This window comes from Anomaloglossus baeobatrachus, chromosome 6, assembly GCF_048569485.1.
Source record: "Anomaloglossus baeobatrachus isolate aAnoBae1 chromosome 6, aAnoBae1.hap1, whole genome shotgun sequence".
Classification (NCBI taxonomy): Eukaryota; Metazoa; Chordata; class Amphibia; order Anura; family Aromobatidae; genus Anomaloglossus; species Anomaloglossus baeobatrachus.
Window position 1 is genome coordinate 484,471,616 of NC_134358.1, and position 72,089 is coordinate 484,543,704.

General features: G+C 48.6%; 1 protein-coding gene across 1 annotated transcript; it reads right to left on the minus strand.

The window, feature by feature from the left end:
* Window positions 1-5,078: 5,078 nt before the first annotated feature.
* POLR1F (RNA polymerase I subunit F) lies at window positions 5,079-24,321 on the minus strand. Its single transcript, XM_075316723.1, has 4 exons — window positions 23,998-24,321; window positions 20,287-20,428; window positions 10,553-10,758; window positions 5,079-6,994 (listed from the first exon to the last, which is right to left on the minus strand). The coding sequence occupies exons 1-4, from the start codon at window positions 24,228-24,230 to the stop codon at window positions 6,223-6,225; spliced, it is 1,353 nt and encodes a 450-aa protein (XP_075172838.1). The 5' UTR covers window positions 24,231-24,321; the 3' UTR covers window positions 5,079-6,222.
* Window positions 24,322-72,089: the final 47,768 nt, after the last annotated feature.

Sequence of the window (72,089 nt, forward strand, 5' to 3'; positions counted from 1 at the left end):
ATAGGAATCCTATGGGGGTCAGCCACCAAAACCGGAGCAGCTGGAGGGACCATTAATGAGCCCCCATGCTGAGGGGCCACAGTGGTTAGGAGCTCGGTATAGCCGTACGAGACTACCTGCAGTGGATAATAAAAAAAAAAAAAAAAAAACAGCCTGCAGCCTCGCTCTGTGAGACATGCTGCAGAGGTGGGGGCTCTGTCTAGCATGCGTAGAATACCCAAGACAGGGGTTCAGCCTGGGGGGACTCCCACCTAAGAACCATTACAGTGTGCCGGTTCAGGCAATATGAGGTTACATGCAGCACATGTAGAGTACAGCCTTGTTGCTTTGCTGCTAGAGTGAGACATGCTGCTGAGGAGGAGATTCTATGATAAAGAATTAACTCCTTCAGAATGCCTGAGAGTGTATAAAAAGTGCACAACCAGAGGTTGTGACTTATCAGGCCATATTATGAGTGCCCTCCGGATTCCAAGCCTGGACCCTCAGCCAGTATTCCCTCCCTGTGCTGCAGGGCAGCCAGCGCCGACCAGTGTACTAAGACGCTGAGAAAATGGCGCCAGAGTGAGGGGGGGGGCGGGGGTTAACCCAGGAGCGGGAATCGGAGGGCGAAGGAGATGCACAGGGGAGGGAATCATCACCTCAAAAAGGAGCGTCCTCCCCTGTGCAGAGCGGCCGGCGGGCGGCTCTGCAGCGTCCCCCTGCATGCCTGACATGCAGGGGAACGAAACGAAACTAGGCCGCGGCTGAAGCCGGGGCCTAAAGTTATGCATGCGGCCGAAAATCAGGCCTCATCGGCGCGGTTCTCAGTAAAAACTGTGGAACCGGCCGGAAACACAGTAAACAAAGCAGCATTATTCAGCAATCACTGTCCCCCCCAATAAAAGTGCCCCACATGCAGAAAGACCCTCTGAATAAACGTCTCTATACTTAGCTTTGAGACGCAGGGTCCAGTCCCTGTGGGGTGGGGGTCAGTGCTCCGTCCAGCAGGGTCCTGCACAAGGGCTGCGGATGGAGGCCGGTCTCCTGCAAGGCAGTGAGAACCGTGTTGGCTCCCACTTCAAATCAGAGCCCCTAAGGGATGTTGAAGGAGCGCGGTATGAAGGGCTCCTGCCCTGAAGTCAACCTGAACAGCACTGCCGCCAGGGGAGTGTGAAGGGACATGCCGGGGGTCCAGTGGACCCGCTTTTCTTCCAAATCTTTGTAAAAAATGAAAAATCAAAAAGGGATGCATGTGTGTGTGTGGATCCTCCTGACACAAAAGCAAGAAACTGGCTAGATCTGGCTAGCAGGGGGTGTATATGCTAGGAGGGAGGAGCTACACGTTTTTGAGTGTAGTAACTTTGTGTGTCCTCCGGGGGCAGTAGCTATACACCCATGGTCTGGGTCTCCCATAGGAACGATGAAGAAACTATATTTTATTTAGTATTGATTTTTCTGTCACATACTTTCAATGGTTCTCTTTTGCCAACATCTGAAGGGGATATTTTAGATTTCCCCAGCTGAGAGCAGCATAATGTAGAGGCAGAGACCCTGTGATTCCAGTAATGTGTCACTTACTGAGCTGTTTGCTATCAATTTGATAAAATCAATGTTTTCTCTGCTGCAGATCTAGCAGTTATATAGAGCTCATATATACTGTATATGCTGGACTACCTGACAGCGGGCCAAGTAGCAGTGGCGTAACTAGAGTCCGATGGGTCCCGATGGAAAGCGTGAGCCCCCCACATGTTGGTCAGATGTTTGGGGCGTTGTAGCGTTCTAAATCCTATAAGGACAAACAAATCCCCCCCTTCCCTTTTAATTGTGCAGTACTGAATCTAATTCTGTACTAATGTTCCCAATCCTGGGCCACGTCCTGGTAAACATGTCCCCTACCCTGGGGTGTGAACATCATCATGGCCCATCCTGGTATACACGTCCCCATAATGTCCCCATCCTGGTATACACGTCCCCATAATGTCCCCATCCTGGTATACACGTCCCCATAATGGACCCATCCTGGTATACACGTCCCCATAATGGACCCATCCTGGTATACACGTCCCCATAATGGACCCATCCTGGTATACACGTCCCCATAATGGACCCATCCTGGTATACACGTCCCCATAATAGCCCCAGCCTGGTAAATAAACCATCCTGGCCGCATAGCGGCACATATCCCCGGGTTCCGCACACAAGGAAATAAAAACAAAAACAAAAACGATTATACTTACCTTCCCCCCGCTCCCCTGATGTCCTTCTCCCATTCTCTTCCTTCTCTTCTGCCGCAACTTTCCAGTTTGTAATCGGTGCAGCGTGTGACATCACTGTGCGCCCACTTACAGCATGGTCACATGACGGCATATTCTTTGCTCCCCACACCTTGGATTATGGGGGTGGGGAGCAGTGATTATTCATAGCCATAATTGGGGGCCGGCACATCGCAGTGCAGAGACCTAATGAGTCGCTGTGCTGCAATGTATTTTAGCTGGATGCGTGGTCTCAGGACACACATCCAGCTGAAACAGGTGCTGGAGCCGGCAGGCGCCCTGTACCCCCCCAGGCCTGGTCACAACCGCGATAGTTACGCCCCTGCCGAGTAGTCCTCTAATGATAAAATAACTGATTAATCAGCAGTAGATTATCAAAACTACACTAAGCAGCCCAGTAAGTGACATCTCTGGAATTAGAGCTCTGCCCCTGCATTATGCTGCTCTCAGATTAGGTGGCAAAAACATGGTGACAGATTCCCTTAAGTGTATGTTCACATGGGCAAGTGAAGGAAAGGAACCGGCTTCCGGAAAAATTTCAATAAAACCTGCTTTATTGGATACTTTAAAATCGTACAAAATAGTAGTTCTCACAAGTGAAAGACAGAAGTCACAACCAGCACTGGACACCAGATGCGTTTCGATCAAGAACTGATCTTAGATTGGGTGAGTATGTGAATACCTTAGGTCATCACACCAACTTAAATGAATCCCATTCATTATAAGAAATGAGTGACTTGTGTGAAAAAGAACCTAGAAAGAAAAAAAAAAAAACAACAAAACATGAACAAATAAAACTTCATAAAATACCGGCTAAATGGACAAAAATGATGAAAATACCAGTGATCTCAACCTGCTGCATATGAAAAATCATTTTTTAATAGTGAGGCATAGCTACACTTTTTAGATGCAAACCATAAAGTATTAAATTTAAAGAAAAAAAAAAAAGTTCCCCATGTCCCAAAAATGGTTGTATATTATTTATTAATATTTTCAGTTGTAGGATACTGGCAAAATGTTTTACCACTTTAGAAATATTACTAAAAAGTGTAGTTATGTGTCACTGTTAAAAAATGATTTTTTTTGTGCAGCGGGTTGAGATCACTGGTATTTTCATCATTTTTGTCCATTTAGCCGGTATTTTATGAAGTTTTATTTGTTCATGTTTTGTGTTTTTGTTTTTTTTCTATGTAGGTTTACACACACGTCACCGATTTCTTATGAATGTGATTCATTTAAGTTGGTGTGATGACCTATTCACATACTCACCAAGTCTAAGATTAGTTCCTGATCAAAACGCGTCTGGTGTCCAGTGCTGGTTGGGACTCCTGTCTTTCTTGTGAGATTCACTATTTTGTACGATTTTAAAGAATCCAATAAAGAAACGGATTTTATTCAAATTTTCATGGAAGCTGGTTCCTTTCCTTCACTTGCTGATATACATACACGCTGACAACAGCAGCGGGATTTCGTGCTTCCTTGGCGTTAGAGGATTAAGCACCAGAGTATGTGGTGAGCTGCACTCTCTATTTTTACTTATGTTCACATGGGCCAGATAAACTGCATATTCAACAGCAAACTGGAAGAGATTTTGCCAAATTTCATACATTTGCTGCAGAAATTGTGTGGATGTCAAATGGCAATTTATGCTGCAGATTTTCACAGTGAATTTCAACCTTACAAATACATTAGTTGACATATGCACAAAGGAACATGACCAGTCACAGGTAAGGTACTATCACGGCGCAATAGAAAACAACACTCATTACCGACACTTTTCTGGCATACTGTGACATGACGGCAGGGAGGTGTCAGCACAGCCTTACTTGCCTGCAGATCTTTCCTTGCCTGTCGCTCTCATTCATTCTCGCCTGGATTATTATAACTCTTTACTAATTGGTCTCCCTGTTACTAAACTCTCCCCTCTCCAATCCATTCTGAATGCCGCAGCCATTATCATTTTCCTCTGCAACCGCTTCAATGATGCCTCTGCTCTTTGCCAGTCATTGCACTGGTTGCCTATCCGTTACAGAATCCAACATAAACTTATCACTCTCACTCACAAAGCTCTCCACGGTTCCGCACCACCCTACATCTCCTCCCTCATCTCTGTCTATCACCCCACCTGTGCCCTCCGCTCTGCTAATGACTTAAGACTGACATCCTGAACAATTCGAACCTCCCACTCCTGTCTTCAAGATTTCTCACAAGCTGCGCCTATGCTCTGGAACACACTACCAAGAGAAATCCGATTAATTCCCAACATCCACAACTTTAAGTTCCACACTTTTAAGCGGGCCCTAAAAACGCATTTCTTTAGACTAGCCTATCACCTCACTGCCCTGATCTAATCTAGTCCCTTTCTGCCCTTCAAAAAATTTACTTCCAGTTCTCGTCCCCTGTACCTGTATAAATTCTCACCGACGGGTTCATGCAGCTGCTTTTGAATACCCTATTAAATCGATGGCTGGACCATATATGACAAGCTTTTCTCCCCCCCATTCACCATTTGTGTCTCCCCTATTTCCTCAGACTGTAAGCTTACGAGCAGGGTCCTCACTCCTCCTGGTATCTTAATTTTGTTATTTTGTATTGTCTCATATTGTCTGTACATGTCCCCTCTTAATTGTAAAGCTCTGCGGAATATGTTGGCACTATAGAAATAAAACATTATTATTATCAGATGTATTAACTGTGACACTATGCCGGGCCGGAGAGGGCAGGTTACATTTTCCAATAAACTGATGAGAGTTCTTTTCCAGTAGCTATAGAACTCAAATGAAATGACCGAGCAACAAAATTCAAAAAGGATATCCAGTCTCTAAAAATATATATTTTATTAATTTTGTCACCAATAAGTTTTATCTTAAAGATATACACTTGTGTACAGTGGTCATGTAATGACGCCGTATTGCCTTATGATCAGCATAATTTAATCTTCAATGCTGCAATCAATCCCTCTGAGAGTGAAGTATACTTTGGATAGAGGCCTGAATAGGAGGTTTAAGACTGAGTGTAAGGAGCAGAAGACTCTTGGGAAGTGTAATCTTTAGGGCTCTTTTCCATCTATAATTTTAACAAGCGAGTGCAATCCAATAAATAAAAAAAAAAAAAAAAAAAAAAAAAAAAAAAAATATAATCGAATTGCACTCGCACGAGTGTTAATCAATGAAACAGTTTCATCTCTCCCGTTTTTTCTCCACACGAATCATGCTCTCGGTGCAATCTCAGCATGCTGCACTTTCCACCGAGTCTCGGCTCACATGTGTGTAAAATCGCACTGCACTCCCATGTTATGCGACTGCAGTGCGGTGCACGCAGAGATAGACAGCGGAGGAGATGGGAGAAAGTGCTCCCTCCATCTTCTCTGTAGAAGGGATGCGATCTCAAGATCGCTTACTGACGCATGACCCTCGGCTGACACCCGCAGCAGAGGGTCATTAGCATATCGCTTCCGATGCTCTTGCATCGAAAGCAGTACGCAAGTGGAAAAAGAGCCCTGCGTCTCAGAAGAGCACAGCAGGACTGCCCCATGAGCCTGCCCCATGAGCCTGCCCCATGAGCCTGCCCCATGAGCCTGCCGGGCTCTGCATGGAGGTATTTTCTCTTCAGCAAGATTTAAAAATATGAGAAAAGTTAGAATATCTCTCTTTAATTTTGGAATTAAAACTAAACCCCTGGCTCCATAACACTTAGGTCTATTAAAAAAAATAATGGCAACTGGGTGCCAGGTACACATTATTTCATACATTATATGGAAATACCAGCTGATAAACTGACAAATCAAAAATATTAAATTATATTTTCAAAAGAAAAACAAAAATATCAGCAAGTTTACAATCACTTTTCCCTCTTCATATTAAAAAACATTGCTGCTGTTTGCAGGAACCTAATTTCTGTCCTATATACTATATTTGGCCTGAAACAGCCCTTGCTTAGTCGGAGTAGGGTGCCTATATGAAGCAGAGCCCTACTCCATGATTATAGAAGTGTTTTTGTGTTTCTTCTTGCGTTTCTTTGTGGTTGCAGGTTCCGTTACTAGTCCTTCTAATGTATCTTCGGTGACTACTGAATCTCCTGTCCCGTTGTGTAAGCCACTCTCGAGGTCAGCGACAGCAGTTTCTTTCTTTTTCTTGGACTTTTTGGCTTTTCGTTCTTGAGGTGATGTAACTGCCGATACAGTGTCACATCCAACCACACTGATATCTACTGCTACATCATTGTCAAGGTTTTGCAAATCCGAATGCTTCTTTTTCTTGGACTTTTTGGCTTTTCGTTCTTCAGGTGATGTAACTGCTGAAACACTGTCACATCCAACCACACTGATCTCTACTGCTACATCATTGTCAATGTTTTGCAAATCCCGATGCTTCTTTTTCTTTTTTGTACTCGATTGCAATGAGGTCTCCATGATAGATTCCTCTACATTTCCATCCACCTCTAGAAACAGATCTTGAGAAAAGATTTCCTGATGTTTGTGTTTCTTTTTCTTCTTCTTGGGAGCTTCTTCCAAACTCGTGTTCGCATCCTGCTGGTTCTCTGGGCATTCAGTTTCAGAAAAGGTTTCTTTGTGTGACCGTTTCTTGCGTTTTGATTTGGAAGTGACCTCAGAAGACATGGTCGTCTCATCAACTGCTCCTTCCTCTACAATTTCTGATCCGTTCTGCACCTTGTCGAGTGATACATTGGCATTCTGTTCCTCGGCTATTGCATACATTTTTTTAATAGCTGCAGCTTCCATTCTGAAAAAGAAGAACAAACTGCTGGGTCACTTTTGCTGAGGATACAAAATATTTATTGTTTCTGAACCTGCATTGCAAAAGGAAACAAATAGCAACATGCAGCAAAGGACATGAGTGGACCGTAAATGTCAAAGGATGCACTGTAAGCTTTTCAAGCTATGGCGATATCGGCTTGTTTTTTTTTCTGCTCCCCTTCTATCAAGAGTCATAACTTTTTTTATGTTGAAGTAGATGGATGAGCTTTTTTTGTGCAGTTGAAGTTGTATCTCTGAAGGACACCACTCACTTTACGACTTAGGGTATTAAAAAAACATTCCAAGTGTGGTGATGTAAAAGATATTTTTCGTTTTATAAGACGCACTGGATTAAAAAGGTGCAAGAGCAAGAAAAGGTGAAGCAAAAAAGCAAAAAGGGGTGCGTCTTGTAATCCGGTGGTGTCTTACCGGAGGGGGCAGTAGAGGTGGTGGAGGAGGCTGTGCTGGTGCAACGGCGTAGGATGCGGTGGAGGCTGGGGTTGTGGCAGAAGCTTGGGCTCCGGAGGAGACTGGGGCTCCAGCTGCGACGGAGGCCGATGCTGCCATGCTGCCATGCTGAGGCAGCTGTGCTGGGACTCGGGCTGTGGCAGTGGCTGTGGACGGTGAGGGCTTCAAATAATTGGCGACCGGAGTCCGCGCAGATTGAGCTCTAGGATCAATGGCAAGCTGAGATCTCATCTGCGCAAGCGCCACCTCCGGGCACCGTTTTCCTGAGGTTCGCTGGAGTGTGCAGGAGGCGGCGGCGCCTGCGCAGATGGGAGCTTGAGCCGAGAACTCCAACTGTGCATGTGCCGACTCCGGGCGGCATTATTTGAAGTCCTCACTGCCCGACCCGCAGCCCCAGCTGCTGGAGACCATGCGCAGACCCCGCACAGCAGTTGCCGACACTGCATAGATACCCCAGCCTCCGCAGACCCCGCACCAGCCAAGATACCCCAGCACCAGCCTCCGCAGACCCCGCACCAGACCAGCTACCACAGCCCCTGCACAGACACCCCAGCACCAGCCTCCGCAGACCCCGCACCAGCCCAGCTACCGCAGCCCCTGCACAGCGCCCCCAGCACCAGCCTCCGCAGCCCTTGCACCAGCCCAGCCACTGCACAGCCACCACAGCATTCCGCTGGCCCCTTGCGAACCCTCTCCACCCCGGTAAGCTACATTTAGATTATAAGACGCACCCCTCACTTTCCTCCCACGTTTTTGGGAGGAAAAGTGCGTCTTAAGCTATGTGCCCATGGGAGCTTGCTTCTGCGGATTTTGCCGCGGAAAACCTGCGGATTTATCTGGATTTTCCAGATAAATCCGCAGGTTTCAGCAAGTACAGACACTCCCCATGTTATCCTATGGGACATGGGGAGTGTGTGTCCACGCTGCGGAATATGCTGCGGATGTCCCGCAGCCGCACATAACTGCATGTCAATTATTCCTGCGGATTTACCTGCGGAAATCCCGGCGCTCCACTATGGAGATAGAGGCTTACCTGCCTTGGTCCCATACTTACCTGCCTTGATAGCAGACACCCGAGTCAGGACGGCAGTGGAACTAGGAGCAGGAAGGAGGAGGTGGGCGGCACCTGCATGAGCTCCGATCATGTGACAGCCAGAGCTACTTTAGGCCCGCCCACCTTCTCCTGCACAGTGCAGACGCTGACAGAGTGACACGGCCGGAGAGAAGTGCTGCGTGATGGAAGTATGAACCCCCCCGATCACTCAGCACTTGTTCTGCATTGAGGATGCAGTGCTGAAGCCATGGTACTGTACCCTCAATGCAGAATGCCCGCACCATATCCGCAGGACATTCCGCAGCATGGAAACAGACAAAAGTTGTGCTGCGGTTTTCTGGGAGCTCCTGCGGATATAACCGCAGAACACTTTCCCCGTGGGCACATAGCCTTATAATCCGAAAAAATACTGTATGCTTTTTTAGGTTTTGTTTTTAAGGCGTTTCATGTGCAGTAAAAGGGACCTGATAATGATGCTCGAAGTCAGTACGAATAAAGTGACAAACTGAGGACTTCATTATTTTAATAAACTAAAACCTTCCTCTGATGGAGCTGTAGAAGGTCTTGTTTCTTGAGATGTAGCTTTTGTTGATATTATTTTGGGTTTACTGCAATGTTTTGATTGCGTTTATTTTGGCCGGAGTGCGGCAACCAAAGCAACAGCGTTACAATTCTTTTATTTCTTTATTTTGGAATGGGAAAAAAAAAGTGAGGCGATGTATATTTTTTATATTGTTACAACATTTTCTCTCTCGTCTCATTGGTGGACTTGAGCCAGCAAATGCTCATACTGCAATACTACAACATTGCAGTATGCAGTTTAACCCCTTCACTCCCAGGCGAGTCAGTTTTAGGTTTTTTTTCCCTCTCCTTCCAAGAACCATAACTTGTTTTTATTTTTCTGTCAATATTGCCATATGAGGGCTTGTTTTTGCCCCATATTGTACTGAAAAGTGGGTAAAAAAAAAAAAGTGAAATTCCACATTTTTTAAGTGGTGGAAAAAATTCAGGAGTGTGTATATGAAGAAAAAAGAAAAAAAAAAAGTTGCCCTTTCGTCGCCATGTTGCAAGACCTGTAGCGTTCTCATTTTTCAGGATCTGGGGCTCAGTGATTTTTTGATTTGAGTTTTGATTTTTTTTCCTGGATATACCGTTTACAGATCGGGTTAATTAATTTTATATTTTGACAGATTGGACTTTTATGAACACAGTAATAGGAAGTGTGTATATGTACTTTTTTTTAGTTTTTTTTTTATTCATTTATTCTTAAGTCCTGTAGACAACCTGATCTACAACTGTTCAATCGCTTAGGTCGGAGTCACACTTGCGAGAAACTCGCGCTAGTCTCACATCGTATCACCCGGCACGGCCTCACACTCTCCTCACAGGAGCCTCTCAGCTGCACAGAAATACATGCAGCTGACCTGCTCCTGTTAGGAGAGTGTGCGGCCGTGCCGGGTAATGCGATGTGAGACTAGCGCGAGTCTCTCACAAGTGTGACTCTGGCCTTATATATAGCAGTACCAAGGTATGGCAGTTTGTAGTGAAAATCCCTGTCTCTATTGAAGCTCTGCATATAGCTGAGCTTTAGAGGACCACAATGCCAGGTAATTGGGCCTTTAAGAGACCTCCAGCTATCACTGTTCCTATCAGCGTTTAAAACTAGAAGTAGATTGGATGTTGTATCGGTAAACTCATGGTTAATAATCATCTTCACTTGGTGGAGCACATACTGGAGCTTTAGGATGATCCTAAATCAAACATGAATGTGTTTTCCTGTCTCCCACATAATTCTGTTAGTGACCAGATCGTGCCCTATCACAGACTAGTGCTGGTCCATGTATGGAATGTGATGCACGGCTTGGCCGTGGACCTCCTGACCCAAACTTGACAGCCTCATTTACATCAATGTTGCTGTCAAATTCAGGACTGGAGATCTTCGGTCATCCTGTCCATTAGTACATACTCAGACATCTGAATTCAGCCTTATACACACTCTTTATGGAAATATATTACACTTACGTCCTACTCAATCTGCCTCGAATGCAAAGTACTCCTACTGCATCTGAATCCAAGCGGAAGACCTCAAATTCCAGCTGATCGCCCACGTTCACGTCCACATGCTGCCAAGCCTCAACAAGCATCTTCATGGGCCTTGGTATGGAAGCGTTGAAGCAGCCATGGACAAGGCAGCCGATGTGACTGGGCGCCTTCTTGTTGACAACGCCCTAGAGGAACAACATTTGCATATTCAAATTAGCCGACATCCTAACACAATATTGAAAAAAAAGTATCCTCAGGTTATAGAAAGTTCTTTAGGGCACAACACAATTTAGTAATGGTTATGCCGATCCTGACCAGAATAAATTGTGTATTTAAAAACTGGATGACAATTGTTCATTCTTAAGACCTCATCACTCTGCAGAATATAATATCGGTGGCGCATATTGATACCGCACCATTTTTGACCATCTGTATTACACAGAAATGGCCAATCGTCCTGAAGAAGTTTCGTAGGTCGGCTAAATGGAAAACTGCAGAAATTCCTGGCAGAAATCCACATACGATAGAGACGTATGAACAAATAGTCTTGACTGGACAACAGCTTTATAAGGGGCTACATATACTGGACAACCACTATCTATTGGGTATACAGTCATTACAAAGAGGGGGAAGATCTCAGGACCCAGACATGGGGGGGGGGGGGTATCAGCTAAGGTGGCGGCAATCTGCGGCTAATCATCACTTCACATCATCAAAAATTAAAAAAAAAAAAAAAAAAAAAAAAATGCAGCATGCTGCAATTGTCAGCGAATCTTGGCTCACATACACCCATACAAATCTGTGGGTGCGTGTGAAACATCGGACTGCATTTGGATGACATTTGAGTGCAGTCCTATATATGCAGAAACAGGCAATGGAGGAGATGGACATTAATCTCTCCCTCTTCTCCACAACTGTGATCTGATCTCGTCTACCACTCATGACTATGGCTGGTGGGTGACATTTAGCCAATTATTCAAGTGGAGCTAAAACGGCCCTTGGTCGCAATGATCAAAAAATGGGTGTACACTGAACTAAATAGGGACCATGACACACAGCAAGTAATCAAATACATTGTGCACCAACAGCTGGTCTCAGGGTTAAAGGGGTATTCCCATCTGTAAGCTCCTATCCCAATATATAGTAGGTGTAATAATAATAATAATAATAATAATAATAATAATAATAATGAAGGGAATTTTGTTTACTTACCGTAAATTCTTTTTCTTCTAGCTCCTATTGGGAGACCCAGACAATTGGGTGTATAGCTTCTGCCTCCGGAGGCCACACAAAGTATTACACTCAAAAGTGTAACCCCTCCCCTCTGCCTATACACCCTCCCGTGCATCACAGGCTCCTCAGTTTTGGTGCAAAAGCAGGAAGGAGGAAACTTATAAATTGGTTTAAGGTAAATTCAATCCGAAGGATGTTCGGAGAACTGAAAACCATGAAACAATTGAACATGAACAACATGTGTACACAAAAGAACAACTAGCCCGAAGGGAACAGGGGCGGGTGCTGGGTCTCCCAATAGGAGCTAGAAGAAAAGGAATTTACGGTAAATAAACAAAATTCCCTTCTTCTTTGTCGCTCCATTGGGAGACCCAGACAATTGGGACGTCCAAAAGCAGTCCCTGGGTGGGTAAAAGAATACCTCGATAACAAGAGCCGACACGACTCCCTCTTACAGGTGGGCCACCGCCGCCTGAAGGACTCGCCTACCTAGACTGGCATCTGCCGAAGCATAGGCATGCACTTGATAGTGCTTTGTGAAAGTGTGCAAACTAGACCACGTAGCTGCCTGACACACTTGTAGAGCCGTTGCCTGGTGCCGCAATGCCCAGGACGCCCCCACGGCTCTGGTAGAATGGGCTTTCAGCCCCGAAGGAATCGGAAGCCCCGAAGAACGGTAAGCTTCAAGAATCGGTTCCTTGATCCACCGAGCCAAGGTTGACCTGGAAGCTTGCGAACCCTTACGCTGACCAGCCACAAGGACAAAAAGCGCATCTGAACTGCGCAGGGGCGCTGTGCGAGACACGTAGAAACGGAGTGCTCTCACTAGATCTAATGAGTGCAAATCCTTTTCAAAGCGGTGAATTGGATTAGGGCAAAATGAAGGTAAGGTGATATCCTGATTGAGATGAAAAGGCGATACCACCTTAGGGAGAAATTCCGGAACAGGACGGAGAACCACCTTATCCTGGTGAAAAACCAAGAAGGGGGCTTTGCATGACAGTGCTGCAAGCTCCGACACTCTACGGAGTGAAGTAACTGCTACTAGAAATGCCACTTTCTGCGAAAGACGCGATAAGGAGACATCCCGCAGCGGCTCAAAAGGCGGTTTCTGAAGAGCCGTTAGCAACCTGTTAAGGTCCCAGGGTTCCAGCGGACGCTTGTAAGGTGGGACTATGTGGCAAACTCCCTGCAGGAACGTGCGGACCTGCGGAAGCTTGCCCAGGCGCTTTTGAAAGAATATTGAGAGTGCCGATACTTGTCCTTTGAGAGAACTAAGTGACAACCCCTTATCCATTCCGGATTGAAGGAAGGAAAGAAAAGTGGGTAAGGAAAAAGGCCAGGGAGTAAAACCTTTATCAGAACACCAGGACAAGAAAATCCGCCAAGTCCTGTGATAGATCTTGGCGGACGTCGGTTTCCTGGCCTGTCTCATAGTGGCAATGACATCCTGAGACAACCCTGAAGACGCTAGGAGCCAGGACTCAATGGCCACACAGTCAGGTTGAGGGCCGTAGAATTCAGATGGAAAAACGGCCCTTGCGACAGCAAGTCTGGGCGGTCTGGCAGCGCACACGGCTGACCCACCGTGAGATGCCACAGATCCGGGTACCATGACCGCCTCGGCCAGTCTGGAGCGACGAGAATGGCGCGACGGCAATCGGACCTGATCTTGCGTAGTACTCTGGGCAGCATTGCCAGAGGAGGAAATACATAAGGCAGTTGAAACTGCGACCAATCCTGAACTAATGCGTCCGCCGCCAGAGCTCTGTGATCTTGAGATCGTGCCATGAAGGCCGGGACCTTGTTGTTGTGCCGTGACGCCATGAGATCGACGTCCGGCGTTCCCCAGCGGCGACAGATCTCTCGAAACACTTCTGGGTGCAGGGACCATTCCCCCGCATCCATGCCCTGACGACTGAGAAAATCTGCTTCCCAGTTTTCTACGCCTGGTATGTGAACTGCAGAGATGGTGGATGCTGTGGCTTCCACCCACTGCAGAATTCGCTGGACTTCCTGGAAGGCTTGACGACTCCGCGTGCCGCCTTGGTGGTTGATGTATGCGACGGCAGTGGCGTTGTCCGACTGGATACGGATCTGCCTGCCCTCCAGCAACTGCTGGAAAGCCAATAGGGCCAGATACACTGCCCTTATCTCCAGGACATTGATCTGCAGGGAAGACTATCGGAGTCCAGGTTCCCTGAGCCCTGTGATGGAGAAACACCGCTCCCCACCCTGACAGGCTCGCGTCCGTGGTGACCACAGCCCAGGTTGGGGGCAGGAAGGATTTTCCCTGTGATAGAGAAGTGGGAAGAAGCCACCACTGAAGAGACGTCTTTGTTGCAAGGGAAAGAGAGACGTTCCTGTCGAGAGAGCTCGACCTCCTGTCCCATTTGTGGAGAATGTCCCACTGGAGCGGGCGCAGATGGAATTGCGCGAAGGGCACTGCTTCCATCGCTGCCACCATCTTCCCCAGGAAGTGCATGAGGCGTCTCAAGGGGTGCGACTGAGTCTGAATCAGAGACTGCACCCCTGCCTGCAGTGACAGCTGTTTGTCTAGTGGTAGCTTGACTACCGCTGCCTGTGTATGAAACTCCATCCCTAGATAGGTCAGAGATTGGGTCGGTGTCAACTTGGATTTTGGGAAGTTGATGAGCCACCCGAACTGCTGGAGGGTCTCCAGAGCGACGGAAAGGCTGTGTTGACACGCCGCCCGAGAAGGTGCCCTGACTAGGAGATCGTCTAAGTAGGGGATCACAGAGTGGCCCTGAGAATGCAGGACCGCCACAACGGATGCCATGACTTTGGTGAAAACCCGAGGGGCTGTCGCCAGGCCGAAGGGCAATGCCACGAACTGAAGGTGTTCGTCCCCGATGGCGAAACGCAAAAAGCGTTGATGTTCTGGTGCGATCGGCACATGGAGATAGGCATCTTTGATGTCGATCGATGCGAGGAAGTCTCCTTGTGACATCGAGGCGATGACCGAGCGGAGAGATTCCATCCGGAATCGTCTGGTGCTCACGTGTTTGTTGAGCAATTTGAGGTCCAGAACGGGACGGAATGATCCGTCTTTCTTTGGCACCACGAATAAGTTGGAGTAAAAACCGCGACCCTGTTCCTGAGTGGGAACGGGGGTCACGACTCCTTTTTTCAGAGCGTCCACTGCTTGAAAAAGTGCGTCTGCTCGCGCGGGGGGCGGGGAGGTTCTGAAGAAACGAGTCGGAGGACGAGAGCTGAACTCTATCCTGTAACCGTGAGACAGGATGTCTCTCACCCATCGGTCTTGAACATGTGGCCACCAGGCGTCGCGAAAGCGGGAGAGCCTGCCACCGACCGAGGATGCGGTTCGGGGATGCAGTGAGTCATGAGGAGGCCGCCTTGGAAGCAGTGCCTCCGGCGGTCTTTTGGGGGCGTGACTTAGACCGCCACGCATAGGAGTTCCTCTGGCCTTTGTCCTGTCTATTGGATGAAGAGGACTGTGGCTTGGCGGAGGGACGAAAGGACCGAAACCTCGATTGAATCTTTCGTTGCTGAGGTCTCTTAGGTTTGGACTGGGGTAAGGAGGAGTCCTTTCCCTTGGATTCCTTAATAATCTCATCCAAACGTTCGCCAAACAATCTCTCGCCAGAAAACGGCAAACCGGTTAAGAACCTCTTGGAAGCCGAGTCTGCCTTCCATTCACGCAGCCACATGGCCCTGCGGACTGCAACCGAATTAGCAGATGCCACCGCTGTACGGCTAGCAGAGTCTAGGACTGCGTTCATGGCGTAGGAAGAAAACGCCGACGCCTGAGAGGTTAAAGATGCAACCTGCGGGGCAGACGTACGTGTGACAGCATTAATCTCAGCCAGACAAGCTGAGATAGCTTGGAGTGCCCACACGGCTGCAAAAGCCGGGGCAAAAGACGCTCTGTGGCCTCATAGATGGATTTCACCAGGAGTTCTATCTGCCTGTCAGTGGCATCTTTTAGTGATGAGCCATCTGCAACCGAAACTACAGATCTAGCCGCCAATCTGGAGACTGGGGGATCCACCTTAGGACATTGAGCCCAACCCTTAACTACGTCAGCGGGGAAGGGGTAACGTGTATCAGTAAGGCGCTTAGTAAAGCGCTTGTCCGGAACCGCTCTGGGCTTGTGGATGGCATCCCTGAAGTTAGAGTGATCAAAAAATGCACTCCGTGTACGTTTGGGAAACCTAAACTGGTGTTTCTCCTGCTGAGAGGCCGACTCCTCTATAGGTGGAGGCGGGGGAGATAGATCCAACACCTGATTGATGGACGAGATAAGGTCATTTACTAAGGCGTCCCCTTCAGGTGTATCAAGATTGAGAGCAACATCAGGGTCCGAGCCCTGAGCTGCAACCTCCGCCTCGTCCTCCAGAGAGTCCTCAAGTTGGGAACCCGAGCAGCGTGAGGAAGTCGGGGAAGATTCCAAGCGAGCCCGCTTAGCTGGTCTGGGACTGTGGTCCGTGGAGGAGTCCTCCATGTGAGACCTAGGGTCCACCCCGGCCGGGGTGTACCGAGAGGGACCTGGAGGCGCCGATCTATCAGGGTCAGGGGCCTGTGTAAGGACCGGCCTGGACTGCAGGGCTTCCAGCAACTTGGCAGACCATTTGTCCATAGACTGAGCCATGGATTGTGAGAGTGACTCAGAGTTTTTCAGCAAAAACTGCAAACTCTGTCGCTGCCACCTGTACAGTGGAAGCAGGGGGGTCTGCCTGAGCCCACTAGTGACCGAGGCTCCGGCTGAGCAAGCCTAACAGGGGTCGAGCATTGCTCACAGTGAGGGTAGGTGGAACCCGCAGGTAGCATGGCCCTACAAGAGGTACATGTCGCAAAAAAACCCTGTGCTTTAGTGCCCTTGCTCCTTGTGGCCGACATGCTCCTAGGAGCGTGATCACTGAGGGTATATAGAAAAAAGGGTATACAGCCCGGCCGAACAGAAATAAGTATATATATATACACGTATCTATACCGGCACCCAAGGGGACCAACACCGAGTGACCGGTGCGGCTTACCGACCGCTAAAAAGCGGGGTGTGTGCGCTCCAGATTCCCTGCCTGGTCTCCCAGAGCTGCACTCTGTGATTCTCCACCGGCAGAATGTCCTAAAGATGGCTGCCGGAGCTCTCAGGGGAGGAGTGAAGCCATGGGCGGCATTAGAAAAAGTGCGGGAATCTGGGGTCCCCACAGTGATCAGTGAGGGGGGAGGAAGCATACAGGATGCCCCGGCCCTCACTCCGACGTCAGGTCGGCTGTCCCGCCCCTATCTCTGATAGACAGGCCCAGGGGCGGGAGTTTTTCCACTAGGCCGCGATGAAGCCGGGGACTAAATTTAATACCGCGGCCGACAAGCAGGCGCGGTCGGCGCGGTAGTCCCCGGTCTTCACAATTCAGCAGTCAGATGCGGCGTCCGTAAACCAGGCGCTCCATACACAGTCCCCATGGGGACACAGAGTACCTCGTGGATGCAGGGCCCTGTCCCCGAGTATAGATAAGCTCCTGTCCAGCAGATTCCCTCAGGGGCTGCGGAGGGAGCACGGTCCCAGAACCTGGATGACCGCTTCGGATCCCACTTCTACCAGAGCCATCAGGGATGGAGAAGGAAACACGGCATGAGGCTCCAGCCGTCGTACCCGCAATGGGTACCTCAACCTTAACAGCACCGCCGACTTAGTGGGGTGAGAAGGGAGCATGCCGGGGGCCCCGTGGGGGCCCTCTTTTCTTCCAACCGATACAATCAGCAGCTGCTGCTGACTAACATGGAGATGTGTGAGTGGATGTGTGCCTCCTTCCACACAAAGCATAAAACTGAGGAGCCCGTGATGCACGGGAGGGTGTATAGGCAGAGGGGAGGGGTTACACTTTTGAGTGTAATACTTTGTGTGGCCTCCGGAGGCAGAAGCTATACACCCAATTGTCTGGGTCTCCCAATGGAGCGACAAAGAAAATAATAATAATAATAATAATAATAATAATAAATAATAATAATAATATTAGCAAATTCCTCCCATTACAAATGTAGTATAGTTCTCCTGATATAGCCATGTCTTTTACCTCATGTGCAAGACATTGCAGCTTAAGTATCTGTGGCGCCCCTGAGGCTACCGTCGCCACAGAGGTACTGCAACTCAGCCAGAGGTGTGGTGCCCCATCCTGGGCAAGAAAGAGGCAATGTATCGATTCACGTACCAAAAACCTGCAGACCCCCAATTGATAGCTCACACATTAGATCAGGGCCGGTGCAGGTCCCATTAATGCTTGGTTACCAGTAATCTGTTTATGGCACTCAAGCCCCGTGCACTGTCGGGAAGGGGGTGGAGCGTGGCAGGAGGGGAGATGCAGGAGGAAGGCAGTTGGCTCCAGTTAGTTCCAGTCAGAGTCAGGAAAAAGACAGTTGATGTGATAGTGAGAGCGGGTCAGAGGGTTGTGAGGAGACCGGTTAGACGTGAAGACCCTGGGGTCCTGCTCGAGCCAGGTGACGCTGAAGGGAGAATCCCAGAGACTTAGGGGAAGTGCGCCAGACTCCCCTATAGTCTTGTTCCACAAGCAACATCTCACGGTGGAGGGATTTGGTCGCAAATGGGAGTCCCGGTTCCTAGACTAGGAAGAGACCAGGACTTTTTAGTAATACCAGAGGCCAGGGTGGTTGTACGCACCTTTGAGCCACAAGCAGCACACAAATCTGCTGGAAGGGGGTCAAAGAGGATCAGGAAGCCAGGCAGGCAGAATTCCCTTTGAAGGTCCGCGGCCCCTGGCTCAGGGCACTGTGTGTGGAGGCGCAGGACCGGCGGGTGAGAGTAAGCTCAGACGAGACGACCAGGAAAGGCAAACGAAGGGTGTACCGGTACTGGCCTTGGACTTACTTGGGATCGGCGGAGGCCCATCACCAGGGATCCCAGCATACCGTGGGTGGACTAAGCTGGCTGTCAACTTGGAACCAGTACAGTGAGTAAAAGACTGTTGTTGCAAAGCCCCGATGTCAACTCCATTCTTGTTATGATTCAGAGACCGAGGAGGATCAAAAAAATGCGGAAACCCAAAAAGTAACCAGAGTGGCTGGTGGAACCTTAACTGACTGCAGACCTAATCCTGACACACAACTAGAAGTTGCAGTGGGGCATGCCTACGATGACCTAATCGTCTCGACACAGCTGGAGAACTAAATATTCTTACAGATAGAAATATAAGAAAAGCTAATCTGCCTCGGAGCAATCCCCAAAGATATAGATAGCCCCCCACATGTAAAGATTATGATGATATAGGAAAACACAAAAAGCCAGAAAACAGATTCAGCAAAGGTGAGGCCCAAACTATCTTTATAGGAAAGGATAGGAAGGAGCACTGTCTGCAGCCGTAAAAACCCTAATAAATACCACCATGCTTGATATGGAAAAACCCTGAGACCACACAGCCTCTCCCCCACTATATCAACACTCTGATGTTATGGGGATCCAAAAACACTAATATAGATGAGGCACTAAGTATACAGACACTCGCAGCAGGGAATGATCCAATTCCACCAGGAACTCCACACAGGCAAAATAGGAATCAAGCATTAGTATCAAAGCAGAAAAAACACCAAGAAAGTGGTAACAATAAGCAAAGGTACAAAGACCAACTTATCTGAGAGGAGTTCTAGTAGAGAGCAGGGCTGGTTTCAGAATGTCCTTAACACACAGGATATCCATTGAGACCCAGCAAGTAACAGGAGAAAACTACTCAGTTTTATAGCCCAATCTAACAGACCTGATTGCCCGTCCTCCACAGGTGTGTGGCTTTCAATCCACAAATCAACTGCACCGCCAGCACTGACCACAAGAGGGAGCCCCAAACTGGAAAATGTATTCACAACACATTCCTTCTGCGTCACAACCTACCATCATAGATTTTTCATATTTCCAGCGGTCGCCCTGGGGTCCCACTCCACCTGTGGGGTGCAAGAACACCTCAGCTGCGCTCCATCACCACCTGTTCCGGAAAACACGCAGCGCAGCGGCGGCCCACATAGCTGCAAAACCACAGGTGGCGTCACAAACTTTATTTTAACTCCCATCATCATCCTCTTCATTAGAAAAGACACCGCCAGGGTCATGGAGCTGGGCCCCGCTACCGCTGACATCCCCGGACTAGTCCGGCCCGGTTCTGAGTATCGCCGTGTCATATCCATGGTTATATCCACTCATATAGTAACAGCTGCATGTGGTCGTAATCATGGATAGCTAAGCTGCAATGCCCTGCACATGATGTAAAAGACATGGCTATATCAGGAGAACTATACATTTGTAATTGAAGGTATTTGCTAATATTATTATTATTACACCTACTACATTTCGGAATCCTGGAGATGGGATACCCCTTTAAGTGAACCTTCATCAGGGCTTATCTGCGCCAGGCGAGCTCTTTCAAAGACAGCACCACAAGGCACTGACCATGTAACATGCCCATGTAGAAGACACAATGTCACACATCCATACTTACCACCAGCTTCTCTCCGTACTGTGGCTGGAATACCACAAAGTCTGCTTCAATATTGATGTGAATGTATCCAACGTCATCGTATATGTCCCCCAATTCACCAATCAGCTTAATGTTATCATAGGCCACAGGGACGCCTTCCAACCTACAAGGACAAAGATTCCATCACCAAACGTCTCTGCAATAACGCAGAACCATTCTAATGCCATCTGCGGTGTTCTTCCTCTTCGGATATGTTCACACGCAGCGGTTTTTACTGTGGATATTTCTGCACCAAAAACAGTGTTGCCAGGAAAAAAAACACTGCTTACAATGTGGGGTTTTACATGTTTTTTTTTTCCCATTCAATTAAAATGGGTGAAAACCGCTGCAAAAATGCTGAAAGAACAGACCCATGCCGCAGATGTTACAACATACCCTGCAGCTCAATGACGCAAGGAAAAGAAGAAGGGTGTGACCGACATTAGAAACGCCAGTTACCGTATGTTTGTTTTATAAAACGCACCCCAAATTTAGAGGCGAAAAATAGTAAAAAAAAAAATAAATTGTTTTTTAAGGTTAAAATGAGGATTCGTCTTACAATCCTAGTGCGTCTTATAATTTCTCAATAGGGGGGAGCGGCTCAGGAGGGTCACAGGAGGCAGGGTCGGCAACGCTGCAGGCTCGAAGGAGGGGGTGTCGTGGCTCAGGAGTCAAAGGACAGAGGTTCGGCGACACTGTGGGCTCCGGGGTGTCGCGGTAGCAAGTGCCACTGATCTGCAGGCGGAGCGCGGGCTCCATTGAATCACCCGCATTTGACGAGATTGACTTCAAGAAAATGGACGCTGAGGCGGCGCGTGAGCAGGTAGGACTCTGCGGCCATTTTCTTTATGTCTTTCGCATCAACTGCGAGCGATTCAATTGAGTCCACAGCCTGCTGTCAGATCAATGGCACCTGCCGCATCACCGACCCTCCGTCCCGGTAAAAAAACAAAAACAAAATTAAACCAAAAAACTTCTTGCTCCATGAAAGTAACAAACCCCCCCAAATTTTTCACCACCACCACATTAAAAAAAAAACAAAAAAACACCTACACTGCACAGACGTGATCACTGTTACCACAAAATACTAAAAAACACTAAGGCTGCATGCCCGCAATCAGTGTTTGCAGCGTTTTGGATGTAGTGTGCTTCAGCAGCGTCCAGAACATTGCGGTGTACAGGACAAGAAGAGTGGATGGGATTTCTAGAAATCCTGTGCCCATTGAACGTGTATTGCTGCAGTGAAAACTGACCTGCGGTGCAGTTTCCAAGCCGCCATCTGTCAATTGTTTGCAGTGGTCACAAGTGTTCTCTGCAGGGAAACCCGTGAGAGACCGCAGCGACCTGAACCCTGATCGTGGGCACGGGCAGCTGCAGTCTCCTGCGGAGGAGACTCGCGGCCCCGCAGGTCCGGACCCACCATGTACAGGACGCAGCTGGTTCTAACAGTGGGTACGGGCAGCTGTGGAGAAGACTCGCAGGTCCGGATCTGCCATGTACAGGACGCAGCCGGTCCTGATTGTGGGCACGTATAGCTGCAGAATAGACTCGCAGGTCTGGATCCACCATGTACAGGACGCAGCCGGTCCTGATTGTGGGCACGTATAGCTGTGGAGAAGACTCGCAGGTCCGGATCTGCCATGTACAGGACACAGCCGGTCCTGACCGTGGGCACGTATAGCTGCAGAATAGACTCGCAGGTCCGGATCTGCCGTGTACAGGACGCAGCCGGTCCTGACCGTGGGCACGTATAGCTGTGGAGAAGACTCGCAGGTCCGGACGCGCCATGTACAGGACGCAGCTGGTTCTAACAGTGGGTACGGGCAGCTGTGGAGAAGACTCGCAGGTCCGGATCTGCCATGTACAGGACACAGCCGGTCCTGACCGTGGGCACGTATAGCTGCGGAGAAGACTCGCAGGTCCGGATCTGCCGTGTACAGGACGCAGCCGGTCCTGACCGTGGGCACGTATAGCTGTGGAGAAGACTCGCAGGTCCGGACCCGCCATGTACAGGACGCAGCTGGTTCTAACAGTGGGTACGGGCAGCTGTGGAGAAGACTCGCAGGTCCGGATCTGCCATGTACAGGACACAGCCGGTCCTGACCGTGGGCACGTATAGCTGCAGAATAGACTCGCAGGTCCGGATCTGCCGTGTACAGGACGCAGCTGGTCCTGACCGTGGGCACGTATAGCTGTGGAGAAGACTCGCAGGTCCGGATCTGCCATGTACAGGACGCAGCCGGTCCTGATTGTGGGCACGTATAGCTGCAGAATAGACTCGCAGGTCTGGATCCACCATGTACAGGACACAGCCGGTCCTGACCGTGGGCACGTATAGCTGCAGAATAGACTCGCAGGTCCGGATCTGCCGTGTACAGGACGCAGCCGGTCCTGACCGTGGGCACGTATAGCTGTGGAGAAGACTCGCAGGTCCGGACGCGCCATGTACAGGACGCAGCTGGTTCTAACAGTGGGTACGGGCAGCTGTGGAGAAGACTCGCAGGTCCGGATCTGCCATGTACAGGACACAGCCGGTCCTGACCGTGGGCACGTATAGCTGCGGAGAAGACTCGCAGGTCCGGATCTGCCGTGTACAGGACGCAGCCGGTCCTGACCGTGGGCACGTATAGCTGTGGAGAAGACTCGCAGGTCCGGACCCGCCATGTACAGGACGCAGCTGGTTCTAACAGTGGGTACGGGCAGCTGTGGAGAAGACTCGCAGGTCCGGATCTGCCATGTACAGGACACAGCCGGTCCTGACCGTGGGCACGTATAGCTGCAGAATAGACTCGCAGGTCCGGATCTGCCGTGTACAGGACGCAGCTGGTCCTGACCGTGGGCACGTATAGCTGTGGAGAAGACTCGCAGGTCCGGACCCGCCATGTACAGGACGCAGCCGGTCCTGATTGTGGGCACGTATAGCTGTGGAGAAGACTCGCAGGTCCGGACCCGCCATGTACAGGACGCAGCCGGTCCTGATTGTGGGCACGTATAGCTGCGGAGAAGACTCGCAGGTGTGGATCTGCCGTGTACAGGACGCAGCCGGTCCTGATTGTGGGCACGTATAGCTGCGGAGAAGACTCGCAGGTGTGGATCTGCCGTGTACAGGACGCAGCCGGTCCTGATTGTGGGCACGTATAGCTGCGGAGAAGACTCGCAGGTGTGGATCTGCCGTGTACAGGACGCAGCCGGTCCTGATTGTGGGCACGTATAGCTGCGGAGAAGACTCGCAGGTCCGGATCCACCATGTACAGGACGCAGCGCTCCTGATCGTGGGCACGTATAGCTGCGGAGAAGACTCGCAGGGGTGGATCTGCCGTGTCCAGGACGCAGCCGGTCCTGATTGTGGGCACATACCATAATAAAATGCCAGAATCTTCTTTTCTTCCACCATTTCACTGCACTAGGAAGGTTTTTTTAGGTTTTCTGTACATTTTTGGATACAAGTAATAGGGACGTTCAAAACTAAATCACTCCCCACGACCGACAAAAGGCAAATCAACAAGTTTTGGCTTTTGGAAGAGGGAAAAAAAAAAAGTGCAAAAACAAGCGCTGCCCCCGTCATGCAGGGGTGGAGGCCGCCATGGGCACCTGCGCCCCAAACAAGCGCCCAGTGCTCCCGGTGCAGACCTCCTGCCTGCTGCGGAGGAAGACAAGTCCCAGCACCGCGCACACCTCCGGCCGCGCACTTACACCACGTTGTACTTCAGCAGCTCGGCGTTCAGATGCTCCGTGATGCCGCTCCGCTTCTTGCTCATGTACTTGGGGGACAGCGCTATGTGCCTGCGGTGCGTCGTCACTGCCAGACACGAGTATTTGCTATTGATGAACTCGCGGGCCTCGGAGAAGGACGGCGGCGTGAGGCAGGACAGGGCGGTCGGCTTCGCCGAGGCATCGGGATCCCCGGGGTTCTCAGGCGCTGCCATCCTGTACCGTCCACATGTCTGCCGTGCAGGCGGCACAGGGTGATGACGTAAGCTCACAACACATCCATCACTAGAGAGCAACGTGGCCGATGAGGATACACCGCCATGTTTGTGGAGCCCAGCGTGTCTTCTGTCAGTCTGCGCCTGCGCATACACCACTGCCTCTTATGAGCTTGTTGTGGCACAACTTCCGGGATTCTGACACTGGCCTGTCATGTAGTGCAGTCAGGGTTGTGAATTGAGCCCACCCATCACCAGGATTTTCGTATATGATCTAAAGCCAGTGCTACACTGGCACTATTCTATATTCTGATTCTATATATACCTGTAGCAGCTAAGGTGTTTAGGGTTTGAAATCCAAGAAAGTGAAGTTTATAAAATCGGCAGCTTCTTGAGTGACAGCAGCTAAGGATCAGATAATATCTGGGGGGTATTCATAGTTATCCCCTCCCCCTGTTAAAATTAGCATAAGTATGATACAATGATTTAACTTTTACTGACAGGACCTGTGGGAGGTCATACCCATGTGACCAGAAGGGGCGGGGCCTCAGCAAACTGAAAAAAAAAAAAAAATTATCAGCTTTGTTAGCTGAGGCCCCTCCCCTTCTGGTCACATGAATATGACCTCACACAGGTCCTTCACACAGGTCCTGCTAGTGAAAAGTTAAAAAGTTATAGTATATATAGTATAAAGTTATAAACTTACATCCTAGCTGACCACTAAAGGTATGTATAGAATCAGTCTGATAATGCCAGTATAGCACTGGCTTTAGATTGTATAGGAAAATCCTGATGATTGGTTCCCTTTAAAGCCTCATGTTCTCCCCCTTCCCTCAGTAGTATGTTTTCTGTCCTTTCTTCATGTTCACCCCTTCTCTTTTTCTTTTTTCCCTCCCTTCTTCCAAGTCATTGTTCTTTTTGCCGGAAGAAACCTCGATTTTTCTTTATTTTGTTGTCATACGCTACACGGACTCCTCCCAGTCTATGAGAACAAAGCTCCCCCATAATGTAATCTGTAGTGTGATGTGTGAGAAAAATAAGCAGTGAAATAGTGAAGAAAATGCAAATCCTGTGATGTGTTTTATGTTTAGTTTTTATAACAGTACAATTGACCCAGTTTTATAGATTAATGTATATAGTGGCTCATACTAACTTTCTATTTGTTTTGTGCCTCCATTTTTCTGAGACCTGTAACACTTTCATTTTCCGTCATTGGTCCTTTGTGAGGACTAGTTTTTTGGGCGCTGAGCTCTAGTTTTTATTGGCATCATGTAGGGAACTCTAAGACCCAGTAGCATACTAGAGTTTGATGGGTCCCGATGCAAAGTTTGGACCTGGGCCCCCCAAACCATACACCAACACTCGGGGTACGGGATAATGACGCCTACACTTGGGGTACAGGATAATTACGCTAACACTTGGGGCATGGGATAGTGTCACTGACACTTGGCTCTTTCCCTCAGCACTCATGTTTTCCATGATCTGAATTTCTTCTTTCTATCAGCACCCAGCTTTCCTATGTTCTGATATCCATCTTGTCCTCAGCACGCACCTTCCACATGCCCTGCTATACATCTTTCCCTCAGCACCCAGCTTTCCCATCATCTGATATACATATTTCCTTCAGCACCCAGCTTTTCCATGATATCAGAGCATGGGAAAGCTGTGTGCTGAGGGAAAGATGTATAGCAGAGAATGGGGAAGCTGGGTACTGAGGGAAAGAGCCTCTTTCCCTCAGCAACAAACTTTTCCACCCCCCATCTTTGTCCCCCCTCGTATATAGCTTTCCAAATACTATAATGGCTCCCACATAGTCTTCCATATAGTATAATGGGTCCCACATAACCATTCATATATTGGAATGCACCCGCATAGTCCTCCATGTACTATAATTCACCCCCATAGTCCTCCAAATATTATAATGCACCTCCCATAGTCCTCCATGTATTATAATTCACCTTATAGTCCTCCATATATTATAAATAATCCCATAGTCCTCCATATATTATAATGCAGCTCCATAGTTCTCCATATTATATTGCACAGCCCCCATACCATTTAATACATCCCATAAGCCGCCATGTATTATAATTCACCCTCATAGTCCATGTATTAGGTGTCTTTCATATTGTATTATGCAGCCCCCATACTGTTTAATGCACCCCATAGACCTCTGCCCACCCTGTACTCACTGATTAAAAAAAAATAAACAAGTCCACATCTCTCCTCGCTCCCCCACTGCTCCAGTCAGTGTCCCGCGCTCTGCAGTCTCAGCTCAGCAGCGCACACTAGTGATGTCACTGCGCTCTGTCACACTGAGCCATTGAGCGCAGGCACAGGGGAAGAATGATGAAGAATGGAGTGCAGCGCTCTGCTCCATCCTTCATCATTACTTTGTGCGATGACGGGCAAGGGACCACGGGTGAGCGGGGCTCGGTGCCACCGCTGGCGTCGGGCCCTCTTTACACACTGGGCGAGCGCTGAGCCCCTAACCCTACCGGGCCCGGTCACAGTCGCGATCTCTGCGACCGGTATCGTTACACTCCTGTTAATGTCACGTGCACACATTGAGTATTTGGTCAGTTATTCCTCAGTAGTTGTAGCCAAAACGAGGAGTGGGTGATAAATACAGAAGTGGTGCTCGTGTTTCTATTCTACTTTTCCTCTGATTGTCCTACTCCTGGTTTTGGTTATAAATAATGAGGTAAAAAACTCTCTACACTAGGCCTTCTTTGGTGTTTATCAGTTACACAGACAGGCTCAGTCGTCAACCAACTGTGTTCTCATTAGTGATCGGGCTTGCAGGAGTTAATTTCTGCTAGCTTGCAGGTTGCCTCTTGGATCACATGTTGTGGGAGACCTATCACAGTCACTCTCTGCCTTTTTAAGATGGAGGAGTCTGTCTTCCCATGCCAACTATATCTTTAGCCACACCAGTCCGTGTGCTGGTGTATTCCAGTCCTACTGGTAATTGTATTGCTTTGTCCGTGGTCTTGTTGTGGAGTTCTCTCGTCATCTCGTTGATTCCTCCCTGCTCTTGTTTGTCTCCTTAACACTTTTTGTCTAATAACTTTGTGTAAGTGAATTTTGGCTTTCCCAGTTTCTCCTTTTCTGTGGGTTGTACCATGCCTGTCCCGCCCCTCTCCTGAGATGAGTGAGGGGGGCTGTTAGATCAGGGCTGTTCAGGAGCAGCGTAAGGATGACGGCCCAGACATTGTCACTATTAGATGTATCTCTGGGATCAGGGACAGCTAGGGCCCGCTAGTCTGCGGGCTAGTTTAGGAGTCCTGGTCCAGGGTTATTTCATCACACTCCATGATAAGAACTCCACATAGTATGATGGCTCCCAAATAGTATGATGGCCTCCACATACCATTCCAAATAGTAAGATGGCCCTCCCAAATAGTATGATGGCCCTCACATAGCACTACAAATAGTATGATGGCCCTTCCAGATAGTATGATGTTCCCCATATAGAACTCCACATAGTATGGTGGCCGCACAAATAGGCCTCCAAATAGTATAATTGGTAGAATAGGTATATGTGTCGCCCAGGGTTATGGGGTACTCGGTCCCGGGCGGTGTATAACTGGGGAATGTCACTTTGGTGGCAGATGCCTGGTCCCATGCCCTGGGTGCTTTTTAAAAGGAGGGTATTTACAGGGGATTTTTGAATAAAGTTGGCACGTGACACCACCTGTGGTGTGCACCAGGTAAGGAGGCCGCCGCTGCAGGGTTCTTCTCACCAGGGATGGATATTGATTGCAGCCAAGATGGAGTCACTCCCCACAGGCGGAGTGGGTACCCCAGGAGGATGGCCGGCTAGCTGGAAGGGGGCCGTAGGCGCCAGAGCGCGGGACGGCGTCATCGGTAAATAATGGAAACGATGCAAGAGCCCTGGTTTAGGTTTTTACTCACTGGTTAGGAGATTGCCTGAGAGTGTCCCGGTTCACTGCTTATAAGTCTCTGGTTATCTGATGCAAGTTCCAGGCAGTTACTGCTGCCAGTGTAAATGTCCTGTTTGTCCAGCAACTGGCAGAAGGAACCTGGGCTGAGCTCCTGCTCACAAGCCCCAGGCTCCGCAGCAGAAAGGTGAGCTTTGTCTCGTCTCTCCAGCACTGGTGCTTTCCAGCATCCAGTCTGGTCTCATGGGACGTCCCTCTAGAAAGCTCTCTATGTGTAATGGCTACCTCCTCTTATACCCCATGTGGCACCTGCCCCCCAGTGGTTGTCCTGGTGACTGGGAAGTCCCATACTACTGGATGGCTGACTCTCCCTGCCCACCCCAGTCCACTCCTGTCTGTGGGGAAGGCACCTAACTGCATGTGAAATGTGTGTGTCTGGTGTGAGCACCGGCAAACCACCTGTCACTTACGCCAGATGCATACTGCTCCTTAATTCAGTTGCAGTACCCTGTAGCAACCAAAGCTTCAGGGGCGCTACATATACACAGCACTTCTGGTGGTGGTGCACAAGTAGGTTCCAAAACCGTATCAAAGTATAAGCTGAAACTGCACACCAGGTAAATGGTATAAAGTTATTTTATTCAGCAGAATTGATAGTACAAGAACAAATAGACGTTTCGATCATGCAAGACTTCATCGGTGTACTGTAATGGTATATACAAAAACAGAAAAATAGACAATAATTGCATAAATAAGATGATCATGAAAAGATCAAGATTTGACTGTGTAAAGCCTGCTTTACACCATACGATGCAGCATACGATATCGTATGCGATCTTACCCGCCCCCATCGTATGTGCGGCACGTTCAATTTGTTGAACGTGTCGCACAAGCGAATAACCCCCCGTCACACATACTTACCCGTCCATACGACCTCGATGTGTCGGCGAACATCCACCTCCTGGAGTGGGAGGGACGTTCGGCATCACATCGACGTCACGCGGCAGCCGGCCAATAGAAGCGAAGGGGCGGAGATGAGCGGGACGTAAACATCCTGCCCAACTTTTTCCTTCCGCATTGCCGGCGGGAGCCGCAGGACGTAGGTAAGATCTGTTCATCGTTCCCGGGGTTTCACACACTGCTATGTGTGCTACCCCGGGTATGATGAACAACCTGACGTTCAATTTTTAGGTTTTACCATTCAATCACAATCGCACGTAGCTGTTACATGCTACAATGTAACTTACGATGCCGGATGTGCATCACTTACAACGTGACCCCGCCGACACATTGTAAGATATATTGTAGCGTGTAAAGCGCCCTTTAGATGCATGGGAGCATCAATAAAAGGGACAACAAGAATGATTGCAAGCGTATAATCCTGTGCAAAGGAGACTGGTGAGGAGGTGCCTTAGGCAAAGTATAATGGCCCCCCACATAGCCCTGTTTACAGTGAAATAGCCCTCCATGCAGTTTAAAGGCTCCCACATAGCCCTCCATATAGTATAATGCGCTCTGCATACAGTAAAATGTGCCCAACATTGCCTTCCCTATGATATAATGGATTCCATGTTGCCTTGCATACAGTATAATGGGCCCCACATTGCCTTTCATGCAGTATAATGGGCCACACATTGCCTTTCATACAGTATAATGGGCTCGATATTGCCTTTCATACAGTATAATGGGCCCCATATTGCCTTTCATACAGTATAATAGGCACCCACATTGCCTGCCATTCATTATAATGCACCCAACATTACCTTCCATACAGTATAATGTGCCCCTTATAGTTCTCCAAGCAGTATAATGATCCCCACAATGTACTCGTTCCTCCACTGCTCCAGTCTTTGCAGCGTGTAGTCTGAAGCGCTGGATATCTCGGTACAACAGGTGCAATATAGTGACATCATCCCATCACCCGCTGCGCTGAAACATTAGAGCCCAGGCGCAGAGGGAGAAATATGGAGAAGGGAGCAAAAAGTTCCCTCTTCCATAATTGCTTTCAACTGTTATGGCATCTGTGATGCCAATACACTTAAATCCCATTCCAAGCCGTCTAAATGGGCATGTAGGTCAAAGAATGTTGAATAAAATGGTACCCTGATATCTGCGATTCGATATCTTGTTCCAGAGAAATCCACATTTTTGTTATATGCAAATGAGCCGTTAAAGTGTAACTGTTGTTTCAATTTTTATTTCATAAATCTATAATACACATGAAAATAAGCAACTTTATATTATATCTTATCAGACAAATTTACTTCTTTCGGTGTCAGAATTGATCAGTCATTAATAAAAAATTCTGTTATGCTCGTGGATGTGAGCGGGACTAGACCAACTGGGCCGCAGAACGGACTCAACCTGGAAGGACGTAACTACTCATCTTCACTACAGCCACTGATGTTGATTATAGGCATGTGCTGCAAGTTAGCCTCCAGGTGCTACTCTAGGGAGCCCCAAACTGCTGGGCTCAGGGGCTGGGGATAGGGTACTGACGATCTCCAATGTGTTCAGGTGCGGCGGCCGGGATGGCTGATGCAGACTAGTTGACTGAGACCAGCAATTATGGAAGATTCGGCTGATATGGCAAGTGCAACAGGCACAGCTAGTATAGATAGATGCAGCAGGTATGGCAGGCTTGGCTGGTATGGATACATGCAGCTGGTATGGCAGGCTTGGCGAGTATAGATAAGTGCAGCAGGTACAGCGGGCAAAGCGAATACTAGAATACAGACACGTGTTAGCATATACAGCATAAGACTCAACAAAAGAGACAGGACCTGACACTAACAACACGTCTCTAATGATAGACCACATTAACCAGGCACCTCCTATAGGGGGAGGAAGCCTTAAATACCTAGTGCCTCTCAGCCATGAGCTGAAAGGCACTTCTGTTTTAGGAACAGGTGTGAATTCCCTAAGTGCGCTCCCAAGATACCTTCGGGGCATGCCCAGACCGTGGGAACTATCAGCAGGGACATGAAAACCGCCACTGGCCAGCTGGGAGGTTTATCGGCATCCACATCGGTGAAAGTGGGCAGGACAGTTCAGGGACGCCCGAACGGTTTTATAAATTCTACTTTCTGAGGAAAAATCTGTATTCAGTGAAGATTTTCCTATTGCTGAGACAGGAAATAGCAGTTGTTACTGATGAGATTCTATGTAGATAGAAGGGGTGGAGCTCTGCCTCTAGCTCATCCCATTGTCATAGAATCTTGTGTGTTTTCACAAGGGAATGAGGAAAAAATGCACATTACAATTTGTGCAATTTCTCCTGAGTACGCTAATAACTGAAAAATAGACCCCCTCAAGGAATTTATTTAGATGTTTGGTGAGCACTTTGATTCTGCAGGTGCTTCACAGAATGTTATAACGTTTAGCTCTGAAAATATAAAGTCACCTTTTTCCCACAAAAATGTTGTTTTAACCCCAATTTTACTATTTTTACAAGAGTCAGGGCGGCTTTGCACGTTGCGACATTGCACGTGCGATGTCGATGGGGTCAAATCGAAAGTGACGCACATCCGGCGTCGCAGTCGATATCGCAACGTGTAAAACCTTTTTGATACGATGAACGAGCGCAAAAGCGTCGTTATCGTATCATCGCTGCAGCCTCCGACATTTCCATAATGCCGGTGCAGCGACAGGTGCGATGTTGTTCCTCGCTCCTGCGGCAGCACACATCGCTGTGTATGAAGCCGCAGGAGCGAGGAACTTCACCTTACCTGCCGCCGGCTGCAATGAGAAGGACGGAGGTGGGCGGGATGTTTACTTCCTCCTCATCTCCGCCCCTCCACTTCAATTGGCCGCCTGCCGTGTGACGTCGCTGTGACGCCGCACGACCCGCCCCCTTAGGAAGGAGGCGGGTCGCCGGCCAGAGGGACGTCGCACGGCAGGTATGTGCATGTGAAACTGCCGTAGCGATAATAATCGCTACGGCAGCTTTCACTAGATATTGCACGTGCGACGGGAGCGGGACGATCGCTGCAGCATCGGTAACACATTGTTACCGATGTCGCAGCTTGCAAAGCCCGCCTAACAGGTGAAATTGCACTGTAGAATTTGTTGAGCGATTTCTCCTGAGTACGCTAATACCCCATATGTGGAGGGAAACTACTGTTTGAATACACTCTGGAAGGAAGGAGTGACGTTTTGGAATACAGACTGATTGAATGGCCTAGAATCATTAGCGAATGCCATGTCACGTTTGGAAAGACCCTGATGTGCCTAAACATTTGAACCTCCCCCAATTGACCCTATATTGGAATTGATCTAGTTTTTCTTAGTTTGAGAATATTATGATGGGATGGCATTTGTGAGTTGTGGAGTGTACATCAGGTTGGCATATGTGACTTTTTAGAGTACAATAAATTTTGGAGTAAGGGTATGTGCGCACGTTGCTTTTTACCTGCTTTTTACCTGCTTTTTTGCTGCTTTTTCTTCTGCGCTGTTTAATGCCAAAATGGATGTGTTCTTCTATTCAAGCAAAGTCTATTTGAATTTGGGTTTCTTGTTCACACTATGTTGTTCAAAATGCTGCCTTTTTGTGGCAGAACTTTGGTCAAAAACTCAGCTTTGCAGTGCAAAACCCAAATGGCAAAAACAATTGACATGTTGCTTCTTTGAAAAGCTGAGTTTTTGACCAAAGTTCTGCCACAAAAAGGCAGCATTTTGAACAACATAGTGTGAACAAGAAACCCAAATTCCCATAGACTTTGCTTGAATAGAAGAACACATCCATTTTGGCATTAAACAGCGCAGAAGAAAAAGCAGCAAAAAAGCAGGTAAAAAGCAGGTAAAAAGCAACGTGCGCACATACCCTAAGTCAGAAATAAATTTAGTAGTCCATGGATAAGTGATAGACTTTGGTGTCCTTTCTTATCCCTCTTCTGTAGCAAACGTTGCACCTTTTTTGTGACATTCCTTCTTGTCCAGATTGGGGGACCTCACCAGGGAAAGGAAAAGTTGACTTGGTACTATATGGGCACCTTCAGTTCCAGAAGTACTAATGCCCTCTCCTTTCTGACTTCAATATATTAGGGCCTTAATCACTGTTTCCTTGATCTTAAGGAATGTGGTGGTCTGGCCTGCAAATCGTGATAACATGTAAGCATTATACATCTCTACGATCTGCATGGCCAGCTTCTTGTGCAACATCTTAGTTTTCTGCATGGCACTGGAGAACTTGATCAGTGAGATCAACTCCCCCCATCTTTTTACTCTATTCCAGGACACAGTTTGGTTTGTGGACCTGTGTAGATGGACCTTGTACAGTGGTGGAGGTGCCGCCATCATTACGTATTGTGGTCAAGAAAAGCACTTCCCTCTTGTCCTCACACTTCAATACAAACATGTTGGCTCTACATTGGGTTCTGCTCTCACCCATGTAGCTCTGGCAGAGAGGAATTTGAAGAGTGAGATACTGGTGTAAAAGTTATCTAAGTAGAAGTGATAACCCATATCCACCAGTAGATGCACCAAATCCCACACAATTTTCCCTCTAACTCGCAAGACAGGGGGGCATTTAGTGTTTAGATCTTGGTGACCTTCCCTTCATAAACCCTAAATCTGTAGATGTACCCTGAGGTACTCTCGCATAGCTTGTAGAGTTTAATTCTGTACCTGGTCCTCCTACTGGGCAAGCATTGCCAGAATGTAAAGGGAACCTGTCAGCAGATTTGGGGCCTATAAGCTGCGGCCCCCACTACTGGGCTCTTAAATACAGTATTCTATCATGCTATATATAAGAGCCCAGGCCGCTGTGTAGAACGTAAAAATCACTTTATAATATTTACCCTAAACGGTCACTGCGGTGGAGTTGGGCCATATGGGTGTCTCCGTTTTCCGGTGGCGGCGCCTCCTCTTTCGGCCAGCTTCGTCCTCCTTCTGAAGCCTGTGTGCGAGTGCATGACGTGTCCTACATCATACACACTTGCGCCGGTCCCGCGCAGGTGCACTACAATACTGCGCAGGACCTCAATGCCGGCGAGTGCGGATGACACACGACGCGTCATGCACCCCGGCTTCAGAAGAAGGACGACAAAGATGGCCGAAACAGGAGGCACCGCACCCGTAGAACGGATACACCTATATGACCCAACTCCACCGTACTGACCATTTAGGTAAGTGTTATAAAATGATTTTTACGTTTACACATTGGACGTGGTGAACCTGAAGCAGGGAGCGGGGTGGAGTCTAGTGAGTGGGAGCAGACTGTAGTGACGGAGAGTTGGAAGGAGCAGTGGAGGAGTGAAGACCCGTGGCCTGGAGCTGGTTCAGCTCAGTCTGGGCATAAGACATAAGGGGTCCCAGGGACCACAGGTAGTGTGCCAGACTCCTGTGGCCTCATTCCACATACAACAAAGGAGTGGAGGGACTTGGTCGAAGATCGGGGACCGGTCCCTAGGCTAGAGGAAAAGAACCCACGTACTCCACTGGTAAAACCAGAGGCTGAGGGCAGATCTAATACCAAAGCCGAACCCACACACGAATCCACTGGAAGGTGACCACATAGGACCAAGGGATAGAGCTTCACGCCACCCAAAAAGGGTCCACAGACACCGGCTCAGTGCACTTTGTGTGAAAGCGCAAAGCAGGAGGGAGAAGCAAGCGAAGGAAAATGACCAGGGAAGGTACATAAGAAAGGTGCACCGGACTTGACCTCCGAACTACCCGGGATCGGCTGAAGCTCTTCTTCGGCTGCACTACCATCTACCCCAGAGGTCGCATCCCTCAGCGTCGGCTATCTCTGTCTGAGCACCACAGGTGGCGTCACGAATAAACTGTCATCATTCCCTTTATCTTTAAACGACACCGCCGGGGTCATGAAACTGGGCCTTGGCACCGCAGCATCCCAAATGCAGAACTGCGGCCCAGAAATGAGTGCCCCACGGCCCCGGCGCAGGCGCGTCATATCACTGATCAACGCTCAGCAGCTGCAGGACACACGCATGCTGTTGGTGCAAAAAAAAAACCTGCTAAAAACGAGTGATCAAGTACTGATCAGCGCTTAGAAGGGGGAGAATGGGGGAGAAAGGGATTGCGATGAATTGGAAAAAAGCAGGGGGCCGGAATATAACAGGAAGAGATAGAAAGACCTTCTTGTCTTCTGTCAGCAGCAAGAGCAGCAACCGCAGCAAAAGGTGGCACAGGCTAAAGTAGCTTGCAGCACAGCAAAAGGCAACTGATCCAGCAGCAGAACACCACAGGGACCACTCTGCTAACATCTCCAAGCAGGAATGAGGCAGAGCAGAACAGTCACTAGGAAGTCAGACAGCGTCTCTGCGCAATGATTGGTATGATCGCACATCATCGCAGTAAACATCGCTCCAATTAGTGCTGCCATTCGCTTAGCTCCAGCCTATCATCATTGCTGTTCTAGCACCGATCATAGCTGGACGTAAGTGTTTCATACAATTTCATTTGACTGAAACATTGGAATCGCTGTGATTGGGTGGTCAAAATTTGACAGACAATCACAGTGATCTTAGTTTCGGGGGGGGGAGGGAAACCCCCTGTGTCGACGAGTACAGGTGCCCTGCTGTAGAAAAAAGCAGGTACCTTCCTCCAATCATCATGTCTGAAGACATGGTGACCGGAGGTTCCCATGACGTAACTTTACATCATAGGCCATGAACTCCTATCCGATCATGGTGTAAACTTACGTCATAGGTCTTGAAGAGATTTAGGGGGTTTGCTGTGTCCTGTTAGTGCATTTGTTTCTGTGACTTTGGCAGGTAAATACTGTTACAGTACACAAGGGAAACTAATGCGTTTCAAACATAACATTCATATTCATAGAATGCCAAGTCTAAAAACATCACATTTGAAATGCGATGGTTTCCTTTGTGCACTGTATCACCATGTTTTAATGGCACGTGCATCCCAGTGTTTGTATGCCTGCCTGTCATTCCTATTGTGGATCACATGGTCTTTCGAGCAGAGCTTTTGTTACGACTGAACTATAACACTCTCAAAGTGATGGACAAACCAGGGGAGATGTAAAACCAATAATCCACAGGTCCTAAAACAGACTAAATACTTGCCGTAGACCTGACCCTGATTGGTCGCTGCATGACAGTGGAGGTTGGCACCCTAACATCACGTAATGGCGCTCCCACTCGTCAACGGCTGACCCCCAGTGTCCTTAACTGCTGAAGCACCATTGAAAATCAAACAATAAAAATAATTAAAAAATGCACATATTTGGTATTGCCGTGTTCAGAAAGGAACAAACTATAAAAATATAAAATAAAGAATATGATTGGTAAAGGGCATAACAAGAAAAAAAATCAACGCCAGAATTACGGTTTATTGGTCGCCACAATATTGCAATAATATCAAAATGTAGCGTCTACCCAATGGCATGATTAAAAATGTCAGCTCAGGGGGCAAAAAATAAGCTCTTACAGAACCCCAGATCCCAAAAATTGAGAGTGTTACAGGTCTTGGAAAAGCGCAATTCTTTTTTGCGACAAATTTCTGAATTTGTTTTCACCACTTGGAAAAAAACCCCTATATGTTTGGTATCTACGAACTCGTACTGACCTGGGCTATCATACTGGCAGGTTAGTTTTACCATTTAGTGAAGATGGTAAATAAAAATTTAAAAAATAGTGGAATTGCACTTTTTTTTGCAATTTCATTGCATTTGGATTTTTTCCCATTTTCCAGTACAATACGGGGCAGAATGAATGGTGTCGTTCAAAATTACAACTTGTGACACAAAAAACAAATACTCTAGGCTATATTAATGGAAAAACCAAAACATTATGGCTCTTGCAAGAAAGGGAGGGAAAAATGGAAAATCGCTGGGTGGTGAAGGTGTTAAGCTAGTTTGTAGGTAATCAAAATATGCAAATCACCTTGAACCAGGGCAATATTTTTGGGTTTAGAAGAAAGAGAGAGAAAATCCTAATATAGCATTAGGTATGCATCAACATATAAGAGCACAATTAATAGCAGAAACTATGCAGATATAAACAAATATAAACATGCATATAGATTGTAGAAGAGGACTGTTGAGCTCAATGGGCAAAAAAATTACAATATCCAAATTTTTAAAAAAATAAAGAAAAAAGGATTACAGGAAATAGAGGGGGAAGGGTAGCAGGTAAAGAGAATGGATAAACACACATAGCGAATAGTGGTGTGTTTACATGGTCGCACAGGCATCCTGGGATTGAATTTTAGCAGCTCGGGATGCTAAGGGTTAATGATTTTAAAAATGTGTGACTGAGCAGCTGGTAACGCGGATAGCTGGATTTATCCGGTTTTATCCAGCTGTTGCGCGCTCTTTTCCTAGAGATTTGATTGGCCGAGGAGAAAAAGTGCGGGAACAGTTTTTGTATTTAAACAGGTGTTCGTGGTCAGCTGTGCAGTTCCAGCTGACTGAAGAAAGAAGCATGGATGAGCTGCTGCAGGAGCTGGTGCGGAGAGTAGGAGAAGAAGGCGGCGAAGATTGGCTGCGGGCTTGCCTCTCTGTAGCGGCGTCAGTACCCGAGCCAGAAAAGGAGACAGCGGCGAGGAAGGAAGATGAGAGCGGTGAAGCAGATGTCGCACTAATCGGAGAGGTCGCTTCAATCAAAAGCCTGCCGAGGAAGAGGAGTCGGCGGGAGGTTTACTCACCTCCGCTGCTGTCATCATGGAAGAAGTCAAGCAGGAAGACGCCGCTGAGCCGGAAGGAGGAGGAAAAGTTATCGCGAGAGCGGTGTCGTCAGCATAAGGGGATGGACATCGCGTCAACAGGAGGAAGCGGCGCGTCATCAGTCCGCGCTGACCGGAAGATGATGGCGGTGACTGGTGAGCGCGGCCGTGCTAGAGACCGGAGTGTCCCGCCGCTGCCCATGCAAAAGAGTGTTAATGGGGCAGCGGCGGCGCTCAGGGTCTGGGCAGACAATGTGCCTGCGACAGCAGGATGCAGCGGCCAGCTGGAGATGGGGCATCGGAGGGATGAAAGTAAGGACGGCATCACAATCCAGGAAGCGGCCCCCAACGCGGATCTGTTGGGAGAAGACCAGGCTCTGCAGCAAGGCAGCAGGGGTGAGAGATATAATTTATTGAGTAATTTATTTGATGATGGTAATTGTGAGTTTAGGGATCTAGTTAGTGATACTGTAATGGCAGTATTACAGAGTAGGAATAAAGGATTGGGTACGGCATCTGGGGGGTCTGATTTATACAAAGACAGACCTTCAGGGGTGCCTGATAGTTGTTTTAAGGAGGCACTCACTTGTGAAATATCTCCTCTAGGTTTTCATTTGAGTGTTTCCTTAAAAGAAAAAATTTGGAACAGGGAGTTAATTGATCTGTTCTCCTTGTTGCCCTTTAATAAAGAACAGCAGCATAGATTGGAAAAAAGGGATGAGAAGCAAGAGTTGGAAGGTAGGAAGGTGTATAAATCATTCAACAATTGGGTGCAAGCATTTGCAATATATGCTGCTGTTCTTGGGGAGAAACGTCCAGAGCTATGTAGTGGGCTCTTTCAGCATTTCGACATAATACTGGAGGCATACCGCAATTTTGGCGGTATGGCATGGTTAAGTTATGATGAATCGTTTCGCCAGAAGATGGCGGTTCATCATAATATTGGGTGGGGTTTAAAGGATGCTGGTTTATGGCTCAATCGAATGCTTCCTCAGAGGAATGCTGGATTGAGACAAACACCAAATCAAACAATTAAGAAGGGAGTGTGCTTCGCCTTCAATGAGTCAGCGTGTCGCTGGTTAAACAATTGTCGTTTTCGGCACGAGTGCTCATTTTGTGGCGGAGCGCACTCTATGGCAAAATGTTTTAAAAAACAGAATCAAGCTAGCCAACAGTTACACAACACAAAGGAACATATTTCTAAAGGCGCAGACACCAGTGAAGTTGGAAAAAATGCAGCCATGGTTAGAAATATTTCCAGACAGGGAGAAGCGTAGTGTTGTGTTGAATGGGTTCAGGTTTGGTTTTCCAGTTCCAGAATTTAGAGGTTTGGGTTGTGTGATGTTTGATAATTTGCGTTCTGTTAATGATAATAGGGAAATAGTGAGAGGAAAGATCTTAAAGGAAGTTGAAGCAGGTAGGGTAGCGGGGCCGTTTGATACGGCACCGTTTGTTAATTTTAGGGTATCGCCCTTGGGTTTGGTTCCAAAGAAAGAGTTTGGGAATTATAGGTTGATTCACCACTTGTCGTATCCTGTAGGTTTGTCCTTGAATGATGAGATAGAGGCAGACAGGGCGTCAGTGAAGTACGCATCATTTGACATGGCGGTAGATTTATTGAAGCGGTTTGGTAAGGACGCTTTGCTTGCAAAATCGGACATTAAGTCGGCATTTCGGTTGTTGCCAGTTGCCCCCTGCGGCTTTAATTCGCTTGGTTTTGCGTTTGAGGAGAAATTTTATTTTGACCGCTGTCTATCCATGGGGTTTTCAATGTCTTGTTATTATTTTGAGGCGTTCTCGTCATTCTTGCAATGGGTTGTGGAGTTTGAGTTACCAGCAGGTGGTATAGTTCATTATTTAGACGATTTCTTGTTTGTAGGTGGATGTGGTTCAGAAGTTTGTCATGATCTGCTTTCTAAGTTCATTGAGGTGAGTGGACTGTTTGGTATCCCTTTAGCTGATGAAAAAACAGTTTTCCCTTGTTGTAGTTTGGAGTTCCTTGGCATTCTAATTGATTCTAATAGAATGGAATGCAGGCTTCCTGTTGAAAAAATATTGAAACTGAAAGGATTGGTAATGGAATTGCTGGGAAAGAAAAAACTATGTTAGGTAGTTTACAGACATTGTTGGGGTTGTTAAATTTTAGTCTTAGAATCATCCCTATGGGAAGAGTTTTTTCCAGAAGCCTGTATGAAGCAACAAAAGGGGTTAGGTCCCCCAGATGTCATATCAGGGTAACGAAGGATATGAAAGATGATTTGGGTGTATGGTTAGAATTCTTGGATAATTTCAATGGGATCAGTTGTTGGCAGGAGGAGTTTTGTTCTTCCGATGCATTGTCTCTTTTTTTGGATTCAGATGACAAGGTTGGGTACGGGGTGATGTTAGGACAGTATTGGTCAGCGGAGTCATGGCATGAGTCTTGGGTTAGAAATGGGGTGACAAAGAATGGGGTAGTTTTAGAGGTGTTTCCGGTATTAGTGGCTCTGGTTCTTTGGGGTAGGCATTTAGCTAACAAAAGGATAAGGTTGTTTTCCGATAATCAAGGAGTTGTATTCGGCATCAACACACTTGGGTCTAAATGTAGGTGGACAGTCAAGATTTTGAGGCAGATTGTCTTATGTTGCCTCAATCTTAATATTTGGCTAAAAGCTACGCATGTTATTTGTAAGTCTAATGTTATGGCTGATTCTCTTTCTCGTCAGCAGTGGGATGAGTTTCATCGGCTATGCCCAAAGGCAGAATTAGGAAATACACGTTGCCCAGCACAATTGTGGGACATTTTAAGGGATTAATTCCAAGGCTTATTAACCCCTTCACGACCGCGGGCAGTAAAATTACGTCCTATTTTAACGTGACTTAACGACCAGGGACGTAATTTTACTGCCTAAACTTCATTTGATTGCCGTGGCCATAGCAACGGCTTTCAAATGATGTCCCCTGCTGTTTCTTACAGCAGGGGACCTTTGCTTGACCCCAGAGGGGGTGGCATCGCCACCCCCCATAGGCGATCGATGTGATTGGCTGTTCAAATCGGAACCGCCAATCACATTGACCACGCTGTTTTCGGCAAAAAAAAATGCCAAAAATAGCGTGATCTTGTAAAATCCAGCTAGGACCGGAGCTGCAGCAGCTCCGATCATTGGCTGGAAGCAAGCAGACACCGTGGCCCCCCCTGCAGCACTGATTGGAGCGATCGTGCGATGACGCGCAATCGCTCCAATCAGTGTGCAGTGGGGCGGTCTGATCTGCCGGTCGCCGCCCTCCCCAGGCCTGTGCTGGTCTGGGGACCCTCCCCCAACATGTCTGCAGCGTGCAGCACTGGCTGGTACTAGTGGTACCACGCCACCGCTGCTGCTGCCGCTGCTGTCACGTTACGTCGCAGGAGCAGGAGCGGTGAGTATTGTGCTCACCTTGCAGCCCCTGCGCGTGCCCCCCTGCTATCTGCCCCCCCCCCGACATCCCGATCTGCCCCCCCGACATCCCGATCTGCCCCCCCGACATCCCGATCTGCCCCCCTGACATCCCGATCTGCCCCCCGCCATCTCTATTCTGCAGCTCCTCCGGTATCCCTCCTCCCCTGCTCTCTTGCAGCCCCTGCGCGCTCTTGTGATTTGCTCCTGCGCGCTCCCGTAATGGCCCCTGCCCGTGCCCCCCTGCGATCTGCCCCCCGCCATCCCGATCTGCCCCCCCGCCATCCCGATCTGCCCCCCCACATCCCGATCTGTCCTCCGAGATCCCGATCTGCCCCCCCAGACATCCCGATCTGCCCCCAGACATCCCGATCTGCCCCCAGACATCCCGGTCTGCCCCCAGACATCCCGATCTGCCCCCAGACATCCCGATCTGCCCCCAGACATCCCGGTCTGCCCCCAGACATCCCGGTCTGCCCCCAGACATCCCGGTCTGCCCCCCGACATCCCAATCTGCCCCCCGACATCCCAATCTGCCGGCCTCCCCCGTGATCTCTATTCTGCAGCTCCTCCGGTATCTCCCTCCTCTGCTCTCCCCCTCTGCTCTCCCCCTCTGCTGTCCCCCTCTGCTGTCCCTCTCCCCCTCTGCTGTCCCCCTCCCCCTCTGCTGTCCCCCTCCCCCTCTGCTGTCCCCCCGACGTCCTCTTACCTGTCTTCACCGGCCGATCACATCTGCCTCCATCGCTGGGTCCTTCTTCCTGGGTCTTCTGCTGAGCTGTCCAACTTCCTGCCTGCTGGCTGCTGCAAAGCTGTTCCTTCTGCTAATCCTCTGGGTACTGTGAGTATAACTTTTTTTTTTCTTTTTTTCCTCTATCCCCTTTCTATTTTTACACCTCATGCGTCCGTGCGTCCCGCAGAGCGCTGATCAGGGATGCAGATAACGTATCTGCATCCGTGGTCAGTTTTCGGCGGGACTTTTTTTCCCGTATTCCCGACGCTTTTTGTATCGCATCTGTCCGTGCGTCCCGCCGAGCGCTGATCAGGGATGCACATAACGGATCGGCATCCCTGCTCAATTTTGACAAAAAGCATCGGGGATACGGAAAAAAAGTGACGCCAAAAATTGAGCAGGGATGGCGATCCGTTATGTGCATCCCTGATCAGCGCTCGGCGGGACGCACGGACTGATGCAATACAAAAAGCGTCGGGGATACGGAAAAAAAAGTATCGCATCTGTCCGTGCGTCCCGCTGAGCGCGGATCAACATCCCTGCTCAATTTTTGGCGTGACTTTTTTTTTTTTTCGTATCCCCAGCGCTTTTTGTATCTCATCCGACCGTGCCTCCTGCAGCGGCCGATCAGTGCACCGCGTCTGTGCGTTTGAAAAGTCAAATGGCGTTCCTTGTCTTCTGAGCCCCGCCATGCGCCCAAACAATTGATTTCCACCACATGTGAGGTATCTGCGTACTCGGGAAAAATTGCACCATACGTTTTATGGTGCATTTTTTCCTGATACCGTTGTAAAAAGAGAAAAAAAAAACTACCTTGTTGCTGCAAAAATTTAAAAAATTTTTTTAAAAAAAATAAATAATTTTCACGGTTCAACGTTATCAATTTTCAATGGAGCCCCTGGGGGTACAAGGGGCTCACTAAACATCTAGATAAATTCCTTGAGGGGTCTAGTTCCAAAATGGGGTAATTTGTGGGGGAGCTCCACTGTTTAGGCACCATAGGGGGGGGTCTAAAAACGTGACATGGCGTCCGCTAATGATTCCAATCAATTTTGCTGTCAAATGGTGCCCTTCTCTTCTGAGCCCCGCCATGCACCCAAAAATTACTTTCCACCACATGTGAGGTATCTGCGTACTCAGGAGAAAATGGACAATACGTTTTATGGTGCATTTTTTCCTGATACCCTTGTGGAAAAAAAAGCTACCTAGTTGAAGCAACAGTTTTGTGGTAAAAAAAATTTTTTTTCTTTTCACGGCTCAACGTTATAAACTTCTGTGAAGCCCCCAGGTGTTCAAAGTGCTCACCAAACATCTAGAAAAAATATTTGAGGGCTCTAGTTTCCAAAATGGGGTCACTTGTGGGGGAGCTCCATTGTTTAGGCACCTCAGGGGGTCTTCAAACCTGACATGGCGTCCGCTAATGAGTGCAGCTAATTTTGCATTCAAATGGCGCTCCTTGCCTTCCGAGCACTGCCGTGTGTCCAAACATTTGATTTCCACCACATATGAGGTATCTGCGTACTCAGGAGAAAATGGACAATACATTTTATGTTGCATTTTTTCCCGATACCCTTGTGAAAAAAAAAGCTACCTAGTTGAAGCAACAGTTTTGTGGTAAAAAAAAAATTTTTTCTTTTCACGGCTCAACGTTATAAACTTCTGTGAAGCCCCCAGGTGTTCAAAGTGCTCATCAAACATCTAGAAAAAATATTTGAGGGCTCTAGTTTCCAAAATGGGGTCACTTGTGGGGGAGCTCCATTGTTTAGGCACCTCAGGGGGTCTTCAAACCCGACATGGCGTCTGCTAATTAGTGCAGCTAATTTTGCGTTCAAAAATTCAAATGGCGCTCCTTGCCTTCCGAGCACTGCCGTGTGTCCAAACATTTGATTTCCACCACATATGAGGTATCTGCGTACTCAGGAGAAAATGGACAATACATTTTATGTTGCATTTTTTCCCGATACCCTTGTGAAAAAGAAAGCTACCTAGTTGAAGCAACAGTTTTGTGGTAAAAAATTTTTTTTTTCTTTTCACGGCTCAACGTTATAAACTTCTGTGAAGCCCCCAGGTGTTCAAAGTGCTCATCAAACATCTAGAAAAAATATTTGAAGGCTCTAGTTTCCAAAATGGGGTCACTTGTGGGGGAGTTCCATTGTTTAGGCACCTCAGGGGGTCTTCAAACCCGACATGGCGTCCGCTAATTAGTGCAGCTAATTTTGCGTTCAAAAATTCAAATGGCGCTCCTTGCCTTCCGAGCACTGCCGTGTGTCCAAACATTTGATTTCCACCACATATGAGGTATCTGCGTACTCAGGAGAAAATGGACAATACATTTTATGTTGCATTTTTTCCCGATACCCTTGTGAAAAAGAAAGCTACCTAGTTGAAGCAACAGTTTTGTGGTAAAAAATTTTTTTTTTCTTTTCACGGCTCAACGTTATAAACTTCTGTGAAGCCCCCAGGTGTTCAAAGTGCTCATCAAACATCTAGAAAAAATATTTGAGGGCTCTAGTTTCCAAAATGGGGTCACTTGTGGGGGAGATCCATTGTTTAGGCACCTCAGGGGGTCTTCAAACCCAACATGGCGTCTGCTAATTAGTGCAGCTAATTTTGCGTTCAAAAATTCAAATGGCGCTCCTTGCCTTCCGAGCACTGCCGTGTGTCCAAACATTTGATTTCCACCACATATGAGGTATCTGCGTACTCAGGAGAAAATGGACAATACATTTTATGTTGCATTTTTTCCCGATACCCTTGTGAAAAAAAAGCTACCTAGTTGAAGCAACAGTTTTGTGGTAAAAAAAAATTTTTTTTCTTTTCACGGCTCAACGTTATAAACTTCTGTGAAGCTCCCAGGTGTTCAAAGTGCTCATCAAACATCTAGAAAAAATATTTGAGGGCTCTAGTTTCCAAAATTGGGTCACTTGTGGGGGAGCTCCATTGTTTAGGCACCTCAAGGGGTCTTCAAACCCGACATGGCGTCCGCTAATGAGTGCAGCTAATTTTGTGTTCAAAAATTCAAATGGCGCTCCTTGCCTTTCGACCTCTGCCGTGCACCCAAACAATTGATTTTTACCCCATATGGGGTATCAGCGTACTCAGGAGAAAATGCATAATAAATTGTAGGGTGCACTTTCTCTTTTCTCCCTTGTAAAAATGAAAATTGTATGGCTAAAGTAACATTTTTGTGTTAAAAAGTAAAATTTTCATTTTTTCCTTCCACATTGCTTTGGTTCCTGTGACGCACCTAAAGGGTTAATAAACTTCTTGGATGTGGTTTTGAGCAGTGTGAGGGGTGCAGTTTTTAGAATGGGGTCACTTTTGGGTATTTTCTGTCACCTTGGCCTCTCAAAGTCACTTCAAATGTGATGTGGTCCCTAAAAAAAATATTTTGTAAATTTTGTTGGAAAAATTAGAAATTGCTGATGAACTTTGACCCCTTCTAACTTCCTAACGAAAAAAAAATTTCTTTCGAAAATTGCGCTGGTGTAAAGTTGACAAGTGGGAAATGTTATTTAGTAACTATTTTGTGTGACATATCTCTCAGATTTATGGCCATAAATTTTCAAAGTTTGAAAATTGCGAAATTTTCTGAATTTTCGCAAAATTTCCTAAATTTTCACAAATAAACGCAAAAAATATCGGCCTAAATTTACCACTGACATGAAGTACAATATGTCACGAAAAAACAATGTCAGAATCGCCAGGATCCGTTGAAGTGTTCCAGAGTTATAACCTGTCAAAGTGACACTGGTCAGAATTGCAAAAAATGGCCCGGTCATTAGGGTGTTTTTAGTGGCCGGGGGTGAAGGGGTTAAAGGGTCATTGGCAAACAGCACATGGGCTGGCTATTCAAGGGCATGGGATAAGTGGGTAAAATTTTGTAACTATAACGGCTTTAATCCTTACACAACAAATGCTGTTGCAGCATTACAGTTTTTGAATGAACTGCTCGAGGACAGGGTATCCTACGCTGCATTAGCCAGGTTGATCGCTGGCATTTCATTTTTCTTAAAACTTGGCGGTAGTCCGCCTCTCAGCAGTTTATTTCCAATTGCACAGGTGCTAAAAGGATTTAAAAAAGCGAACTTCCAGCCGGACACAAGGAGACCCGTGTCTATTGAATTATTATATAAGCTGTGGGAAGTGTTAAAGTTGGTATGTAGGAATGAGTTTGAAACCTGTTTGTTTCAAACTGCATTCACAGTAATGTTTTTTGCCGCATTACGGGTTGGTGAATTATTGAGTGGGAGTAAGAGTCAGCCGGCTGGTTTAAAGGTAGAGGATGTGTCAATATCAGACAATAAACTGTTAATTAATATTAGAAGATCCAAGACTGATCAGTTAGGTAAAGGGTCATTAGTTAAATTGAATCCTTTGAGTAATGCAGACATTTGTCCCGTCAAGAATGTGCGAAGTTGGCTTCAGGTACGGCCTGTAGGTAAGGGGCCTTTGTTGGTTCATGCGACAGGCGATCCCGCAACGAGCTTCCAATTTAACAGTATGTTGAAGAAATGCTTGTTTAAGCTGAATATGGGTAAGTGTAACATTTCGTCACATTCATTCAGAATAGGGGCGGCTACAGTAGCTGCAGGTCTAGGTTTAAGCGAGGATAACATTAAAGCGTTAGGCCGTTGGGACTCTGGGAGATTTAAATCATATATCTGATTTATTATGTTAATGGTTGTTCATTGTTTCAGGCCCAATAATCATCTGGATTTTGGGACATTCTTATATCCATTGGGCTCAGAAGAGGGCGAGTCAGAGAACATATACAGAAAATCTGTCTTTTGATATGGACTTTATTCAAGTTTTATGGTTCGGTTATAGGGGGATGGCTTGGTCGCAGCTAGCTGGGAGGGTAAGAAAATTATTGTTGTATTATCCTTCCCCTGAGCTGATGATTATTCATCTCGGCGGAAACGATATTGGCAGGCATAATACAGTTAAGTTGTTATGGGAAATGCATAAGGATCTTTTAGCTATTAAAAGTTATTTCCCTAATACATGTTTGGTGGTATCGGAAATAATTCCACGATTAATTTGGAATGCGGATAGATTGCAATTCATGATTAAAATCCGAAAAAGGGTTAACAGGGACCTCGAAAAATTTGTAAAATTATTAGGTGGGTTCAAATATAGGCATAGGGACCTTGAAGGGTTTACGCCTGGTTTATTTAGGCAAGATTGGGTCCACTTGTCAGAGATAGGTATGGATATTTTTAATCTTGGTTTGCAATCAATCATAGAAAAATGGCTGTGTGGTTTTGTGGGGGGGGGGGGGGCACACCTTGCTGGGCATGTCCGGGTGGGGAAAATCACCCAGCTTGCTGGGTGGATTGGCTTAATTTGATTAAAATGGACTTGTAGATTAGTTATAATGGGTTTATCGGATGATAAGAGTTGATTATTTATATCAAAAGTTGATTATTTGGTTAGTTAATTTGTGAAACTCTTAATAAACCATCACGGCCATTTTTCACCTTTTCACCAGATTCATTCTCTTGTCATTATTTATTTAAATTGTATTAAGGTATGACTTGTGCTACCATGATGTTTCACCTTAGAGAAACCCATATGCCATCCCTACTTAAAAGGGGTTATCCAGCTTATTTTGACTTTTTTTTATTATTACTCTATTGGGCTACATTGGGGCAGGTAAGTAGATAGTGAGCACTTACCTGCCCTGCTGTCAGCCCCTCTCCCCCGGCTCAGAGCGGTCATGTGACCTCTCCTGCCGCGATTTTGCTTCCGGTCATTTCATGTCAATATGGGCAGGACCATGTTGACATGCAAATCTGTGAACAGCTTGTTGCCGCCCTGCTGGGCGTGTATAGTGCGTGGAGTCCCAGCCCCTTTCCCTGCACCCTCCCACACATTCCCCCGCACCCCGTACTCTCCCCGCCCATGGTGTCACCGCCAGTATCGGGCCCCCTGCTCAGGATAGCAGGAGTGCCCGTGTAGTCTGTGTCCTGCTCCAGCCCCGGAGTGCTGATACTGCAGGAGTGCACTGCAGTATCAGCAACGTCCCACATTGCAGTGCGGGCAGCCGCGGGGATGACGAACGCTGCTGTCCTGAGGTTAGATGAGATCATTACCTGCTGTGACGATCTTCGCTTCACTCCTGACATCAGCGCTGTCACTTCCTTCTATGCCCGCTGCGTTCTCACGTCACTAGCGGTGACGTCACAGGCGATACTGCTGAGAACGCGGCGGGCATAGAAGTCAGTGACAGCACTGACGTCGGGAGTGGAGGAGATCGTCACAGCAGGTAATGATCTCATCGAACCTCCTGATGTCAGCGCTCGTCATCCCTTGCAGTGACCTGGGCTGACCTAATGATGTTAGCTCAGGTCACTGCACTGCTCTCCCAGCCAATGGGGAACATTCTGTTCTTCATTGACTGGGACCCCCTTATTGGATTACGCCGGACCCAGATTTGTTTTTCTTTTCAATAAATTGGTGAAAGAGGGAATGTTTTGGGGAGTGTTTTTTCAAATAAAACTTTTTGTTGTCTATTTTTTTTAACTACTGACTGGGTTTGTGGTGTCGGGTATCTGATAGACGCCATGATATCACTAACCCCAGGGCTTGATGCCAGGTGACATTACACATCTGGCATCAACCCCATATATTACCCGACCGCACCAGAGCAACGGGTGAGTTGGGGCGAAGCGCCAGGATTGGCACATCTAATGGATGCACCACTTCTGGGGTGGATGTAGCCTGCTATTTTTAGGCTGGGGAGTGTCCAATAACAGTGGATCTCCCTAGTCCGAGAATACCAGACCCCAGCTGTCCGCTTTATCTTGGCTGGTGATCCAATTTGGGGGGACCCCATGTTTTTTGTATTAAATGATCTATTTAATTTAAAATAACAGCGTGGGGTGCCCTCTGTTTTGGATTACCAGCCAAGGTGAAGCTGTTAGCTGTGGTCTGCAGGCTGCAGCCATCTGCTTTACCCTAGCTGGCTACAAAAGATAGGGGGGACATCACGTCGTTTTTTTTTTTAAATTATTTATTTATGTTTTGGCTAAATACAAAGCTAAGCACCTTTGAGTACCACATGAAAGTCACTAAAGGGTGCCAGCTTAGAATATGCAGGGGAGTGGGACACTATATATGTGTTTCTCATCTATGTATCTATCTATCTATCCCTCCCTCTATTCATTCATTCATCCCTCTATCTCTCTGTCTCTATATCTATCTATTCATCACTATATCTACTGATCTATTTATCATTCTTGCTTCTTCCATTTTTTGCGGTCCGCAAAAAAAAACGGAAGGCACACGGATGACACACGGATGACACACGGATGCATCCGTGAAAAAAATGGACCGTTTTACGCAGACCGCAAAAACGGAACGGTCATGTGAATGTAGCCTACATGTGTTTCCTATGGGGGTAGGGTTCGCTACAGAACGATGGTGAGGGGGGGGGGTCGGTACAGAGCGCCGTTTGTGTGTGTGTGTGTGTGTGTGTGTGGAGGGTTGCAGAGCCTGATGTGGTGTGTGTGTGGGGTGCAGAGCCCGATGTGGGGCTGTTATTTCCATTGCTAGAGTGATAACAGGTCAGGTGCTGGGGCAGAATACTGACAGGGAATGTGTGTGCAGGGGGCGGGCAGGGGGCGAGGCTGGACACTGAGGCTGGGTGGTGCCAGCTCTGACTGGAAGGTTTAGCACAGGAAGTGGTCATATTTGCTGGAGCTGAATGTAAACAAGGAGCTGCAGAGAATAAAGGGATAATTCAAGAGGAACAAAAGTTAGAAAACAAAAAATAACAATGTAGGGGTGATTTATATGACAATACAGCACAGATAAACTCTAAATTTTTTGGTAAGCTAATGTCAGACAACTCCTTTAATTGTGGAGGTGGGCACCCTAAAATGATGAAATGGCGCCTCAACTCATTGTGGACTTAACCTCAGAGAAACTGTCACGAGCCCTTATCAAATGAACACTTTGCCACAACAGACATAATTTACTACATGACATCTCTTTGACATCCATAGGTGAAATGTCATATTTAAACTGTTGCGAAAAAAGTTCAAGAGTGTAATATAAAGGCTACTTATCTGGACATCAAGGTTTACCATATATTACATCCTGACACATTTCCCTGTACAATCAATAGGTTTATCAGGAGACCTTCAATAACCAAAGATTGACAGAAGAATGCTGATAATGGCTGCCTGACATATAGTTGATGGGAGGTATGTAGTGCAGAGGTGGTTATCTTCTGTGATTTAAGCCCGGGTGCAAGCGCTAATACACATAGTACTAAGAGAGTTCTTAGGGCGGTCAAGGGCCGGGATTTACAAGCAGCCGGAGAGATAGGTGGGTCTGGCTGCTACATACCCCTCTCGTGGGTGTAATACATGGGTTAAAATGGAGACTGTTTGTCTCACACATGGTCTGTGTGTGGAGGTTGCGACACCTCCAGAGGGAGACCTTTGTATCAGAGTGGATCTTATCCCAAGCAGGCGAGACCACAGACAAAACGGACTTGTTATTTTCTGTTCTGTTCCTTTATGCCAGAATAAGGCTTGCTGTATGTTTTTTTTGGAAAGCACTTTATATTAACTGGAATTAACCTGCTAAACCTAAACAAAAACTGTTCCTGTGTTGGTAGCTTAACCAGCAGCCAAGTGAGTAGCATTGTCACATTTGGTGCTAGAGTGCGGGTGTGACGCCCTGGGCAAGCCAGGGGTCACAAGTCATTACACCACCACACCCTACACCCCCAGGTAGGAACACCAAAGCTAACCTAAAATCCTTGTTGCCTTCCTCCAGGGTGTGATGTTCACACCAGGGGGTGGGCCAGGTGGTTGGCTCCGCCCACCGAGGAGTTCACAGCTCTGGAGGCGGGAAGAACCAGGCAGTCAGCTCAGGGAAGAGCTTGAGTCGAGAGATAGAAGTGGAAGTTCAAAGTAGAAGGAAGTGAAGTGGTAGAGGAGTAACAGAAGAGTAAAGTGGTAAAGGAGGAAAGTAAGAGCGGTGACAGTAAGAAAGCCTGAAGTGGGTCCAGCTGTGTGCAGGACAGAGTCAGCAAGGTCAGCAGCGGCGGTGATTGTCCGGAGGGGTGACTGTTTGGAAGTTCCTGGAAGGACCGCGGACGGGTGGTGGCCCGGCGGTCTGGAGCAGTGTACAAAGGACAGTCAGCACCAGGGCAGGGGCCTCTCGGACCCCGGCAAGGCTAGGAGTCGCCATAATTTGCCAAATCTGTCAGTGAAGGGGACGTAGATCCCCCAACAACCAAGTCCCGATTGAAGGCAACAGCCCAACCATTACAGTAGAGACACCGCCACCGCCAGGGCACCAGTTTCTAAGGGCCAGCGCCTGCGGGCAAAGAGTAGAGCTCCTCCGGTCCAGCTTGAAGCCGGGGAGCGGGTTACCGGTGGGAACCCATTGAGACCATCAACAACATCAGGTGCAGGGAAAAGGGACATCACCGTCATCTACTGGGGAAAGCAAGTGCAGCTGTCCATGGGAACCGTCTTTCCAGCCGTGTGTTTTACCGAGAACTGTGTCAACGTCTCAGGCTGAGTGAGTACCACAGTGCCGCAAGGCACAGCGCTGCCCCCGCGTCCCTGCGCCCACCAAGCCCTGCATCTCCCACCTCATCACTGGGCCCCGGGATCACCAACCCCTACCCACGGAGGGGCAACACAACAACTTGCTGCTTCACACCATCACTCCCGGGATCCCCACACCGAGCAGCGGTGGTGCTAACAAATCACCACAACCGTGGGTGGCGTCACGGACAATAGACAATATCCCCACAACCCAATCCCCTTTCACTCACGGGCGAGGAGCGCCGCTCGAGAACCCCCGGGATCCGGCCCACCGCTCGAGCCACCACTGAGCAGCAGCAGCCGGACCCGAGCAGAGGGGTGAGCGCAGTGCTGACACCCTCCTCCCCGCCCGCGACACGGGCAGCATTCCCAGGGAAAACGTGTGACTGCTGCAGGCGTGCTTGATATCCTGGGTGAGGGCGGCCAGAAGTATGGAAGCACGGTGAGACAAAATTGAGGAGCTGGTCAAGCAACTGGTGCAGGCCAATATACAGCACAAGCAAGCTCAGCTGCAGCAACAGGAAACAGATAAACTGCTGATTCACCAGGACAAGCAGCAGCAGAGGCAGCAACAGCAAGTGTAGCAGAAGGTGTTTGAGCATAAGCAGTAGCAGAGAGTAGGATCGTCTCAACGTCCATGTCTCCTGGCCCACTGCATAATGGCAAATTAGTATCAGCATGCCAATATTTTTGAGTGGGGTAGACGGCAACCCAAAGAGTAACATGACTAAACTGTGTTGACAATATATAATTCCCAGACAGAAGTGTGATATATTTAACACTTTTTTTAATCTTGATGGATATTTTTGGATGAAAACTGTGGTACCAACCCTATATACAGCTGACAGTGCTGGCAATTAAAGGGGTTGTCCACTACTCGGACAACCTCTTCTTAACCAATATATTTCCCCCTTATAAAATAATAATACCTATACTCACCGACAGTGCTGACGCCCTTCCACTGGTGTCGGCACTGGCTCTCCCAGGGATCACATGACATTGTCATGTCACGTAAACCATGCAACCAATCAGCAGCTGCTTCACTTTTCCAATCTTTGGACATATCTGACATTCAGGGTAGGTGAGCGAGCAGCCGCAGTTCTCACTTCCTCCAGATATCTGATTTGTCTGAAGGCGAGAAAAGTGAAGTGGCTGCTAATTGGCATAGCAATGTCACGTGAGCCCCAGGAGATTAATTGACAACACCACTGCAACAACGCCTGCATTGGAGGTGAGTTCAAATGTTATTTTATAAGGAGGAAACTATGATGATTGAGAAGGGGTTGTCTAAGTAATGGTCAACCCCTGTAATTAGTAAGACTGAGGCAAGTGCCATGCAGAATGATTGGGGGATGACAATGATATCATGGCAGCCAGAAGCTTAATGAAGAATTACCATCATAGCAATTCTATTATGCCCTGCCACAAGCAAGACTTATTAGGAGAATGCTGACAGAAGACAGGTTCATGTAAAAAAATGTAAAAGTTGTGGAAAAAAGTTCAAAAATATTTCTAAAAAACTTCATAAAATGTAACTCCAGTCCTTAAGAGATATCAACAGATCATATTTTTAGAATTTCCTTAATATTGCCCAAATAAAAATGGCAGCCAGGTGTGAGGTAAATCCGGAGATATGACGATAAATCATGACATTCAAGTCATGTCAGGAAGCCCTCTCCTGGTGTCACCCCCCCCCCTTCCCTTCACACAACTGGTTTAGCAACAAATCCATGGCCATGTCCTGTGATATGGAAATGAGGTGGCTTAGGGACAATGGACACAGGATGACTCCCTGCCGTCACCCTGTAGTGGGGGCTGCTAGCTAGTTAGCAAGGCTATGGAAATAGCCAGACAGAACGACTCCAGTAAAAAATGGTTCATATCTCGCAAGCCATATTTCCGATAAATATGGCAACCATAAAAATGGTGTCTCCGCATGTGGACGATGCCGGCACCCCCTTTTTATGGGAACAGGACATTGGGAAATGCCCCAGGCGTGATATCAGCCAATGGGGAACTGGCAGACAGGTCATGAGTCCCCTCGTTCTGTAGCTAAATTCATAACTGTCACAATGAGAGCATTGGCGTCTGCCTACGACGCTCCCAGGCAAAGTTATAGCCAAAATCCCCTTTGCTGGATAATTCTGATCCATGCAGGGGGAGTGGCAGTGCTTCCCTGTGAGGTCACTAAGGTAGGAGGGGACCTGGATCTGCCCAGGTTGATAACCCTACTTCGGCCATTTTCCAGCGTTCTTCTGCTCGGGGGCCTGGTTGGGACAGACCTGTGAGAGAGTTCCTGGAAACCTGGTCTACAGCGCCCCCCTGTGGCCAGACGCACAAGGTAACTGATTGAACTGTGTGTGCCTGTTTGTAACCCATGCTTTGATTGTAACTGTACTCTGACATAACTGTATATTCTGTAGATTCCCTATTGTATATATTGTAGTTTCTAGTGTGCTTTAGGCGATTAAATTATATAATTAATCTTGGCTGTTCTGTTATCTCGATCTTGAATCCCACGTCTGTGTGTTCGGCTAATAGTTACCGTAAATCGGTTGGTGGCAGCGAGTTGTGCCAAGGATTATTGTGGGGAGGCCAGTGAGATTCGGGAAGATATTATATATTCCGCCCGCGGAGGTCGGGGGAATATATACCCTACTCTCACCGGGGACCCTTCAATAATCGGCATAAGTAGTATAGCGGCCTCCTTGCTTATTGTCGGGCAATTCCATAATTGGCCTGACTATAAGAGGGGCGCTAGAGAGCGCGTCACGTGCTCTGTCTGTCGGTCGGGAGGTATAAAGGAGGGGTGACCCCCACTTGTTACCCCCCGATTGTGACGTACTGGTAGCCAGCGCGGGGGATTTCTGAGTGACCCCCCGGTGGTTTGTGACATATTGGTGGCATAGCGGTGGGATCGAGATAATAGTGTGTGTGAGTGTGAGACCCATACTCCCAGACACTAAAGACTGCCTGCAGCAGCTGTGGCTGCTGGGGTCTTCAGACCAGCTCAACACTAGAGTGTCAGAGTGCAGATACTGTAAGGTGTGTGGAGGCATCAGGTGTCAGTTCTGTGTCAGTGACCAAAGTCTGCAAGAATGGCTGAGAGCACCAGGAGCAAAGCCAAAGGAATGGCCGATGCTCAGGCCAGAGACGATGAGGAGGTTGTCCACGAGTCCTCCAGGAGCTCGACGCCAGAAAACAGCTCTGCAGAGGACATTGCACAACCGGGCACTGCTGGACAAGATGAGGAGCAGCTCGCCCAAGGGTCCTCAACGAGCCAGATGCCAGCCCTCCGCTCTGCAATGGACAGTGAATCACCAGGCTCCGCAGCGGGCCGCAGATCACCACGTGCCATTCCACCGAGCCTGGGAGGCTCGGATAGCCTTCTTCAAATGGCTATGGCCCTACGCCAGGCTGGAGACCGGGAGGGCTACAAGGAACTCATGGCCGAGCGTGAGCGGCAAGCAGCGCGTGAAGAGCGCCAGGCAGAGCGTAACTACCAGCTGCAGCTAGCTCAGCTCCGGCCCTCATCAGCCACCCGTGACCTTCCAGACACCAAACTTCCAAAGGTCCGTGTTGAGGACTTCCCAGTGCTGGAGAAGGATGGAGACTTGGACTCTTTCTTGACTGCTTTTGAACGGACTTGCTTGCAGCATCATCTGAACAAGGACCAGTGGGCCAAATACCTGACCCCCCGTTTAAGGGGTAAGGCCCTGGAAATCCTTGGGGACTTGCCTGCTGAGGCGGATCAGGGCTACGACACCATCAAGCGGGCCCTGATCCAACAGTACAACCTCACTCCAGAGTCCTACCGCAAGAAGTTCCGGAGCCTACAGAAGGGACCAAAGGACTCCTGGGCTGACCACCGGCGGGCACTTGCCCGAGCTGCCGACCACTGGACCCAAGGCCTGCAGCTTTCCACCGGACCGGAGATCCTGGACTTGTTCATCACGGAGCAACTCTTGTGGAACTGCCCTGAGGATCTCCGCCAGTTCATCCGAGACCAGAAGCCAAAGGGATCCACGGCTACAGCTGCCCTGGCAGATGACTACACCAACAATCGGGCTCCTGAAGCCAGGAGAGCAGCCACCAGCAGCACCTGGAGAGGGGGTAAGATGAACTCTGCGACTGCCCCACCTGCCCCTAGACTGCAGGGGGTGTCCCCCTCAACTCCCCTCTCCAGGCCCGTGGCAGAACCAAGACGGTGCCACCAGTGCAACCTACCTGGACACTTCAAGGCCATGTGCCCTCAGCGTCCCAAGGCCCCGGCTCCGTCCCCGTCCCAAGGGCCGCCCAAGGTGTATTGTGTGGGTGGGGGTGGTGGTAGGTCCCTGGACAGCTTCCAACCTGTCACCGTCGGCCGGTCTGTGACCATAGGACTGCGAGACAGCGCCTCGGAGGTGACTCTGGTGCGGCCTGAGATGGTGTCCCCCCAAGACTTGATCCCTGGAAAAACCCTCGCTGTCTCCGGGATTGGAGGCATTGACCCGGCGCTGCCTGTTGCTGACATTTATGTGGACTGGGGCGCAGGGCGAGGGGTGAGGGAGGTGGGGGTAACTGATCGGATCCCTGCAAACGTGCTACTTGGGACAGATTTGGGGCAAATAACCTCCCAGTTTGGCCCCGCCCCAAAGGCTGAACCTTCAGCCAGTGCTGACGTGCCTCCGGACAATGTTAATGTGTTATCTATGAATGATGTAAGGGAGGAGGGAGTGAACTCTGATATTTCTGCTTGCATAGACACCATAGACACACACTCAGCTGCAGCTGTGACAGGGGAGGGGGTCAGAGAAAGGTGTGACAATGCCTCTACAAGTAACCAGCCTGTGAGCTGGGATCTGTTGCCCTCTGCAGGGATAAGCAGAGAGCAGGGTGCTGCAGGGGGAGGACCAGTGTGTGGGGTGGGGGCTACCACAGCAAATGTGGGGTCCCCAGAGATTTCACAGCGGGGTTCTGTTGCTGCAGGAGGGGAACAGGCAGGTGAGATTGGGGCCGGTCCAGGAGCGGAAGTGCTCCCAGGTAAGATCTCGGTGCATGGTTCCCCCACAACCGGGGTGTCAGGAAGCCAGGTAGGCCTGCCTGAACCGGCGACTTGGTCAGGAACGGAGGAGGAGCAGGCACGACCCACGGTCGCAGCGGCTGTGGCCGCTGTCACCCGCAGTGGGAGTGCTGGAAGCCAAGGGGCCTCCCGGAGGTCCGATAGCTCTTCCCCTTCTGACCAAGTGGCAGCCGAGTCAGGTGGAGGCCAGAACACAGGTCCCGGGGTACTGACCGAAGATGTGACAGTCTCGTCGATTCTGGCCACATCTAGTCAGGGGTTTCAGGCAGCGTTAGAAGCTGACGACAGCCTGAAAGCTCTAAAGGAGCAGGCGGCACAGCCTCCCTCGGACTCGGACCCGGAGCGAGTGGTCTGGGACCAAGGACGGCTGTACCGGGCCACGGTCCAGCAGGGTTCACCGGAGGCGTGGCCCAGGGACCGACAGTTGGTGGTACCCTATCCGTTCCGGACGGAGTTGTTGCGGATCGCACATGAGATTCCGATGGCCGGACACCTAGGGATCGCTAAGACCAAGGCCAGGCTAAACCAGCATTTCTACTGGCCAAAAATGGGGGCCGATGTGGCTGCCTACTGCCGTTCGTGTGAAACCTGTCAGAGAGTGGGGAAGGCGGGGCCACACCCCAAAGCCCCACTGGTATCTCTGCCAATCATCGATGAGCCTTTCAGGAGGGTGGCTATGGATCTGGTCGGCCCGCTGGCCATCCCCAGCAGCTCCGGGAAACGCTTCATACTGACGGTAGTGGACTATGCCACCCGGTACCCAGAAGCAGTGGCCTTGTCGTCCATTCGGGCTGACAAGGTGGCCACCGCATTGCTGGAGATTTTCTCCCGAGTGGGTTTTCCCCAGGAAATGCTCACTGACCGGGGGACCCAATTCATGTCCCAGCTGATGGAGGCCCTCTGTAAGCAAGTCCAGGTGCGACATCTGGTGGCCAGCCCGTACCATCCACAGACTAATGGCCTGTGCGAGCGGTTCAATGGCACCTTAAAGCAGATGCTTAAGATGTTGGTCGACTCCCATGGGCGTGACTGGGAGCGGTATCTCCCACACCTGTTATTTGCTTACCGGGAGGTTCCACAGGCCTCAACAGGATTCTCACCGTTTGAGCTCCTGTACGGGCGACGTGTGCGGGGCCCCCTGGCTCTGGTGAAAGAGGCTTGGGAAGGGGATTTGGCCACCCCTGGAGTGTCGGTTATCGAGTATGTCATGCGCTTCCGGGACAAAATGCAGGCCTTGACGCAACTGGTACACGACAATATGGCTCAAGCCCAGGCCGATCAGAAGCGTTGGTACGACCAGAACGCTTGTGAGAGGACCTACCAAGTGGGTCAAAAGGTGTGGGTACTGGTCCCCGTACCACAGGACAAGCTTCAGGCAGCCTGGGAAGGCCCATACCTCGTGTACCAGCAGCTCAACCCTGTAACGTACCTGGTCACCCTGGACCCTGCCCGTGGAAGGCGGAAGCCCTTCCATGTGAACATGATGAAGGCACATCATGAGCGGGAGGCATGTGCGCTCCCCGTGTGCAACCTGCCCGAGGAGGGAGAAGCGGAAACCCTCTTGGATATGCTAGCCCAGGTTAGGGCAGGCGGATCCATTGAGGATGTGGAGGTTGGCCACCAGCTCTTGGAAGACCAACGGTCCCAGCTGTGGGCCACCCTCCTCCCCTTCCGGGGGTTGTTTACCAACCAGCCCGGAAGGACTGACTGGGCTGTCCATCACGTGGACACTGGGGATCATCCCCCGATCCGGCGTTCAGCATATCGGGTCTCCCCAGAGGTGCAGCAACACATGCGCCAGGAGATTGACGAGATGCTGAAGCTGGGGGTGATCCAGGCATCCAACAGCGCTTGGGCCTCGCCTGTAGTCCTCGTCCCTAAGAAGGACCGAACCACGCGGTTCTGCGTGGACTACAGGGGGCTCAATGCGGTCACGGTCGCCGATGCGTACCCAATGCCACGCATCGATGACCTGCTCGATCAGTTGGCCGGGGCTCAGTACCTGACCATCATGGATCTGAGCCGGGGATATTGGCAGATCCCCCTGACTCGCAAGGCCAGGGAACGCTCTGCCTTTATTACCCCATTTGGACTGTACGAGTCCACGGTGATGCCATTCGGGATGAGGAATGCCCCTGCCACTTTCCAGCGGATGGTCAACACCCTGCTCAAGGGACTTGAAGGGTACGCGGCCGCGTACCTGGATGACATTGCCGTCTTCAGTCCCACCTGGGAGGACCACCTAGAGCATCTAGCACAGGTGCTCAGGCGGATCCACCGGGCAGGTTTGACCATCAAGCCGGGAAAGTGTCAGCTGGCCATGAGCGAGGTCCAGTACCTCGGTCACCGGGTAGGTGGGGGAACGCTGAAGCCCGAGCCTGAGAAAGTGGAGGCCATCGCATCCTGGCCCACCCCCAGGACCAAGAAGCAGGTGATGTCCTTCTTGGGGACCGCTGGGTACTATAGGAGGTTTGTTCCATGCTATAGTAGCCTAGCAAAGCCCTTGACGGACCTCACCAAGAAGAAGCTGCCCTCTGCAGTCGATTGGACAGTGGACTGCGAGACAGCCTTCCGGGCCCTAAAGGACGCCCTGTCCAGCCCGCCCGTGCTACAGGCAGCCGACTTCACGCGGCCGTTTGTAGTACAGACCGACGCCAGTGACTTCGGCCTCGGTGCGGTGCTCAGCCAGGTGGACTCTGCGAGCCAAGAGCACCCAGTCTTGTACCTGAGCAGGAAGCTGTTACCAAGGGAAGTGGCCTATTCTACAATGGAGAAGGAGTGCCTGGCCATAGTGTGGGCCCTGCAGCGCCTGCAACCCTATCTATACGGGCGCCACTTCATCGTGGAGACGGACCACAATCCCCTCAGCTGGTTGCACACCGTCTCTGGGACGAATGGGCGATTGTTGCGATGGAGCCTTGCGCTCCAGCAATACAACTTCACCATTCGCCACAAAAGGGGCCGTGACCACGGTAACGCAGACGGGCTGTCCCGACAAGGAGAGGTCGCGGACGGGCGCACGGGGGAACACCGGAGTGTGCTGCCCCCTAGCGCCCTCAAAAGGGGGGAGGTGTGAGGTAAATCCGGAGATATGACGATAAATCATGACATTCAAGTCATGTCAGGAAGCCCTCTCCTGGTGTCACCCCCCCCCCTTCCCTTCACACAACTGGTTTAGCAACAAATCCATGGCCATGTCCTGTGATATGGAAATGAGGTGGCTTAGGGACAATGGACACAGGATGACTCCCTGCCGTCACCCTGTAGTGGGGGCTGCTAGCTAGTTAGCAAGGCTATGGAAATAGCCAGACAGAACGACTCCAGTAAAAAATGGTTCATATCTCGCAAGCCATATTTCCGATAAATATGGCAACCATAAAAATGGTGTCTCCGCATGTGGACGATGCCGGCACCCCCTTTTTATGGGAACAGGACATTGGGAAATGCCCCAGGCGTGATATCAGCCAATGGGGAACTGGCAGACAGGTCATGAGTCCCCTCGTTCTGTAGCTAAATTCATAACTGTCACAATGAGAGCATTGGCGTCTGCCTACGACGCTCCCAGGCAAAGTTATAGCCAAAATCCCCTTTGCTGGATAATTCTGATCCATGCAGGGGGAGTGGCAGTGCTTCCCTGTGAGGTCACTAAGGTAGGAGGGGACCTGGATCTGCCCAGGTTGATAACCCTACTTCGGCCATTTTCCAGCGTTCTTCTGCTCGGGGGCCTGGTTGGGACAGACCTGTGAGAGAGTTCCTGGAAACCTGGTCTACAGCGCCCCCCTGTGGCCAGACGCACAAGGTAACTGATTGAACTGTGTGTGCCTGTTTGTAACCCATGCTTTGATTGTAACTGTACTCTGACATAACTGTATATTCTGTAGATTCCCTATTGTATATATTGTAGTTTCTAGTGTGCTTTAGGCGATTAAATTATATAATTAATCTTGGCTGTTCTGTTATCTCGATCTTGAATCCCACGTCTGTGTGTTCGGCTAATAGTTACCGTAAATCGGTTGGTGGCAGCGAGTTGTGCCAAGGATTATTGTGGGGAGGCCAGTGAGATTCGGGAAGATATTATATATTCCGCCCGCGGAGGTCGGGGGAATATATACCCTACTCTCACCGGGGACCCTTCAATAATCGGCATAAGTAGTATAGCGGCCTCCTTGCTTATTGTCGGGCAATTCCATAATTGGCCTGACTATAAGAGGGGCGCTAGAGAGCGCGTCACGTGCTCTGTCTGTCGGTCGGGAGGTATAAAGGAGGGGTGACCCCCACTTGTTACCCCCCGATTGTGACGTACTGGTAGCCAGCGCGGGGGATTTCTGAGTGACCCCCCCGGTGGTTTGTGACACCAGGTGTTTAACCCCTCCGTGGGTAGGGGGAGGATGCCCCGGGGCTTGGTGATGGTGAGAGGGGAGCACCGTTGGAGAGGGAAGGGGCACTGCATACTCAGTCCAATAACGCTGACACCGACAACTTGTAAACCAGAATTGTTAGCACCGCTGCAGCAAGGAGCGATCACGCTGGGATCCCGTGCCCTACGGTGTTGCCTGTTAGCCTGTGACCTTGACCTTGGCACCTCTGTCTGTAGTTGGTCCCTCTCAGCTTGAATCTGAACAGGTCCTGCTCACCCGTATGGCTAACGGAGTGAGCTTGCTCTCAGGGTTCACGCTTGGGATTTTCTGGACTGTATATTGGGAAAGTCATATCCCCCTCATTGCGCTAGTACCCCAATTTTGAAGCAGGTGGAGGACGAATCGTGAAGTCTTCGCCATCGTCGGGTAAATTACCAGGACGCTTGAAGCTACTTCCCGGCTTAGTGTCTACGTACCACGTCGTGCCCTGGCCCCTGCCCAGAGATGGCTCAAGGCCGCCGGCTGCCCTCCTCGGCAGTTCCGTGCCTTTTGACACGATCCCCTGCGACCGGGGTTCCAGCTCCTACCAGGCCCAGACCAACGTATGCCACCTAGTAACTGAGGAGCCCAGCTCCTACCCTCCCCCAACGACTTGTGACCTCTCCTCTCGAGAGTCACCACTTGACTGACCTACTGACATTCCTGACCTCCCCTTACCAACCCCCCAAGTGTCCAGCCCTATTCCCTTCAGGCTGTCCACTGGTGTGTCTGCTGGGTGTGGTGCAGAGTGTTTCTAGGATTTTGATTAGCTTGTTCTTAGCAACACCATAGGTTAGGGATCCGTAATGAGATGGACACCATGCAGAAGGGCAGATTGCACAATGTCCTGTGACGACCTGATAGGCCAGGGTGTCACAGTTGCATCCACAGTGATATGAACTATTAGAACTATTAAAATCTAATATTTTTTACCTTGCATGAAGAACACTGTAAAAAATTGTTTTGGTCACCTTTAGAGATGAGGGAACTCGAACAGTAAGGTTCATTGTTCATATCGAACATGGCCATGGGGCGTACCCAGCGAGGGGCAGGGTGGGGCAGCTGCCACCCACTAGAAGCAGGGGCACAGTGTAGTGGGCCACTGTGTCTGCAGCCACCGCTGCTCTCCTCGGCAGTGTGTGCATGCCCGACACACTAGCTGCAGCAGGAGGCAGGGCGCTGTGCTGTGCCGGCTCTGCTGTGTGATAGTGTGCCCGGCATACACACTCTGCTGAGGAGCACGGTGGTGCCGGTGACCGCAGCAGCTTCCTCCTTCCTATTCAGATGTATTTGCGTCTTTCAGACGTAAATACATTTGAACAGCGCGCCGGGACTGGGCTCCGCCCCCGACGTGCAGCAACGTGATGAGATCAGCACCTTGCTGACATCATTACAGTGCTGCAGGCGCCACACAAGAGATATCAGGAAGCGGTAAGCGCTCCATGGAGGAGCCGAAGAAACAGGTGTAATTAATAGGGATGTGTGGGGAGGCGCTAAGGACACATAACGATAACAGAGAGCAAAAGAGAAGGGTGTTTGATACTGCGCCAAAGGATCACAGGAACAGATGTTTAGATTAATGCATCTTTATTTCATCCAGGTCTACGCGTTTCCGGAGCCACTGCCCCCTTCCTCAGGACCGTCAGGAAAGACAAAACATCAATAGAGATTTGATGTTTTGTCTTTCCTGACGGTCCTGAGGAAGGGGGCAGTGGCTCCGGAAACGCGTAGACCTGGATGAAATAAAGATGCATTAATCTAAACATCTGTTCCTGTGATCCTTTGGCGCAGTATCAAACACCCTTCTCTTTTGCTCTCTGTTATCTGCCAATTGGGTGGCTGCAGCCTTGGATCAGATTCTACATGCGAATACAGTTGTTGTGACTCTCACAACGACATCTGGTGAGTAGTTTCACCCTCCTCCCACCCCTTATATACTGGGGTAAGACCCTATATGCGCTTTTCTCTCCACAGATTTCTTATCTGAAGGACACATAACGAGGAACATTTGTGAAGGAACACAGCTTTGTTACAGGCAAAGGGGGAGTGCTGTATTCTGAGGGAGGGGGGGGAGGCAGAAGTGTGTAGGGATGGGGTAGTGTAATTTGTGTGAGTAGGGGGTGATGGGGGGTGCATTGTATTATGTCTGGGGAGGGGTAATGGAGGGTGCATTGTATTGTGTGTGTGTGTGTGTGTGTGTGTAGGGGGTGATGGGGGTGCATTGTATTGTGTGTGTGGGGAGGGGGTAATGGGGGGTGCATTGTATTGTGGGTGTGTGTGTGTAGGGGGTGATCGGGGGTACATTGTATTGTGTGTGGGGGAGGGGTAATGGAGGGTGCACTGTATTGTTTTTGTGTGTGTGTGTGGGGGAGGGGTAATGAGGGGTGCATTGTAGTGTGTGTGTCTGTGTGTGTGTGTCTGTGTAGGGGGTGATGGGGGGTGCATTGTATTGTGTGTGTGGGGAGGGGGTAATGGGGGGTGCATCGTATTGTATGTGTGTGTGTAGGGGGTGATGGGGGATGTATTGTATTGTGCGTGTGTGTGTGGGGGGAGGGGTAATGGAGCGTGCATTGTATTGTGTATGTGAGGGTAATGGGGATGCATTGTAGTGTGTGTGTGTGTGTGTGTGTGTGTGTGGAGGGGCGCAGAGTCATTAATCGAGCTATAATTACCTTTAATTCTCTTAAAATGTTCGTTTCCTTCACCTTTTCCATTCTAATATTTTAAACTTAAATGACCATGGCTTGCCCACCCCCTAGTTTTGATCCTAGGTACGCCCATGAACATGGCCCTAACAAAAAAAAAAATCACTGTTCGAGTTTGGGTGCTATACATCTGCTAATCATTCGATCGAGCATTGCTGTGCTCGGGTACACCCGGTGCTCCACCCAGTGTGAGCCGCTTTCAGTGTTTTAACGGCTCACACTGGGGGTAACAACAGCATGATCTGTGACCTAGTCTCCCAGTACTTACCTGCACATAACCTTCGATCCTCACAAGATCTCCTTCTCTATTCCCCTCTCATCTCCTCTTCCCACCATCACATCCAAGATTTCTCCCGTGCCTCTCCCATACTCTGGAATGCTCTGTCACAACATATCAGACTCTCACCTACCTTGACAAGCTTCAAAAGGAACCTGAAGACCCACCTCTTCCGACAAGCCTACAACTTGCCGTAACCCTCAGTTTAATATAGCCCCGCACAACCAGCTCTACCCTAACCTACTGTATCCTCACCTATCCCTTGTAGACTGTGAGCCCTCGCGGGCAGGGACCTCTATCCTCCTGTACAAGTCTGTGCCTTGTATTGTTTATGATTATTGTACTTGTCCCTATTATGTATACCCCTTTCACATGTAAAGTGCCATGGAATTGATTGAGCTATAATAATAAATAATAAATGATAATAATAATAATAATATTAATAATGCAATGTGCCCAAAAAAATAACATGGGGAAAAAAACCTCTGTCCCATGGAAGTGCTATATTTATAGCTGGCTGCATGTAGGCGAAGAGCCGAAATCCCCAATCGGTGACTTCCAAAGAGGTTCAGGTCAAGTCTCGGTCCTGAACTGAATCTAAAGTCCAGTTGAACCGGCGAACCTGAACTTTAACGGGTCCACTCATCTCTAGTCACCTTCCTTCCTCCCATAAAATGGATTGAAAAGTGGTAAAAAATTTGTACCCCAGAATGGTATCAATAAAAACTACAGCATGCCCCACAACTAACAACTTGGAAAAAAAAAGTTATGGGTCGCAGAATAAGGTAACACAAAACAAATGTAAATGGACTTACACATTGATGTCCTATTCTTAAGGCCCTGTCACACACAGAGATAAATCTGTGGCAGATCTGTGGTAGATCTGTGGCAGATCTGTGGTAGATCTGTGGTAGATCTGTGGTAGATCTGTGGCAGATCTGTGGTAGATCTGTGGTTGCAGTGAAATTGTGGACAATCAGTGCCAGGTTTGTGGCTTTGTACAAATGGAACAATATGTCCATGATTTCACTGCAACCACAGATCTGCGAAAGATTTATCTCTGTGTGTGGCGGGGCCTTTAAGATAAGTTATTATACAATTGGTGGGGGGAGACACCTATTAACCCCGCTGATTAGCTATTTCTGGTGGCGGTGGAGATGCAGAATTGTGGAGTTGCACACTTTCATCACGTGCACAGTGGTTGCAGCAAAGTACTGCACATCCGCCCCTATTTGAATCAATACCCGGCCGCAAGCCACTAAGCAGTTGACGGAGCAATGCTGTGCAGCTCCTCAATTCTGCACATTCAGCCGCCACTAGGAAAAGCCCGCGTTACACGCTACAACATATCTAACGATGTGTCGGCGGGGTCACGTCGTAAGTGACGCATATCCGGCATCGTTAATGTTGTTGTAGCGTGTGACAGCTACATGCGACTGCGATTGAACGTAAAATTGTTCATCGCATACACGTCGTTCATTTCCTAAAAATTGCACGTCGGGTTGTTCAATGTTCCCGAGGCAGCACACATCGCAGTGTGTGACACCCCGGGAACGATGAACAGATCTTACCTGCGTCCTGCGGCTCCCGCCGGCAATGCGGAAGGAAGGAGGTGGGCGGGATGTTTACGTCCCGCTCTTCTCCGCCCCTCCGCTTCTATTGGCTGGCTGCCGTGTGACGTCGGTGTGACGCTGAACGTCCCTCCCACTCCAGAAAGTGGATGTTCGCCGCCCACAGCGAGGTCGTATGGAAGGTTAAGTACGTGTGACAGCTTTTAATCGATTGTGCGACACGGTCAACAAATTGAACGTGCTGCACATACGATGGGGGCGGGTCACATCGCATACGATATCATATGCTTAATTGAAAGGTGTAAAGCAGGCTTTACATTGACATCAATCGGATATTCATGACCTATTTTAAGAATAGAATGAGTTTAAAAGTTCCAGAAAACCGCTTTCAACAAAAATATGTTTTTAAAAGTAATAGTGTTTTTCCATACTTCACATGGTAATTAACTAATTAAAAAAAACTTGTCTCATAAAAAATCTGCCTTCATAAAAGTCCTGTTTCACACGCCAATGAAAAACACAGACATTTTTCACTGACATGTAAAAGTGCTTATGGTTCTCCAGGCACATGTGGGTTGTCCATGTGCAATCCATGATCCGTGATCTGTACTCTGTGACTGCACATGGATGTATACTCACCTGTCCCATTCCTGCTGTCCATGGTGCTGAAGTCTCCAGCTTTGCAGCATCCGTCCCTCGCTGTCTCTTACCTCTGCAGCTATTTCCGGGTCGGCTCTGGCTGCATTCATGAATATGCATGAGCCGGCCAGGAAGCTGCAGAGGCAGAACAGAGCGTCGCTGGAGAAGGTGAGTTGAAAATGTTTTTTTCATTTTATAGGTACATTTTTTTCTGGTACGTGTTTCATGGATCACACCATAGTGTGGTCTGTGGAACATCAGTGATGCCAAAAAAAAAATGGACTTGTCTCGATGCGGCAATCACAGACATGCGTTTACGCCGAACAGAGACACGGTGAGTGAAAAGTCACTGATGTGTGCACAGACCCATTGATTATAATGGGTCAGTGTATGTCCATGATTATGGTACGTATAAAAAAAGCACATACGTACCAGAATCACTGACGTGTGAAACAGGCCCAAGTAAAATCGAAAAATAAAAGAAAAAACTATAAAACAAGGTCAAGTCATTAATATTAGTGATCTGTTTGCACTTACGGTTTGAGATACATTTTTAACGTGAGTTTACATATTTTACATGTTTTCCTGGTGGTAAATCCTCTATGTGTGTCACCCCCGCGCGAGCAGCCGGGCTGCTCTGATACGGATCTGCGGTGGCTCGAGAGGGCTCTGGACCCGGGGGTCGCACGGTTCCTCCAACCAAGGGGGGGTTATGTACAGGGCATGGTAGGGAAAGTTCTTGATGCCGCCCGTGGTGCGTGGTAAGATGGAGTACCATCACTACGATTGGGAGTACCCGGTGGCAGTGGTATGGGCAGCTAGGTGTTTAACCCCTCCACGGGTAGGGGGAATGCCCCGGGGACTCGGTGATGATGAAGGGGGTGTGCCGTTGGGACAGTAAGGGTCACTTGCATACTCACTAAGTCCAATAACGCTTACACCGACAACTGTAGTAAACCAAAGTTCTGGACACCGCTGCCGCTGAGAGGGAACACGCCTGGGTCCCGTGCCCTTTGGTGTTGCCTGTTAGTCTGTGACCTTTTCCTGTGGCACCTTGTCTTCTAGTTAGTCCCTGTAGCCTGAAACTAATCAGGTCCCGCTCCCCAGTATGGCTAACTGGGTGAGCTTGCTCTCAGGGTTCACACTTGGGATTTTCTGGACCATATGTGTGGAAAGTCCTATCCCCCTCGTTGCTCTAGTACCCCGATTTTGGAGCGGGTGGAGAACGGATCTTGAAGGCTCCGTCCTCATCAGGTAAAGTGTCAGTCCGTACCCCTTGTCACGATCCCCTGTGACCGGGGTCCAGCTCCTACCAGGCCCAGACCAACGTCTGCCACCTAGTAGTCTCAAACAGCCCAGCTCCTGACCTTTCCTCTTGAGAGTTACTCTTCAACTGCCCTCTGTCACCTAACACTCATGACCCCCCCTTCAACCAACCCCCCAAGTGGGTGACCCTATTCCACTCAGGCCGTCCACTGGTGTGTCTGGTGGGTGTGGTGCAGAGTGTTCCTAGGATTTTGATTAGCTTGTTCTTGGCAACACCAATGGTTAATGACCCGTAACCAAGTAGGAGATGGATATTGCACAGAAGGGCAGATTGCACAATACCCTGTGACGACCTGATAGGCCAGGGCGTCACATATGTATTACCGTATTAGAACCGTGGATGAGATTTCATAAAAATACAGAGAATTAATTGACCAGCACTGAAGATTTCAAAGGCAAAGAGGGAAAATTGCAGCAAATCCACAGCATTCCTGTAACAAAATCGCCACTATTTGTTGTGGTTTTTGCCACCAAGTATTTCACTTATAATTTTCTGCTGCAGATATGCCCAATGTGAACATACCTTTATAGGATATGGTTATATTTTACTGTATGTTTTGTAAACGCATTGGTTTTATCATTACAAAATGTGATACTCAATTGTAATTAATTTGGTGTAAAACAAAAAGGCGCCGCTTCAGCAAAACCACAATCTGTAGATAAATCCGGTATATTGCAAAAGTCTTTCTCATTTAATTCCTTCAAAATGAGATCTTGTTGCAGAACCACATATAAACAGCAGGTGGCGCTGCAGGGTAATGGAAATTGGCTTTCATAAAAGGCAAAAAAAAATGACCAAAGCAAATGTTCCCACGACTCAATCCCTAGCCAACGGATGTGGATCATTTTTCAGTTTGCATGTGGTTTTTTGGGTTTTTCTGATGTTTGTATATAATTTTGAAGAGTTGTTACTTTTCATGTATTGTTTTTGTTGACTCTGCAACAATCACATCAGTTTTGCTAAAAGCTCTTAAATCTGTGTGCTGGGCTCGGTGCGAACGCCGCTATTATGTACTCTGCAGTTGGATTCAATTACTATAGCATTCTGATCATCTAAGGACAAAGCGCACATTAATCACATAGCCTTACATTTTCTGTAAGTAAACTATCTTAATCCATGGGCTAATAATAGTTTACAGTTACATTCTGTATGCATTTTCTCTGAAAGCCTTTATTTGTTTATACATCATATTTCATTGACATCAATATGTCTTTATAGTGCTGTTCTGATATACAGTGTGTCCACTCAAATCCTGTCCGCCGCCATTAACTTGAGAACGGCGGCAGGTATAGGCATAGAAGTGGTGTCTAGGTATAGTAAAGTGACCATACGCTACACAATGAAACCACCTATAGCACCACCTGGTGGAAAACAACGGAGTTACCATTTTTATCTCGAAAACGGAACGAGATAGAGAAAAGAAGTGAATTAAAAAATTGTAGGGCATCATCAAATCAATACGAATCGACACCTTGTATACAGAAATGCTATGATTAGAACGTGTAAAACTCACAAGGCTGCAGACGTGAAGCAATACCTCATGGAGACCTTCCTACAATTCATTGGGTATAATGGCTGCATGGAGTGGCCTCCTCGCTCACCTGACCTGAACCCATTGGACTTCTTTCTGTGAGGTCCCATCAAACAGCAGGTGTATGCGACCCCTCCACCAACATTGCAGGACCTAAGACGACGTATCACAGATGCTTGTGCAAACGTGTCACCTACCATATTGCACAACGTGCAGCAAGATACAGTATGCTGTCCAGAGTCCAGATGTGCATTGCAGCTGACGGTGGCCACTTTGAGCATCAAGGTTAAATGAGCGCAATATGCGTGACCAGCATTGAATTTTTTTTGGGGGGGTCATGGGTTTTATATCCTAGCATTTCTCTATGCAAGGTGTCGATTCGTATTGAATTGATGATGCCCTACAATTTTGTAATTCACTTTTTTTCTCTATCTCGTTCCGTTTTAGAGATAGAAATGCTAACCCCGTTGTTTAACACCAGGTGGTGCTATAGGTGGTTTCATTGCGTAGTGCATGGCTACTTTACTATACCTAGACACCACTTCTATTCCTATAGCTGCCGCCGCTCTCAAGTTAATGGCGGTGGACAGGATATGGGTGGACACACTGTATAAGATAGATGAAAAAAGTTACACATCAAGATCTTGTTCAGTTCTTACTAATCTTTGATTGCGTTTCCACATTATATGCTTTGTCTTGATTCTCAGTTGCAGATAAAATGCTGCAGGTTTGTATAAATCGCAACAAAAAAAATCTAAAATTGCAATATGTGAACACAGCTCTGTTCACGGCATTTTGCCAACATGGTTATACCAAAAATGGAAAAAAAGGTCCTTCTTTGCCCTCTTGGCTCACCTTTTTCTAACATTTGATGACATCTTTAAAAAAACAAAAACAAGAACAACTGTGGCGCCCCAGGACCTGGTCGCCACAACAGCATTGCCCCTCCAAAGGGTTAATGCTGAGCCTGGAGGTAATTGTGAGGTCTACTGGCCAGTAAGTTTACCATCCACCGCAGTTTCTCCCTCAGGCCAGCAGGGGGAGCTCTGAACCTGGAGTTCCAGGGAGCATTCCTTAAGTCTGACCTGAGGGAGGAGTTAGTAGTCAGTCTGTAGAGAGAAAGCAAAGAGAGCAGACGCAGAGTAGTGCTGCCTTGTGGAACTGGGGCCTGGAGCTGGAGTAGCTTGGCCCAGTGAAGCAAGAATTGCAGAGAAGCATAGAAGAGACTCAGACATCGGAGTCTGTGGTTGCCAGGGTATAAAATCCTTCCCTGGTGGCCGAATCCGGAGGGCAGGAGAGCTGCAAGCCCCCTGGCCCAGAAGCAATCTGAAGGTAGAGCTGCATCCCAAGGGCCCGGTGTGGACTCCTGCAGAGAAGCACCAGAGAGGGCCTGCGCAGCCTACCACACAGAAAAAAGGGACAAACCACCGGTCCCAGCAGCAAGAGGGCCATTGCTAAATTCAGAGTGCAGGGTCCTATAGAAGAAAAGAAAGATCAGGGAGTAGGCCTCATATTCAACTGGCCAAAGAGATCACCCCCAGGCATTTCCAGGCCGGCCGGATCATCTTTACCACCTGTGACGGTCTCCCTGGACTAAACTGTTGCCAAGTAAAAGAGGAGAAGGTAAAGAGACTACTGTTTGTGCCTGTTTCTTTCACTGCCTGTCGGCCCTGCACTGTATTATTCACACCATAGACTCTCACGAACACCAACTGTTGTCCCGGGGTACCGCTCCACCTGTGGGGAGCAGGACCATCCAAGCTGCCATTCCATCAGCCCCGGAGGCCCCATACAGCAGTGGCGGCTTAATAGCCGCAAACCACAGGTGGCGTCACGACAACCATAAATTTTATTCACCAGCCATATTTAACTGACACCCACCAGGGCCACGGAGTCGGGCGCCGCCACCACTGACGACCCCCGGACTAGTCCGGCCCGGCACCGGGTAGTCACAACCATTATTTTGTAATTCACTGCCGCTATCTGTTCTTGCTCTATGTGGCCACCCAGTGGTTGTGATGTTAATTCCAGGTTGTCATCAGTTTTGTTAGGGCTAGGACACATGGTGAGTAATACGGGTCAAGTGGAATGCAATAAAAAATTGTGCAATTATTTTCGCAGCCCTTATCGGACCAAGAAAACAGTCGCAAGATCCCCATTCACTCGCACTCATACAAGTCTATGGGTGCAAGTGAAACATCGCACTGCACTCGGATGACACCAGAGTGCAGTGCGATAATCGCATCAGCTGACAATGGAGGAGATACGGAGATTAGCCCCTCCTTTTCCTCCGCAGCTCTGATCCGACTGCTTGATCTGATCACAGTATAATGACACTCAGCTCACACTCACAGCAGAGCAGGAGCCGAGGGTCATTAGCATATCTCATTTGGCGCTCTCGCATCGGATGCCTTACGCTTGTGTGTCCCCAGCCTTAGCATCCTGCTATATTGTACTGAATGTGTTTCATGAGATACTGTCCTATAGAGGATTATTAATGTCTATTGGCTTACTTTTAAAAATAATGAATTAAATGTTACCATTCTCACCACAACACTTCTGACGTCAGTGATTGGCTGCAGCAGTCACATATGCTGCAATTGGGACGTCACAGCTACAGGCTGTCAAAAAGGACAGGGGACAGTGACAGGAGGAGTTTATTTTTTTTAACCCCTTCAGCCCCAAGCCTATTTAAGACCAGGACATTTTTTGCAATTTTGACCAGTGTCACTTTATGAGGTTATAACTCTGGAACGCTTCAGCGGATCCCGGTGATTCTGAGATTGTTTTTTCGTGACATATTGGGCTTCATGTTAGTGGTAAATTTAGGCCGATATTTTTTGCATTTCTTTGTGAAAAAAACGGAAATTTCGCGAAAATCTTGAAAATTTTGTAATTTTCAAACTTTGAATTTTTATGCTCTAAAACCAACGAGACATATGACACAAAATAATTAATAAATAACATTTCCCACATGTCTACTTTACATCAGAACAATTTTGGGAAAAAAAAATAAATTTAAGGAAGTTATAGGAGTTCAAAGTTTATGAGCAATTTCTCATTTTTACAACAAAATTTA

Coding starts and splice junctions, on each gene's coding strand:
- POLR1F (XM_075316723.1), bottom strand. CDS start 24,230: ATGGCAGCGCCTGAGAACCCCGGGGATCCCGATGCCTCGGCGAAGCCG. Junction 10,759..20,286: donor AGTACGGAGAGAAGCTGGTG/GTAAGTATGGAT, acceptor TTGTTCCTCTAG/GGCGTTGTCAACAAGAAGGC. Junction 6,995..10,552: donor CGAGGCAGATTGAGTAGGAC/GTAAGTGTAATA, acceptor CTTCTTTTTCAG/AATGGAAGCTGCAGCTATTA.